Source organism: Thermobia domestica, chromosome 6 (assembly GCF_964235325.1).
Source record: "Thermobia domestica chromosome 6, izTheDome1.hap1.1, whole genome shotgun sequence".
NCBI classification, from domain to species: domain Eukaryota; kingdom Metazoa; phylum Arthropoda; class Insecta; order Zygentoma; family Lepismatidae; genus Thermobia; species Thermobia domestica.
This window is the reverse complement of record NC_137459.1, coordinates 21,311,325-21,383,413: the sequence shown is the minus strand read 5'-3', so window position 1 is coordinate 21,383,413 and position 72,089 is coordinate 21,311,325. Positions and strand designations below refer to the sequence as shown.

Sequence of the window (72,089 nt, the reverse complement as noted above, 5' to 3'; positions counted from 1 at the left end):
CATTAAATTCCGCTGGCAATGCTTATACTTTCTAGGAACGGGTTGACACCCGACATCACTTCAAATTCGTTTATAAATTTTATGTACGCATTGCGCAGCACGTTCACATCGTTCACACAGTATTTAATGAGCTGTTCTTTTAAAATGAAGCCCGTCTCTCCAAGTATTTCTTTTTCCTCATTATACCAACGCAAAAACTTCTCTTTCTGTTTCTTTTTTAAACCCCCCACATCGTAATACTCAATGCTGGGTAAAGCAACCCTATACTCCAGATTAGCCTTTGTTTTGAATAAATGAGGGAAATGACCCTTCGAGACGGGCAAATCGAACGCGTCGCTTAATTTGGACAAAGACATTGGTAAGAAATTTAGACTATCAAAAAATATTAAATATAATTATTCCATTGCTAAAATTTTGCACCTACGCATAATTATTCGCGGTGTCCACTCTTTATCAATCATCATCGCGCGTAAAACAAAATGGGCGTTATACCCCTTTGCGTTATGAGTTACAGCGACTATTTTGCTTATTCCAGAACGTCTTTGTGCTAAATAATCTAGAAACTCTACAATGCATTTGTCCCCGTAAAATACACGTTCTCTAATACCGCATACACTACACCATTCACTCGCACTATTTCTACAATAATAACATATCTCTTGGCTAACTAACAGGTTGGGCTCATGCTCAAAAATACCACCGGCTACTTCTTTATCCTGGCGGCACTCAATGTCATAAAACGCTAATAGCCATTTCTGTGGAGTACGCGTTCGGCACGGTTGAATGTAACATAAATGCCCTGACGGCGTGGAATTATTACACCCTGTGCAGAGTACTTCCCGACAGACATGTGGATTCCGCCCTTTTTCACCGCGTATGCTTTACGACATTGAGGACACATTTTCAGAATATCACATAATGAAGCCTTATGGTTTTTGTAGCACTGAGCCCCATAAAAACATCTATTGCATTCCTTGCAATATATTACACTTTCTGTAATGGTGCATGGTGGTCTATTCCGGCATTTATTACACAAAGCTTTACACTTCCCCGCATGCCTGTCTTTAGTTTGGAATTTTTTATGGCATTCTTCGCAATAGTAACCGCATGAAAATGCAGCTTTTAGAGTAGTGATGACGTTATCATGATTGTTAATATATAGTAAATCAATTCGTTTACCATCACCGTGACCCTCAAAAAATATTTTTGCGCCCGACAACCCGTCATATACCGTGATTTTATATGCCGATAAATACGCCGGAATTTTTTTTAATTCCGGTATTCCTCCGCCATTCTCTAAGCTAACACCAGCCTTTTCACTTAATTCAGATACCTTTTTAAACATATTTGTTAAGTATTGATTGCGATATCTATGTCCTTCTTTTCGATTATCTTTATGTTTAATAAGCAATATAGCTACAACCAGAGCTTGGGCTAGACAATAATAATCAGGGTTTTTAATAACCATAATACCTTTGTTACGTTTTATATATTCGTTTATATCAGAGAAATTCTGTTTCACACGTCCCCTACCAATAGGTAGTTCGACGCGGTGAAAATAAAGAATAAAACGATCTTGATATAGGAATGATGTATTTGATTGAATTACTTTTCCTAACGACCCCCACACATTTTCAGCAGTCATATTATTAGCAGTCCGAAAAGACAAATAAAATGGTTTATCGGGATGATTTTGATTTATGAAAGTCAACCCTACACGATGATGGGGAGCACACCTCTCATTACATACTGTACCAAATCACGAATACCATTTTCTACCCATTCAAGGGCTTTTCCTCCTTCTGGGGGAGGAGTTAATTCAATTGTCAGTAAATTTCCCTTATTCTTAAATTGTCTATAATATTGACGTGATTCAGTACTATACTAAATCTCTCAATTTTTTGTAAAATCGTTAATATTTGCTGTTTTTCTAACTACAGAATACCAAGTATTTTTTTAGAATATTGTAAAATAGTTAATGTTTGCGTTTTTTTACTATCATGGGGTCTCTTCCAACTATAGATAACCAAATAATGTTTTTGTAATACCCGCTGTTTTACAACGATCAACAATCATTCGCTGTAGATCCCAAAGTAATGTTTTTTGTAATATTGTATTAGCGTTAATGTTTGCTGTTTTATCTTAATTGGGGTCTTCCAACTATAGAACACCAATTAGTGTTTTTTTCATAACCTATTATTTTTAACGCCCACTATTTTACAACGATCAACAATCATTCACTGTAAATCACTAAAAATCCAAATAGTGTCTTCTGTAATAATGTTTACGCTATATTGAAAGCAATGCTTATAGAATTTCTACTGGATTAAAGCCCCTCTTCCTCTGTCCCTTATTCTTTTGTAAATGGAATTTCTAACTATATTAATAAAATGTCTTTTTCTTAATAACTTATAATAATAATAATAATAATTAATTATTGTAACTTTTTGCAAAACTCCTCTCGGAGAAACGCTATCTCTCATAACTGGGAGATGATTGCCGGGGGCCAGGTTGCAACTATGGCACTGAAACCTCCTGCCATGGCACGGCATTGAAGCTCTTCATCTCCCAATTGAGAGATAGAGTTTTTTATTCAACAATCTATGGCCTCTTATAACCCGGCCAAAGTTAAAAATTATTAGGACTCCGAACAGGATTTGAACCTACGTTATCGGCCAAATCTCCGTTCTTTAGATTGCCGCCTTTACCAATTGCGCCACAATTGAAAGGGAAAAAATTTCTGAATAAAAAGATATTTAAGTAGAGCTATTAGCAGAAATATTAATCATTCTTTTCTGCCTGCCACATACTGAGATGCCATCTATTAGCAAAACTATCAATCATTATTTTCTGTCTGTATTTTACTGCCATTTGGTGGGCTGATTTATAATTACCAACAGCGCTAATAGCATCGGAACTCTTGTGCAAGTGGCCAATATAAGACATCACCCCTGGATTTCAACGTTGCCAAATTTAACATTGCCACGACAGGGCTGGACCATTCTTTGCTCCAATTTCTCGAGAACGCTTGGGTACATGATTTTCAAAGTTGACATTCTACGACCATTGGTGGACCATTTTTTGCCAAAATTTCAAACAATCGACAATTGTTCGCGCACGAATACAGCTAGGGGTATACGGTTTTCAAAACCCGAAAATACTTAAAACCTAATAACTCGAAAACGGTGCCACATATTGAGGTGCCGTTTTCACATTTAGTAATTGGTCATCAACCACCACATGACCCAAAGGCCAGAGGTCAAAATACTTAAAACCTAATAACTTGAAAACTGAGCCACATATTGAGATGGAGTTTCCACATGTAGTCATTGGTCATCAAATATTACATGTTCCAAAAGTACCGATCATCGAGATCAAAGGTCAAAATACTTAAACCCTTTCACTCGTAAATGAAGCAACATATTGAGATAGAGTTTCCACATTTAGTCATTGGTCATAAACTACTGACTAAATGTGGAAACAGCACCTCAATTTGTGGCTCCGTTTTCGAGTTATTAGGTTTTAAGTATTTGAACTTTACCCTCTATGGTCAAATACTTAAATCCCAACCACCGTAAATGAAGCAACATATTGAGGTGTAGTTTCAACATTTCGTCAGTACACGATGAATGATGACTAAATGTGGAAACAGCACCTCAATACGTGGCTCCGTTTTCGAGTGATTAGATTTTAAGTATTTGACCTTTGGCCTCGTTGATCAAATACTTAAACCCAATCACACGTAAATGAAGCAATGTATTGAGGTGGAGTTTCCACATTTAGTCAGTAGTTTTACACCAATGACTAAATGTGGAAACAGCACCTCAATACGTGGCTCCGTTTTCGAGTTATTAGGTTTTAAGTATTTGACCTTTACCCTCTATGGTCAAATACTTAAATCCCAACCACCCGTAAATGAAGCAACATATTGAGGTGTAGTTTCCACATTTTGTCAGTAGTTGATGAACGATGACTAAATGTGGAAACAGCACCTCAATATGTGGCCCCGTTTTCGAGTTATTAGTTTTAAATATTTTAACCTCTGACCTCGATGGTCAGTAATTGATGACCAATTACTAAATGTGGAAACGGCACCTCAATATGTGGCTCCGTTTTCGAGTTATTGGGTTTTAAGCATTTTAACCTTTGACCTCGATGGTCAGTAGTTGATGGTCAATTACTAAATGTGGAAACACCACCTCAATATGTGGCTCCGTTTTCGAGTTATTAGGTTTCAAGTATCTTGAACTTTGACCTTTGGGAGATGTGGTAGGTGATGACCAAAACGTCTCCTCAATATGTGGCTCCGTTTTCGAGCTATTAGGTTTCAAGTATTTTGACCTTTGACCTTTGGGACATGTGGTAGTTGATGACCAAAACGTCTCCTCAATATGTGGCTCCGTTTTCGAGTTATTAGGTTTTAAGAATTTTGACCTTTGACCTCGATGGTCGGTATTTTTGGAACATGTAGTTGTTGGTGAGTGGCGGCTTCGTTGACGAGTGATTGGGTTTCAGTGTCATATATAAGACCCAGGTATAAGATCTAGGACGGGCCTAGATGTAGATTTTCTTTGCGCAGTAGGTAATAAAAGGGAACGAGTACGTGAGTCCAGTGGGCGTGGCCAGGGGGGACCTTTGCAACAATCTGAAATGTAAGAGCATTTAACACATATTGAGGTTAAAAATAACCCACGAATTCTGTTTGTGTAGGCAATAATGTCACCGACTCCTCTGCACCTGTTTGCCCTCTGGCTGCACCAAGGTGATCCTGAATGACCCCGCCTCCTTTTAAATGAAGAATCTTGATGGATTACAGAGAGGGGAAGGGGTCGAGAAGACAAAACTGCAAATGGAGCAGCAGGGACATGATTCTAATGCTGTCAAACATTGTCTTCCTTGTTCTTAGTAGCGTTCTGAGCAGAAAGAAATTGGACTTTTTTCCCTATGAGACCCCGCGGTTTAAAAGTACAATGTTATTTTTAGCGGGTAGGATGGAGATTGAAACTTTACAAGAAGAGAAAGGTTTGGTTTTGCATAGTTGGTTGTGCGCAGTTATTGGAAATCCGTGTTTCTGGTGTGTCATATAGGCGGTTTTCGTTTTCAAAATTTCAAAGTGTTCGGGAGCGTCGGACAGTGATAAATGTGTGTGGTTTTCCATCTCTGGTCTCTTTCAGAATTTAGTGGGTGTTTCCTCTTAGTTTATAATTTATTTAATATCTCATGTGTAGGTGAGTGAATTAGAAAGAATTGATTTTTAAAAATTAATCATGCATAAGCATAAGCAAAAGAAACTCGATGTTTTTCTGAAACAGCAAGTGTCCTCAAAATTGGAAAACACCAAACGGATATTCTGTGTGTTGAAAATCTGACCGAAGGAAAAGAGTTACCGGAGGGCAATATCGTTAGCGTACCTTCTCCCCAAATGTTCCCTTGTCCAACTTTATTAGGTGAGGAGACGTCCTGTGACCCAAAAGACATTGGCAATTATGTAGACATAAATTTGCAATCAAGTTTGTCGGACACTGGTCGATATGAAATATTGATGTCGCCGTGGCACCCGACCGAAACATATGATTTTAAACAAGATGCTGTGCCAGGAAAATGCCCCGTTTTGTATAAGTAGTTTGTTGAATTTCCGTGGCTAGCATATTCTAGAAAATTGCTAGGGAGATTGTCCAAGGAGTGTGTTCTTTTTCGATCTCCGGTAAAAAGAGGATTGCAAGGGTCTTTTATACTAACACAGTTTAGAAAATGCAATGTTTCTTTTTTGCATCTGCTCGGCAACACGAACAATCTGAATGGCATCGGAAGTCCACAGAACGTGCTCAGTTATTTTCGAAATGAAATGAAATGAAATCTTTGAGTTTTACGTCCCACGGTTATGCCGGTTAGGCTAAAGGAGACGGTGATGATGAGTAATGAATGAAATGGTGGAATGAAGAAAGTGGGAGGAAACGGGAGAACCCCGGGAAAACCCACGCACACGGTGTTTGTCCACCACAAAGTTCACTTGGCGGGGGCTGGGATCGAACCTGGGACCCCAAGCACCAGAGGTGAACGCTCTACCACTGAGCCACCGCGGCCCTCTCAGTTATTTTCGAATGTTATGTCTACGAAAAGTTTTCCCGTTGGTTTGAAAATTGATGAAGCGGCTGCAAGTTGAGGAAAACCGAAAAAAAAAATGTCATCAATCATTGAGACAATTGTCTTTTGTGCGACACATGATTTGTCTTTACGAGGAAAGAATGCTAAATCTAGCAAATTTCTACGATCTTCTCCAATTTAAAGTAGAATCAGGAGATATAACATTAAAGCAACACTTTGAAACTGCTGCTCAAAATGAATTGATATCAGTTGCAGGCAACACTTTATAAAGCCTAAAATATTTCTTCCCACTATTATAGTGTGCTTGCAGATGAGACAGCTGATATTGGGGGTGTAGAACAATTGTCTCTAGGTATTCCGGTTTTTGACACTGTTGAAAATCAGATGCGAGAAGATTTCGTAGGTTTCATTCCATTAGGAGAGTTAAACGCCGCATATAAAGCTAGAATAATTCTAAAAGCATTGGAAGAACGTGGATTATCTCAGTGTGAACTTGTAGAGCAGGGTTTCGATGATTGTTCCACTATGGCTGGATGTAGTAACGGTGTACAAAGCATTATCAGACGACAATTCCCAAAAGAGTTTTTTCACCATTGTGCATCACACAAGCTTAATCTTATCGTTAGTAAGCTATGTTCCGTTTCTTACATACGAAACAATGGACACTGTCAAATAAATCACAATTTTCTTTCTCGAGAGCCCATTAAGAAGAAAAATATTCCAAATATCCCACTTCTTTCTGAAACCCTCTTTCATCTTTTTCCAAATACAGCAGCATGAGAAAATTTTCTGAACACTTCATAGAAATAGTGTGTGCGATAGAAGAACTGTCAATAAATTCTACAGTTTCTGAAACTAGAAACAATGCTTATCGTATTTTTTGTGAAGGAACAACAGGAGCCTTTAATGTGTCTTTGCCAGTTATCAGTCAATATTCCTCGTACCTTGAACAAGTAGCGCAAATTTTGCAAGGAGTTCAGTTGAACTTAATGGCGGCAAAATTACACATTTCGGAGTTGATTTCTATGTTCAAAGAACAGAAAGATACAGCTGAAGTTACATTTCATTCGATCTTCGAAAAGTGTATTCGTGTTGCTGATGAACTGAATATTCAGCTGTCAGTTCCCAGACTTGCATCTCGACAAGTTCATCGTGCTAATCCTCCATACAGAAATGCGGAAGAATAATATCAACGAACCATATTTATACCGTACAAAGATGCTTTGTTACAGTCACTAAATATTAGATTTTCGGAAGAACATAGTCCAGACTTTTCACTCTTCACACTGCATCCCCGTGAAACAAAAAACACCTCTAAACTACAATTCATAAATATTATGGATGAAATAAATGAAATTTATGAATTTGACAATTTACTTCCTCAAGCTGAATGCTGGTACGATTTATGGAAACACAGAAATCTAGATGCAGACAGTTTAGAGAAACTCGCTCTTTTTAATTTCATGGATCACGTCACATTTTATCCGGCAATAAAGCAAGGAATACAAGTAACGGTTACCCTCCCCGTTACAATATGTAGTGTTGAGAAAAGTTTTAGCACCCTAAGACGTTTCAAAACGTGGTTAAGGTCAACTATCTCTGAAGAAAGATTCACAGTATTGTGTATGATGAGTCTCCATCGGGAACTTATAAATGAAAATAAAACACAATTCATAAAAGACGTGTTGGATGCTTTTGGGAAAGAATCAAGGCCTATGCAATTCTTGTTGAAGAAGTAGACCTATATGACACGTAATAATGCTTATCTATTTAGAGAAATTTTTATGTGCACTTTCCTTTATATTGTGTGTTCTCTTTTTTTATAAATATAATTTGATTGTTCTGCGTTTTGTAAAGTGGTTACAGAAGAAAGAAAGATTTTGTGTGAACTTTATGAAACAAGACAAGGAATTATTTCTACCTGGTGGCTTAGTTATTTACAAACACGAAGCTGACGACGATTTTATCTTATAAAATCTGCTCTTTTCCTGTTTGGTAAGAAAAACCGTAATATTTTCGTAAATACATTTTTTTCATGTGGTTTTTTAAATTTCTATTTATGTCAAATTATTAGGTTCTGATTTTCATGCACAAAAAATATTTTCTTGTATTTATCGAGATCCCGAGGGTAGTGTCGTTGTTGCATGACCTCGCAAAGGGCTGATAAATAAACATCAAGAAACACAGTATTGTCATGAAGTTTTCTCTTTTTGGGTTTGTTTGTTCTGAGTTTAGTGTCCCTTACAGCCCCGAGGGTGAGATGTGGACCTAAAGCTTCATATGGAATGCAAACTTCATGAGCTCAACTTTTACCGGGAATCTAACTTGAATCTCCCACACCAAAGGCACGTACGGTAAGAACTTTGTCACGAACATGCATTCTCTCTCTTTCTCTCTCTCTTTCCTTGATTCTTTCAACGTTTGATATGTTGAAAACAGGAATTATTATGAAGTATTAAGGAGGGAACATACGATTCTCTTTCGGAAAGTTCTTTTAAAGTCAACATAGTATATGTACTTGCATGACTTCCTAATTATAATATTGTTTATTTTGTTTAATATATATATATATATATATATATATATATATATATATATATATATATATATATATATATATATATGTGTGTGTGTGTGTGTGTGTGTGTGTGTGTATTATTAGCGTTTGTTCTTACCCCTCTGCGAAAGTTTCTGGTGACGCCCATGCAAAGGGCTTCTTGATACGTCATATCGAGTGTGTGACTAGGGCAAGAAATGTACGTACAGCATTTTGCCATAATATCTGTGGCTTTTCTGTTGCATGTATTGGGGTATTATGTTAAAAAATTTGCACCTGTACATTACTGGTAACCTGAATTCAGTGGTTTTATCTTCATCGTTGTCTCACATGCTAATGTTTCCTACACTATCGACTGACACCTATCACAGGTCATTAATTTTTGCGAATAGATAGACGTACTTTCTGTCACACATTTGTTACCTTTCGTGCCACAGCTTCCCAGGGGCTACGACGTCGTTTCTGTGGTTTGGAAGGCATACAGGATTTTATGCAGTGTTGCAGCCTCAAGACAGTTCATCTTCTAGCTCACGGAGACAGTTTGAAATATCAATTCCACACAAACACCATTGGAATAGCTGCGCTATAGGAAGACTTACTGTTCACATTTCCGCAGTATTATTCTTTTTTCTACGGCAACTATAACATGAACCCTTTTTGGGTGAATCCTGTATCAAACCCGTTAGTCACTGAATGCCGTGCATGTTGTAGTTTAGTCCCTACTGTACATTTGTTCCTTCTGCAGTTTTGTTGCTTTGTTGTACATTTGTTTGTTTATCTGTACAGACCCCATAATTTCTCAACTTTAGAGCCTCATATCTCCTTTATTTGGCAACACTGATAACACACATTTTGCTTATTTTCTGTCACATTTAATGTCAATTGTTTTAATGCCATAAAATATGTTCTGTTTAAAAAAACAATAAGTCTGTATTGAGATGGCAACATAGCTTGTATGACACTACTGCCGTGTTCTTGGCTACATATCCCCACCCATAGGTGTCAGGGTATCTGCATACAATTTTCATGTTTTGCTTTTTTCCTGCGCTTTTGGGGTATAACTCGGCACAGCATCACCCGATCACTGTTGGAATATGTATTATAAGTACATAGCGGATAAAGAAGGCGTTTCCGCACCAGGTGACTATCACCACGATCATTAACTATTCACAATTAGGCAGGGTACCAATTTTCATAAACATCGAGCTGTCATGATTTGCATACGTTCCTTGTTAGTACCAATCAGAATGCATTTGTAAAGAGTTTATAGCTTAAAAGTTGTTGCTTCTGTTTTAGATAACTCACATGGTCACAGTACCCGTTTAACTTGTATCGCTCTAAATCATGTTTACCGACTTTTCTCTGATTTTTGAGTTTTGGCACTTGGGCCCTTTCTAATATTATTTAGTTGTCCTCTTGTCTCATCTCGTTGACATCACGAAGCAATTAATACCAGTTTGATGTGAATAAATTCAATTCAATTTCCTTTTTGTATCTGCCCCCACCCCTTCTAATGGTGACTCCACTGAATTGGATTGATGTTGCGCATGATCCTTCTTCATATCCTTCATTGTGGCCGTCCCTTCTATTCTCCTTGGTCCAGGATACTTCAAACCACATGCACTTACCTTCATTGTTGTCCAACGATGACGTGGCAACGTTGTATTTTTCTTTAACATTGGGCGCTATACCAGAGTAGAGCCCAAACGGTTGGAACAATTCCGAAAATTACAACATTTTAGATCGAAAACACGTACTTTCCAACAACATTGCTCTCTTATTATTTTTTTTCATATCTTCAATATTTACCGAGATGGCCTACGGGACGCCCTGTATATACTAGATTATTTTGCTATCTTCGAGAAACCAGATAAAAAATATTTTAGTTTACAGCGCTGCGAAGCGGATTGACATCTTGTGAGTAAAATTGGAATAGCGTTAATTAGAGCGGCAAGTTGAAATAGCATCTGAGGATACACAACATACGGTACTTGAACGTATGTTTCGATGAAAGGTAATTTGAGACTATAAAATTATTTTTATTCAAAATTGGTATTATAATATTCTAAATTATGTAAATTAAGACATTAGATATGATTTCAATTGATTAATTAGATGCAAAACTAAAGTCGTAATCAGGATGTGCATATCGTAATGCACAACAGTTGAATTATTGGTGAAAATATGAAAGATCAACAGCATTAACTAATGCATTATCAAGATTGTAATGTTTTTTCTTAGAATTGTAAATAAAATGCAGGGATGTAAGTTTAAAAATTTATTGAAAATTTAAAAAAAATTGTATATATGACAAAAAATTAAAAAGTGTAAATATATAATAAGAAAAATAAAAAAAATAAAAAAATAAAAAAAAATATTTGTGTTTTCTTTTTTAAAAAATTATTTACATGTTTATAAACGATATCATCATTCTTTTTCAAATTTTTCTTATTAAATATTTTTAAACACTTGTCAAATGAATGAATGCGAATAATATGATGCAAAACGAATAAAACAAAATATCCGCACAACACAGATTCATCATGTTGATATTGATGATTATTCTTAAAGTAGATTTTAGTATTTTTTGATAAAAAAGTCTTTATTTTCTTGGGAATATCCATAGCAAGACTGTCAAAGTAATAGCAATGTTTTTTTTTCATTGATGTGCATTGCAACCCAATGGGAACCAGTAGAATCAGATGTACCAAGATTAATCACAAGTTCAGCAGGAGGTTCTACCGTTACAGGAAGTCTGTCAATAGGGTAAATTCCAGTAACACTTGCACCAGTTACTTTATCACTTAGTAACACTTTTAACAATTCGTCACTATACATGATGAAGATTATTATTATTATTTTCTTTTTAATCGTAGTAGGTATATAATTATCACTGTTATTCACATGTAACACATAGTCATACACTTTTACATATTCACTATACAGTAATGCTTCCTGAACACTGCACCTATATTGTCCGAAACGATGCTTATTATGTGCACACCGATGAACGTGGAAACTTATGCAGTATACTTTGGATAGTTTATTTCTTCTAAATTTGTAACTTCTCTCTGAAGAATTTCTTGAAGAAAACACTTTCTAGTTATTCCATATGTGTATATGGTTGTAGTATTTGAAGTATTTCCTTAAGATGTGAATATTCTACATCGCCTTCGTGTCAGGTAATGCCATACACATTCTCACCTAGGTATTTGTTTGTAGTTATGATTGGCTCAGCTAACTTATTTAAAGGAAATGGTGGTTTAAAAATCCAATTTTGTAAAAAGGGAACGTCAGGATTTACAATGGCTAGCTCTTCTATAATAAACTCATCATTTTTGTTATCGTGATACGCCGAGAAGTGTACAACAACCCTCATTGTACGCAAATGAATAAATTAGAAGGTGTTATCAGTATAAATATTTCTATCTTTGTCTATTTGTGCTAAGGAATCGAATTGTGCATACACAATGCATGTAACAGGTTCAGTTAAATTTTCTGAAAATGATACTTTTAAATTTACAGGGGAATCGCGTACTACATCCCACGTGTTATCATCTAAAGTTCCTGTTGGAGATAGAATAAAAGCAATTAGAGAATATCCGTTTGGATACTCATCAAAAGTAACAGTATGTGAATAATTTTGGTAATATATATACCAGTACCTGAAATCAAAGTATAATAACTTACAAGGTATAAATCGTTATTAAAATCAGGAGTGAGGAAATGATTTTGATCCAACTTGTAGTTGCAGTTTGTTAACGTTAAAGTTTTGAAATTCAAAGGGATTAAGATGTGATTTTCCATTGAAGGCTGTGTTGGAGATGAAACCAATAACCAGGTCTTTAGGAACATTACCCAAGAAGAGATTATCAATGTTGTAAGACTTTACTTGTGCATATATAGTATAAGATCTTGTCTCCACTCTCGTTAGAGGTAACTTGGCCGTTTCCAAACCCATTCGTGTATTTAATTGCATAGCTGAATCTGCAGCTACACCAATACGTCGTACATAAAGAATAACTTCCTCAAGTGCAACTTTATAAATTGCATTTTTAGGAGACATTAAGCAAAAATTATCTTTACTACGGTGTAATTTTACAAGTAAACTTACTTTGTTAGGGAGCATACGATATAAACTTACAATATCAGTATGAAGACGCCCATACATTTCAAAAGATTTACTATTTTTTACCTTATTAGCACGTTTTTGAAAACCAGCATTTGTATTATCTAATTTATTAAAATGGTTTGCAGTATCTTTATGCCACATGGCACATGCTAAATGTGTTTTAGAAGCATCATAAGAATAATTTAATAACGTTTCAATGTATGCACAATAAGGATAAGATCCTGATGAAGAACTAATTAATTTATCATTTAATGAAATATCAATTTGACTAAATAAAGAATGTAAGAAATTATTTACTGGTGCAACAGTATCATCTTGAGTTAAAGTTGTACCATCAGCTTTTATAATTTTACAGCGTACATAAAGATATAGATATGCAGGATGAATAAATTCTCAAGTTTCTCCCGGAATAACAAATTCAATAGGTCCTTCTCAGGTTAATGTAGAAATAGGACGATATTCAGCATTTGTAGTTGTTTCAATAGCTGTTTGTGTCATTGGTATAGAAAAGAAATCAAATTCATTGGTACAATATTCAAAACTATTTGAATTTAGGAGCGCCATTATGAAAAGATGTCGTGTATATGTTTACGTTTTGTTGGTCGTCCAAACTACAATTGCAGGAGCTTTTCTTTTGCGTGAACGTCTCTTGGCGTTACCAGTTAGCAACTGCCCAAATTTATTAATTGTTTTTTCTTTAAACTATCACCAGCTTCTTTTACACGCACACGAACAGATTCTTTAAATGGTCGATTTTCTAATACATGACCCGCAACTTGCATACAGGTTTGTAATGCTTGACGTCCTACAGTTCTTGCACCTTGTTTAAGAAATGGTAAAAGCAATAACAAAAATTTAAAAAAAATCAAGTTACCTGTGTTTATTATTTATTATTTTTAATTAATTAATAAAATGTGTTGGACTATTTGTATGATATACATCAGCACTAGCATTTGAAACTAATGTAATATAAAAACTATCATCAATACTTTCAGAAATCATTTTCGTGGTTAGTCTTTTGTCAGTCATGTGATTGTAATACTTAAATTTGATTGGTTGTTTACCCTTCCGATGAAGGAGCTTTGAAAATAAGTGATTGGGCCCGTCACTTATTCTCTTCGCGAGGTATGTGTTAGACAATATTTAATATTGTGTATAGTATATTTTATTTGTGAATTTGAAATCTATTCTGGGTTTTTCCGTGAGTATATAAAAAACATGTAGATAGAAAATTGTCGAATATTCTAATTGAACCATCAGTTCAAATATTGGTATTGAATTTCTGTGATATAAATAATTATATTTCAAATATGGTTTACGCTGAAAATGACTTGTGGTAAGGCAGGAGCCATCTTGGAATTTCACTTCATACAACATGTGCCTGATGAATTTTTCAGTAATTATAAATTTCATATTGTTTTTCAATGAATCAAATTTATTTAAATCTATTAGTGGTTGAAAATATTTTTCAAGACCGAACAAAACTTTTTTTGAACTTCACAAATTCGTTGTTCTGTTCAACATTACATATACCATTTTGTTTTATAAAAAATAAAATTTGTTAATGTTATCTGAATTCTTTTTTTGTGTGTGTTGACCAAGTAGAGCTAAGTCCCTGCAACCTTTGAAAACGTATTATTATTTGTTGAACTTTAACATACCATTCTTTTTCAGTAGCCTACATTTCTACGTGCGTTAAGCGGCGTTGTAAACTACAAACCTGGCCCGGGAAACTCTTCTCCGAGGGGCTACTTGTTTGAGTAGAGGGAAGGGAACGTAAAACTTTCTTTCCTGATTTTCAAAGATTTAGTTTTTCTGGGAAGGGACGGTAATGGCAACATTACCCACCTTGGCTGTTACAAGTGATAAAGTAACTGGTGCAAGTGTTACTGGAATTTACCCTATTGACAGACTTCCTGTAACGGTAAAACCTCCTGCTGCACATGTGATTAATCTTGGTACATCTGATTCTACTGGTTCGCATTGGGTTGCAGTGCACATCAATGAAAAAACATGGCTATTACTTTGACAGTCTTGCTATGGATATTCCCAAGGAAATAAAAAAAACTTTTTATCAAAAAATACTAAAATTTACTTTACGAATAATCATCAATATCAACATGATGAATCTGTGTTGTGCGGATATTTTGTTTTATTCGTTTTGCATCATATTATTCGCATTCATTCATTTGACAAGTGTTTAAAAATATTTAATAAGAAAAATTTGAAAAAGAATGATGATATCGTTTATAAACATGTAAACATTTTTTTTAGAAAAAAGAAAACACAAATATTTTTTATTTTTTTATTATTCTTATTAAATATTTACATTTCTTTATTTTTTGTCATATATACAATTTTTTTAAAAATTTTCAATAAATTTTAAACTTACATCCCTGCATTTTATTTACAATTCCTAAGAAAAAACATTACACTCTTGATAATGCATTAATTAATGCTGTTGATCTTTCATATTTCCACCAATAATTCAACTGTTGTGCATTACGATATGCACATCCTGGTTTCTTTACACCATTTGTGTGAAAATTACAATATTCATTAAATGTGTTTCCACATAATTCATTTAATGAAGGACAATGTTTTGTTTCTAAATCAATAACATTATCTAATGCAAATATTCTTTTAATCCAAAGAGATTTCTCTAAACCTTTACAATAAAAGGTTGAATTCTTTAAACATAATTGATGTACAAGGTTTCGTATGTATGATACAGTATGTCCAGTTTTGCTATATCATTTCAAACCGTGTAAATTTAATGTTAACCAATCAATTTGTTTTTGACAACCTAGTGATAATAAGTTATAATCTTTTGGTGATTTTACCAAGCAATGAAAATTTACTGTATCATCGCATGCAGTTAAACCAAACTCACGAATAATAAATTCGTTATCAGACATTTTAAAACCTTGAATATCGATAATATACTGATTTACACATGGAGAAATTTCATTTCTGTGATGAATGAAGAATGGAATAATTTGTCCAACAAATTCTGTATTATTTAAGAGATCACAAATTTTACACATAACACATATAAATGAGATTTCACTATGTTCTTGTTCAAAAACTTCAAAAAGTTCACTAAGAGTTTTATCAAGAAATAAGTACTTAGTTGCAAATGTTCCAGTATTATGAAGATGTGTACAATCATGAAGAAGATTCACTTTGCATTCCATGCATTCAACTGGATTACTGTTACGTAACTATACTTTTATAGTTTTTAATACACAATTCACATTAATGTTTTCATCACTACATAACACATGAAACACTATACACTTTTTTCAATCTGGTATGTCCAATTTCCGTCTGTCTTTTCTTTTAAAAATGCCCAATAGTTCCGGAAGGTAGTCTGTACTTAATAATGTGGATTTACTAAGTGTTTGCCTCCAAGTAAAACACATCTTCTTCAACACTAGGAATTCCTATAATACTCCAAGCTCGGGTTTCCAATGACTTTGGGTGTATATTCCTATAATTATGCGCAAAATCATGAAGGGATCTTGCTTTACATCTGTCGGATATTAATGTATCGTTGAAATCCCATTTTTCAATAGCTTCCTTTATACATTCACGGTCCACCTTTTGACTATTACAACAAAAATCTAAACCCCAAAATCGTGATGTTCTTGATAATACAACTGGAGATGATGGCAGGCTTAATGATAGTACTGGTGATTCTATCAAATCAAAATCATATTCTTCATCTGACGATGATTCGTATATTTCTATTTCATCATCAGATGATGATGCTTTAATATTGCTATCGCAGTGATCCTTCTTCTCATACGACTGCATAATGTTTCTATATAAATATTTTCTGCTATAGCTCGTTATTAAAGTATTTTCATACCCACAAGGTAATCACGTGTTCAACATTCGCGGCGCCTTACTTCTTTCCTATTGTCATTTAACGCGTCCTCAAGTTTCTTTGTATTCTTCACCGACAATGTCTTATGTTTAATTACAGCGGCGCCATACTTCTTTCCTATTGTCAATTAGCATAAGAGAAAGTTTCAACATGTTTACCTACTGCGTCCTCAATTTTCTTTGTATTCTTCGCCGACAATGTCTTATGTTTAATCACAGCGGCGCCAAACTTATTTTTATTACTCTGTCGGCATTCTGATGTCTACCCGACATGCTAACGGTCTTCTCTTGTATTTATTTTTATTTCAATATGTACCTGCAACAACAACTTTCACTTCTACCCAATCGGTTTCCAAAAACTTCAGTTCGTCTCTTGAGTTTGCCAGGAAAGGACGTCCAACAACCATACTCTGTATATTCAACAGTATAACCTATCATGCAAAAGTATACGTACTCTGTACACAACGTCTTTCACATTGTTACCTAGGAGCTTCTCGACTTCTCACACAATGTTCGAGTAAATTACAAGACAATAAAAGTTACAAATGAAGGAAAATGGTCCTGCATGAATAAAGTTTATTCCTTAACTTCTTTAATATGATCACAACATTTTAACAAGTTTGCACAGCAAACGATTCAATAAATAAGCAGAGTGTGCTTTAGCATACTAACCAAATAAATTAATTAATATGATCACACAATATTCAATATTCACACAATATTTAACTACGCAACAGTTAAATTATTTTAGTAGGCTCACACGTAGTGTTCGAATAATTAATTAAAATAGTCCGGGTTTGAGTCTTACCACTTCAAACAACAGCATAGCTGTTTTACAGAGTATGGTTTAGCATATGAACCAAATAAATTAATTAATATGCTCACAGAATGTTCGCGTAAAATACGATCCAATTAAATTATTTTAGTAGGGTCACACGTAGTGTTTAAATAATTGATTTTTAATATAATCACAGCATTTTAACAACGAGTTTGCGCCGCAAACGATCCAATAAATAAACAGCATATGCATTGCCTATGTTGCAATTTAAAATTAATTGGTTTACAATCTTTAATTGTAAATCAAGTAAATTATAAAAATAAAAATATATATTTCATTCAAACTTTTTCTAAAAACTAGGCCATTCCTCCTAACAATCTACCCTTTCTAGGAACTAATCTAACCACCTAGCGGTCAAATAATAACTCTTGCTTGACCTACTAACCTGTCGGGGCGGCGGCGTGACCCACAAACAAAATAATAATAACGTAATAATGTCATTCCCTTCTACATCCGTTTTATGACCTCAAAATAAATTTTGGATGTCCTACTAAATCTGTTGTGACGACGTGGGACCACTTTCCTAAACATGACTACTATAATAATAATAATAATAATAATAATAATAATAATAATAATAATAATAATAATAATATGTTAAATTAACGTTTATAGTATTATCATTGTATTATATTTCTATGTAAGGTACTTGAAGAGAATACTCGAAACTACACACCGGAATTGGCACGACTCGACTCAAAACTCGACCCGAATTCGAGTAGAGTTGGAGGAAATTTTCGGGTCGAGCTCAAAGATGTCTGTTTCTAGACGAATCGAGTTTCAAAGAAAACTCGCTCGAACTCGCTGTTCCTCATCCATACGAGTAACGCAGCAAATGGACCCTAGACAACCCCTTGACTTACGTGCAGGTTGTGGGTTTGTTTGACTCTGCGGGAGAACTCTGCAACGCAAATTATCAAGTGTCCCGTACGTACATCTAAGTATCCCCCAAAATAACTATGCATATGGCCCTATGACCAATTAACAAAATCACTATACATATTTCGTGATCCAAATTGATGAACAAAAACTATTGTATGGGATAAACAGGCACATTCCGTTTGCGTTAACACAATGCAAAATTTGCGATTTAGGTAGCAAATATGGACATATAGCTCATCCAGAGTTAAGTATGTACTGTGGTTGCTTATGGGCTTTTACTTCTGCGTACTTACCCCCTTAAACTGAACCGATTTCAATATTGTAGTTTATCTTAAAGAATGTTAAATATTTAACGACGATACAAAAATAATTTTCGTAACTGATCTTATCCTTATAAAGTATTTAATTTTCTTTTAATGGCTAGTTTTTGTTTTTTAAACTCGAATGGGGAAGACTCGATAAGCATAACGGCTACTAGAACGTTGCCGGTGCATTTTCACATGAGTAAAACTGTCTGCTCAAACATACCGTTGTCAACTGACGAGAAATTTCACCGTAGTGTCAACCTACATTCGTGCGCCCATTAATATTGTCACTTCCGCTGATTTCAAGTAGGAAAAAAGGTAGCTAAAAAGGAATAAAAGTACGGCCAGAAAGAATTGAATGAAATCTTTCTGATTTTAAGAAGTAGAATATTACTTCCACCCCCTTTTCTTTATTTTTTTTCTATTTCCACCAAACAAAAATATTTTAATGAAAAAAGGAAAGAGAGCGGAAAAGTTGTTGCAACTGAACGCGAGATTCGAACAACTTGCGTCCTGTCGGAGAATCGAACCCAGGACCCTTCGATTATAAGGCGGTAACCATTCATTCACGGGGGCACTCTGAATAAAAAGGCAGTAATAATTTCAGGGGGATGGTCTGCGGAATGTTTTTTCAAGTACTTCAGTTTTATTAGGTCTATTATTATTATTATTATTATTATTATTATTATTATTATTATTATTATTATTATTATTATTTAACCAAGCTACAGTCATAATCCATATTTTTCCAAAACTATTAACTTATTTGTATTAAATATAAACGCTAAGTGTAAAACTTCTTAGGCCAAACACTGATTCGTCAAGTGTTTCTCGGAACATGTGAGTTCGATTATTACTTATATATAGGCCTATGTATTCCTCGTCGGGAAGGAAATTTCAGCGAGAATTGCTGCAGGACGCGGTAATAGTACACAACGGGTCCTCATCATCTTCTGTGCGCGTGGATACTTCCTACTGTTGCACTACGCATAAAAATGATTTTATTACATTTACAACTGGTAATAGAACACGCAAGAAGCCCAGATCATGTTGTATTCACACTCCAACATGAAGTATGAATGCACCGTGATCTGCGTTTCTTATGTGTTCCATTACCACTTTTACATCAAATAAAATCATTTTTATACGTAGTGCAACACTAAGAAGCATCCACGTGCACGTGACATGCGATAGGTGTTTCAAATGCCCCACATATACTAATACACTATGTACAAGGGCACATTATTATTCTTCGTATACCATATTTTAAAAATCCTAGAAAAACATCTTTAAGTACAAGGGCCATTTCAAGAATGCAATAAAAATAAGGGAGGGAGTACAAGCGGAAACGCGCACAGAATAAGTACAAGGGGCATATTATTGTTAATTAAGAAATATAAATCACTGTAAAAGTTAATGCCTACAATGACCTAGTGAGCAACATACAAGTGCTTACCGCCCACGTGATGAAATATTAATAAAATATTAAAATGTCCATCCACAGAAAAAGAATGACTCATTAACTAGAATAAAACATACTATTAGCAACATTTCAAAGCACCAATATAAAAACAGATAAAAATTGTACATCTTACTTACATGTGTTCCTCCAGCCATATTCTTCGATGCTTCCTCCCAGCGTGCTTACACCTACATTCAGAAAACAAAGCACAAGCTACGTCAATGTGCGCAGAACCATAAAAAAAATGGCAACTCCCCGTAGGCAGAATCTCTAGCTACAACTGCAGGACGTTATACGGCCCACAAGAAAATTCCCGAAAATGCAAATTACCAGTAAGTGAAAATAAACAACAAAAAACAAACTTCGCGTTGCGTTCAGCTCACAAAAACCTCTACGGAACCTTGACGCAAAGCTCTACGGAATAATCCCTCAAACCTGTTATCTGCACAAAAACCGGTAAGCAATCACGCTACACCTGCTACTACTGCATACAACTCTCAAACAGTTGAAGAGAGTTCGCCGTAGATCATAATAAACAAGGAGTACGATCACAAAAGTGAAATACGTATCTTGTTTTTTATATTCGTACCACCAGGAAAGTGAAGCACACTCGCTTCATTACCCCATTTTCAAGTTCCTAGATGTTCAATGAATAAAAAATGTTGTGAATAAAAAAAGAAAAATTAAATTATTACAAATAAGTTAACTTAGGACATTTTTAAAAAGGGCATTTTAATAATTTCTTGATTTTCTAGGTGTTTCCCCAACACAGAGGACAGCTCTAAAAAGACAGTACTGTACTGCGAAAATCAATACGTCTGGTCAACCTAGTGTATGGTTGTGTATATATGCGTGTGTGTTGCGTTCTTATCAACTCTTTTGAAACTGGTATGGAATGAAGCCCAGGATGTGTTGATAATGTTAGGTTTTTGACCTGGCAACGTTCGTTCGATAGAGACCATTCGGGTATGTGATCTCGATCTGTGGTAGGCAATTTAAAAATTCCATGTCAACATGCCAGTGTATTTCTGGTTTCAGTTTTATTGTTTTCAAAGAGATAAGTACCTAACGTTAAGGATAATGTACGGGACACACTTCTTTGAAGTTAAAGAAGTTGTTTCAAGGTATTACCAATATCCTCTGAACAAATTCAAGCTTGTGTACAAATGGAAAGACATTGACCCTCAAGCCACAATTGAGAGTCTTGGTGATATGAGTGGATCTATATATATTTTCCCGAATTGTAAGTAATAAATTCTATAGGAATGAAGTAAAGTGTTGATCTAAAAAAATCGATTTTGTTTTGATAAAGTAAAATATTTGCTCAGTTTGTGGGACAGGTACCGGTAAGAGTGCACTTTGAGCAGAACAAGTGATTTTGGGTATCTTTTAGTTTCTCCCCCGATCTTGTGAATATAAGATCTCTGGTGTTACTTACTTCACAAAACATAGCTGAACGAGCGAAGAGTTTGACTCGTTTAGGCATGGTTCGTATGAATGTTCTGCTGAAGGTGTACTTTTGCCCTCTGTTCTTAACCTAAACACTTTAATTTCATTATATTATGCTTCATTTTATTCCCGAGTAAGTGTACAAAATGGCAATTGAAGTGTCGCAAAGTTGTGTCACATGCAGGGCATGTGATTTCATGCCAAATATAGTTTTTCTGCAGTATTCTTGTTTATCTATAGCCTCCCGACGCTGTCACACCCCACCGCTTTTGCTCGGGCTCCCCTATTGCACTCCTGCCCTGGGTCTGTTAGCATTCGTGTTTTTTAGTTGTCACTTAGCACAAGTTGGTTGGTGTTTTACTGTTAGTTCTTACTGTATGGTCAGCATTCCTAAAGTCAATCTGCATCCAGTAATGCAACACCTGCTTTGAGAAGCATTTTTTTAAGGGGGTAAGTGTGTGTTTCGTGTTAAGAGAAAATAATGTTTCGTGAATGTAAGTATGCTTCCCTAAGATAGGATAGTGCAATGAGCGAAATGTATAAGCCAAAATTGGCGATGCTTTCGACACGCAATTTGTAATTTTTGATCCGATAATTCTGGTCATTAGCTGGTGGGGCTTGACGCAGTAATGCGTTGCATAAACTGAAATGGCACTTAGAGTAATTATCGGCCGGGAGCCATTGCGTTTACAATCTAGGACTAAATGTTTATAAAATTCGCAGGAGAAGTGTGTATTTACATTTAAGATGAGATATGATCAAAATATATCAGGATCTTACTTCTGACATGCGTCAGCAAGTGTAAATATGAATTGCAAAATGTATGCTTCTTACTACGTAATACTACAGAAGGAAGGCAGGATGAACTCGAGTGGTACACGAGGACAGGTGTTGAGTCATGATGTGTAAGGATAGAAGTGTCCCACTTGTTGTTTTTATTTGTGCTATGTTCATTTACGTGCATATTCACCGTAGCTAACGTGCTGGCTCCCAATGGACGAACCCCTGTGTAGACTCACCAGTCTCGCCCTGCCCTTGCTACGGTCAGATACAATTCTTGCTTTAAAGAGCCACGTAGCATATGTTGGTTTGTATTTTTCTTTAACTCGTTTTTTACACGTCCGCACGGTTAAGCTCTCTTACAGTGAATTCGCATCCAGGAATGAAGCTCTTCCCATAAGATACAATGTGTAAAGTACTAAGAGTACGTATTTTGAAGAAAGGGATGTTTCTTCTTTTGTTTTTTACTTTAACATCCCACGATTATGCACCAAGGTTATAGGAGAATGTGACGAGATGGATGATGGGGAACGGAAGAACCCCGAGAAAACCCACACATACTGTGTTTGTCCTCCACAATGTACACTTAGTGCGGACTATGATCACCACGCAGATAAGCACTCTGCTACTGAGCAACGGCACGTCTGAAGAAAAGTTAATGTATTGTTAGTACTTGTAAATGTGGTTGTAGATTAATTTTTGATTATTATTATTTTTAACTTTAAGCTTAGTGTCCCTTTCAAGAGCGCAGCTATTTGAGACGTGAACCTACAGCTTAACGTGAAATCCAAACCACATGATTTCCTATCAGAAATTGAACCCGGGTCTATGAGTGCAAATTATAAACTTGCACCGTCATTTTCTTGAAACTTCAGATAAAATATAGGAATAAAATATAATTGTTTAATTTTTAATAACAAAATTTCGCAGCAACCAAGGATTCTTTCTTTAAAAGAAAGTAAATGATTTATATATAATTATTTGTAACAGCCCTATCGCATGTTCCACTGCGATAAAGTTTAGTTTCGTTGAAGCGATATACTTACGTTACGAAGCAGCTGAGCAAGCGTCAGTGAGTGAAGGGGTTAGAAGCCCCGCCGAGCTCGTTTATTCTACCTTTAACCATATGATAATACCACCTGACATTACGTCACGATCGAGTGGATCAACTTCAGTGTGATTCCTAAACTGCTCCGGGAACCGGGTCAGATGAATCGGTTGCAGTCACTGTCCGAGTCAAAGTAAAAACTCGCCGAAATTTTTAGTAGTCTTGTGTTTCTTAGCTTGTAACGACAAAGAGACTATCAGAAAATTCCCGATTATTGGATGGGTTGAAGTAGTGTACAGCCAGATTATTGGATAGTCTATTGTATAGCCTTTTTTAAATTTTTTTTTTTTCAGATTGGTGTTTATTTTTGATTTGTAGATTCAGTTTAGATTGAGGCAAATAGTAGATGCTCCGCAACACGAGAACGAAGCTTTACTGAAAGAACTTGAAGAATTTGCATTCCGGGGAATTCCTGATATCCGTGACCAGAGAGTTTTAGAACCTGGTCAATAATTCCATCTTCTTTGCTTCTTATCAAAACACAAAGTAACTTCTTTGTAATAGTAAAAAGTTTAGGTAGGTGTAAGATCTTTCGGAGCAAATTTTTGGACTGGATTATACTCAGGTTCAAATATAATATATAAAAATATATTATTAGTACATTTTATATGTCAAACAATTACAGTAATTTTGGTTAACTTCAAGTGCATGTGTCTCATAGTAAATCTACGAACAATCTAGTTGACGATTCAGTCTACGAAAGGCTATAGCAAACCAGATGGCTTTTACTTCGGTGATGCATGAACAGCACCTCCACTTTTATAGGTTATCTTTTCACTCTTTAACCGATATTCGCTAACTCTTAATTCAAGTTTCTTCGCTGTTGCTTCACGAACATCGAAAATTCTGCATCTTTCTCAATTGCAATACTGAAAAAGTTTGAGCCCACTGGGAATTGAATCCTAGGAACCACGTCTGTTAACCACACGGCTCCGCAAGAGCATATTTCTAAACTAGGTTTCAAATATCCGGACATCGTATTTACGTTTATATAATGCTGATTTTTTTCTTCCAAAATTTTAGATCTGTAGGGAGCGCAGTATGCACGGAGTATTTCTGACAACTCTATCAAATTTTGTTTGCTTTCACCTGAAGTCATTGGCAACAGCACTTGAATTTCACGATAAAAGTGTATGAATATAGAAGTAGTAGATAAAATGTGTGAAATAATTGCACTTCACGAGACCAGTTTGTGTAACGTGATCAAATTCAGTGTAATTACTTTCACGTCTTCTGCGAAAATGATCGAAGAAAATAGTTAAACCGATTTTCTGCCGTTAAGTTACTATGCTCATCTTATATGGGACTTATATATATCGGGTGTTCTGAAAATGGCTCCCATGAACCACAGAGCACTATTCTACAAGTCAAAACCAAATGTGTATATATAGCTATAATTGTATGCCTTTCGGGTCTTCGTCTCGAGACGCAAATTGCACTATGTGGCACCGTCGCAGATACAGAACCATTGAGTGGATCTACCAATCCATCAAATAGTTAAATCGATTATTTCCAGATGAAAGTTAAAGGCGATAGACGTTGACACTAGCACGATATATTAGCGTAACAATCGATGTAACTGTTTGATGGATACATAGAGTAATACTAATAATTCCAAGTTAATCTGTGACGTTGCCACATAGTGAAATTTTGCTTCCCAGGTGCTCCGGAGGATATACAATCACACAGCATTTTCACGTTATTTTAACCTGAAGAATAGCGCCCTGTTGTAATAATTGAACTAGACGAAAACACTCATAATATTCTCCAATATAAGAGCTGAAGCTTTTCGTGATGCAAATAACTCGAGATATCAACCAGGTTTGTGTACATCCTTCTCATCTCCAGAGTCAATATGAAAAGAACAGAAAGAGAAGCTGCATATATATATACGATCGGGGTAGACATAACTGGTGGATTTTCCAGTCAATTGTGGGCCCGGAGACTGGCTCTGATTTTTATTTATCGGTGGGTGCTGTTGGTTTTTAATTAGAGAAATCCATGGACTAAATGGATAGCCGATGTCCCTGTTGAAATTGCTGTCTTCTTGTAATGTAGTTGTGGCTTTCTTTACTTTCTGTCCCAATACCCTCAGCATCTGGATACCAGAGTGGTTTCAGTAAGAAATATGGCTTGCTATTCTTGTATGCTGTGCTAAGCCAGTCCTGTTTTATTGCTTGGAAACGATGTATGTAGTTAGGAAGTTCTCTATAGTGAACTTTAATTGTGCATCTGCTTTCCTGATGCTAACCGAGATGAGAACAGTGTCTGTTCTCGAAACATTGGACGATGTATACATCACCTGGTTGATATTCTGACAACAGCTATTTGAATTCCCCAGTGTAATCAACAGTAAATAATCCCGTTTCATAAAGATTAATATACCTAATTTGTGTTATATATAAATATATTGCAACAAAATTTAATCAGTGAATTTACGTTTAAACTTTGTCATTGTGAAAAGATACAATGAACTTAAAAGAAAACAAGTAGAACACAAGCTTTAACTAGTATTTAATTAGATATGTAGACTTTAAAATCCGTGCTAAGTGCCAAAATGAAAATGTTGTGTAAAAAGTCCAGATTTTACTTCACAACTGGTGGGAGATATACCCACGCGCATTCTTCTGGCGATTATTTAAACTACTTTCACAGTGAATACTAGAGAGCCCGTTGTTCAGTGAGCAAAGTTAGGCACATAGGCCACATCTTGACGTTAAACCGAACTTTTTCCTTTCAGACACTTAAAACGGATTTTATTTTCAGTCTACATACATGCATCTCATAATCTATGGGTTTTTTTCTTTTAATAATCAATCTAAAACGAACGGCAGAAGGAATTAGTCCATTTTTAGCTAGAGGATCGGAAGGTGATGACTGCATTAGGTCATCGAACTTTCAGTAATTGACTTATAAGTAACATTAGAAAATTCGCAAAGTTTCATTATATATATGTTTTCTGCGGGTTTATGAAGATAATTGCTCTGATAGTTTTCTTACCCTTGTTCGTTGAAGGGTGGAGATCATGTTAGCACAAAACAGAAAAAGGACAAAATGGTAGCACAAAAGAGACAACAAAAACAGTTGATCGAGCAATTAAAAACACAATCGGAAGATCTACAGAAATATCCATATGAAACAGAAGAAGCCGGGCCGAAACAACTACATACTTCGATTCATTTTAGCCATTAGTATCGTATGGATAATCCTGGAATAGAACAAAATATTTAGAATGGAAATGAAGATACTAAGAATAATTATCATTCGAACACCTACCAAACTTCTCTTTCCATAACTAAATGTATTACTGTTGCAATGTTTGTATATGTATATATTGCCGAAACATCTTCTATCCTTATGAATAAACGAAATTTTTCAATAAATTCTCACTTTCATCAGTAATATGATTGGTAGTGTTTCTAAATTTTCGTTCAAATTTCGCTCAATAATAAACTATATGATAAACTTTTCACCTTTTTATAACAAATGCCAAATTTACAGTACTGTCTATTTGTTGTTAATAATCTGTATCCAAACAAATCTGACAGAAAAAAAAATGCACCAATAGACTGCAGAATACTTTGTATATTGCATAAGTATACTGTTTGTGTTCAAAAATGTCTCAATTATCTATTTTCGTTCGTGAATAAACCTCACACTGTGAGGAAACTAGCGCCTGAGATTCAAACCCGAGTATATACTCTGGATTTGCTTATTGACATACTAATCACTAGAAGTTAACTATCTTTATTTGGAAGTGGAGTACAAAATACACGCTTTTATTTGAAGTTTCAGCCCAAACAAGTTGTGTCCATTTTACATACGAAATAAATCTATCCGCTACATCACTAAATTATTGTGTATAGCACGTATCTATTAGTACGATTGTTTCCCTCCTTAAAGTAGTCGCATTCCGTAAGTCATCCACAGTCATATGCCTATCGCTCTTTCTGAATAATCGCCGAGGTTCGCGATTCACGGGGGTCTCCCGGGGCTAGTTCATTTCTCCACACTCACTGTCCCAGCTGTGAAACCAGCTACGTAGGGGAACACAGTCACACGACTTGGAGCTGCTGCCTCACACACTGCTCGGAAACACTAACGGCACACACATCTGCCTTCCATAGTAGCAACCACATGGTGCACGTTTGACCGTGATTGTCATTTTTTTTATACACAAATACATGTCACTTGGCGCCATCTGTGACTAGTAAAACGAAATATGGCCAGCATGTAGTTCACGGCCATCTGTGTCAGGTGTCATTTCTATTCCTTGGGAGATAAATGTTCTTATACGGGATACAGTCTCAATCAATCTGGAACGACCTGAATTTAATATCAAGCTTTCGTTTATTTCCTGTATATTCCATAGGTACTGTTATTATCGAGGGGTGTAGTTAAGGAAGGTATGCCAGGTTTTATTTTGATGAGATCAATATTGCAAATCTAAATTTGTTGAAAAAAGAAAATAGCATCGTGATTGGTTCTTTGTTCTGCAATTTATCGTTGTAGTTTCAAATATAAGGTCTGAGTTCAGCAAAGCAGGCAGCTCCACTTTTTGACAACTGTTCTCAGAGATTAATGCGCTGCAGAAAAATTCGCTTTATCGCTTGGTGGAAAATGAAGGGAAATGTAGAGTTAATTTTATAAATAAATTTAATTTTAATAGAATTGCCTATTTCACCATGTTGTTAAATGACAATTTGGTTATGTTTAATAATAATTGCATGTACCTTGTAGCTACAAATTTCGTGTAAATTATGTTGGAAACATAATCTGAGCACTTGAAAATACTCAAGAATATATCAAAATGCTTAAATTTATTTATTTATGTATATTTCTGGACGTTACCGAATGTCTTATGTCCGTCACTTATGAGGGATGACGTACCTCGACGAACACACTACCTAAGGAAGGGGAAGCGGTCTTGAACTTGTATATTAGGTGCCGTCCCCTCCATTTGCCTGGTGTTAATGAAGAAAACCCAGGCAAAACCTCATTCAGGATGGCTGGGCTGAAAAAACGGTTTCACCCTTTTTGACTGCGTGTTGCCATAGAAAATCGAACCCAGAACTGCTCGCACCAAAGACAAAAGTCAAAACGCTTAAAGAAACCGACGAGATGTGCTGAGAAACGTTGGTGAACCAATACCAGGTGATGGCAATTATAAGTAAAAGACAACCATTTCGATAAAAGGGAAAATTGTAAATGAGTAAAACTATTTCCTCTGAGATTAAACAACTACCTCAGACCAACCTTAGCTGCACTCACTGCCTGTCTCCAAGTGTCAGTCGCACACGCTTGTGTGAAACTGATCTATCTTGTATTCCTCCTCAACTGATCTGCTCCCAAAATGAAAGTTCTAAAGGATTTTGTTGCTTCGGTTGGTTCGGTTGCCTTCACGTGGTTATCATCTCATTGCGGTTCAATGTTGACTTCAGCAGTCCTCCAAAACGGGTCTTTGACTCCGTTGACCTCAACAGTTGTAGTTCTTACTGTCAGCTTGGGGTCTGTAAATAGCTTCTCGTAAACCAATCACACATAGCTGACAAAGGCGGCCCGATAATACTGCAAATTCATCCTTGGGTTGAGGGCCTCTTTCAGGATGATGGACTGACTGTGGTGGTCATTCACCTGTAACGCTTACTTGTTATGGTATTAACGTTAAAGACAAATGCTGAATCATTCTTCACAAGGTACTCAGTGACCAGTCCTCTGCTCTGGGTTGAATCTATCTCTCGCTGACTGAAATCAAAAGGTGATCGTGAGGCAGTTGAAAAAGGTGCAAGGTACACTCATGACCAAAATGAGTGTCGCATATCTATAACTGTCTTCGTGTAAGAATATAATTTGATAATGGTTTTGCAGGGTACTTTTAATACTGATACTAGGTGTATAATCCGGAAATATATATTCGTGGTAAATTTCATAGGAAAAGAATCATAAATATGAAAATTAGAATGAGTAAAACAAAATGTTGCTAAATGGACAAGAAAGTTTTATTTTCGTTTTATTATTCTTATTTACTTTTCTTTTGACATGAAATTTGCCACATACATGTCTTTGTTGATTACATACATACTAATATTATAAAAAATACCGGGCGAATTCTTTATCAAATTATATTCGTAGAACAACATATTTATAGACATGCGACAATAATTTTGGACATGAGTGTACATGAAAAGTGAGGGTGAAGGATATCGTGATTTCTTCTATCGATTTATTACTTAAATATACAATTTCCATATTTTGTTTAATAGCACAGACTAAGCATTGCTCTGTTGAAGAAGAAACATCATATTTGGTGACCTTCGTTCTCGTTGAGGAGAATAACCAATAATGTCAACCAATTGGTAGGTTCTGGTACGAATTTGAAATATGAGGCTTACTGGAACACAAACGGGGCTGTGACTGTATAACAACATTATGTATCAGTCCAGCATACAATATTATGACATTCCCAGCAGTAGTGTTAGGGCGTTGGTAAAGATGTCTATATACATAATATGTAAGTCGTGGTAATACGATAGGTTACTGTGATATACAGTATGTCGGAAAAATAGCAGGTCTTTTTAAATTAAACAAAACGACTTAAGTATTTTACAAACTGTAGTTATTTTTATTCAAAGTACATCCCTTGCGCATCAATACATCGCTGGGTACGTTCCACCAAAGCAGGCATAGAGTTGTTAATGTTCTTTTTCGGAATCACCTCAATGACCCTCGTCACGGCAGACTGGACGTGTGTAACATTGCCGGAAAATGTTCCTTTCATGGCCAATTTTAATTTTGGGAATAGGAAATATTTACTCGGCGATAAATCAGGCGAATACAGAGGATGTGCAAGCACACAGATCTGTTTTTTAGCCAAAAAGTCACGAACTGCGACAGTTTTGTGACATGGTGCATTGTCGTGCAATAAACACCACCTGCCTGGTGCTCGATACTCGCGCCTTACGCGAACGATTTGCTTCCACAAACGCTACATAACACCCAGATAATATTCACCAATAACAGTTTGAGCCTGTGGAACGAATTCCCGAACTATAATATCTTTGGAATCGTAAACTCTCATCCCGGTTTTTGATTTTCGGTCTGCCTGGCTTTGGGCCGTCTTCCAAGGACTCACGACCGTCCCGGAATCGCGTATACCACTCGAACTCATGTGTACGAGATAAGCACTCATCACTATACACTTGTTTCATCAGTTCCGATGTTTGTGTAAATGTTTTACCTAGCTTAAAAAAAATGACTCTTTGCTCTATCGTGTTTTTGTGACTAGGTGACACAAGTTACACTCACTTTTCTTACTATAATTTGACACTCCGTTAATCGGTTCTCATGACATTTAGTTGAGCAGATATCCGGTTTTCCGATTATATGTTTCTTCAATAGATGGAGCTAGTAGTTATTTGTAAAGAAAAAAAAGTTACTTTTTCGACAATACTGTGTATTTATTTCACATAGTTCTAGATCTAAATGTGAAGTCATTTACTCTAGAAAGAGGAGGGAAATACAACAAAGAATTTTGGAAGTTACCATCACGTCATTCACCTGGTGATGGGGAAAATTTCGTCCACGATGACCAGACGCTACTTTTGAACTTGGGACTCCTTGATTGTTGAACGAGAAGGTTAACCGTTAATCTAAAACATAGTGTAAGTTGTAATCTCTATGATACACCTGTACAAATTCAACTAATGCAAACTAATTGTTTATTTTCAGATAAGGCATCCCGAGCGAGAAATTTTTTTAGAAGAAAACAGAATAATTTTCATCCGAACAGTCAGAATATAGTGGATCCCCCACAGACCAGTTTTCCGCCTCAACGTAAGTTTATTATTTATTTTTAATAGTAGAATCTTTATTCTTTAATGAACATTTTTTAAATTTTTGATACAATAAATGTATAAAGTTGAATATTTGTTCCACATATGAAGTCACACCATGAACTTTTCGAAATAAATGTAAGAACATAGATAAGTACCTTCCCCAAGTTGTGCCGTAGGCTATTTACAGTTCGTTTATGCGCATCGTCAGGAGAATTCAAATATTTTCCTTAAATCTTATCTTTCCATGCAGAGAATTGACTTCAACATGATTTAAACAGCTTTGCAGACTTCAGCATTGTTTATCATATTTTCGAAACGGTTTAAAATATTGGTGTGCTGCAAACAAAACAAAACAAAAAAAAAAAAAAAAGTTGGTCAATTGTAAACCACACAAGTATTTAGGTACTGTACTTATCTAAGTTTTTTGGAATAAAGCCTTTCAAAAGAAAAATCAAATTTTCAAGCCCTGGTAACTTCGTTTCTATTCATCTTAAACAAGTCATATCATGACCTCGGTATTCAACGCTAAGATACTTTCGATGTGCTCTATCCTGTGTATCTCAGTCTTGCTGTGTGTCTGATAGAGGCTCCCAAACTGGACGTTTGTGATACTATATCGTCCTTAGTTTGCAACACTGAATAATAAATGTGGTATTTTAATTTTTCTTTTAACATGTAGATTCGAAATATGTAATAATCTGACATAGTGCCATTTGAAAAACCGTAACATTATATTGGGTTGGTGGGGGGCCGCGGTGGCTCAGTGGTAGAACGTGCACCTCTGGTGCGTGGAGTCCTTGGTTCGATTCCAGCTCGCACCAAGTGAGCTTTGTGGTGGACAAACTTAGCATGCGTGGGTTTTGTCGGGGTTCCCCCGTTTCCTCCCACTTTCCTTATTCCACTATTTCCTTCATTTCTCATCATCACCGTCTCTTTTAGCCTAGTCGGCATAACCGTGGAACGTGAAATTAGATTTAATTTCATTTTTTCATGTTGGGTTGGTAACACTGTTCATTGGGTGTTTGTTTAATACGTTCTAAGATGTCCCCTTTCTTATAGTTGCTTCGTGCAAAGTTTCGCTTTTCTCCCTCTTTAGGATTTTCCGTTATCATAGTTGGACATTATACACAACTGAACATTTTAACTTTTGAACATGATTACTACCTACGTCGGACTGTATTTTATCATAATACTTTAATTATAATGTGTCTCCAAAGGGAAGGGAGGGTGCATGCCAAAAGTCGAGTGTATTATCTGCTGTGTTATCAATAAAACTTCTATTTTACCCGAGCAACACGTTTACTTCATCACCCAACAACTACATTTATGTGGAGGATGAGGAATATTACATATTATAAATTTAAAATTGTGTTGGAGGTAGTTCATTGTAAAAACTACCCCTGCCTAATTGGTCTAAATCGAGTAGTCAGACGAAGAGTGTTTTTGAAGGGAAGCAGCAATTCTTCTAGTAGCCAAGTTGGCGGAAATTATAATGATTGGTACGGCAACTTTGACGTTAGTTCCAGCCGTAGTCAGAGTGACTTTAACAGCTGGGATAATGCATGATGGAAGGCAACAGGAAACCACCACTCTGTTTTTCCCTACTTTGCTGACAGCAGAAAGAGAACATATGTACAATGGTCTTTCGCAGGTCAGAATATAGTTCCGTAGGTAAATCTCGCCCCCCCCCCCTCCCTCATTTGGATCTCCGGGATAAACATGTCGGACACAAAGAGTAACAGTGTGGGGGAAAATCACTTTTGGAAGGAAGACGAGCAAGACCAAAAGGTTTAGGATAGGGACATGGAACGTACGTACCATGTTACAAGGAGGGAAGTTAGAAAATCTTAAAGAAGAAATGAAACAAAATAATCTAGATTTGGTAAGAGCTTGTAAAGTTTGATGAGATGGTAATGGGGTTTTAAACAGCGAGGGATATAGAATGTTTTACTCACAAGGGACCCATTCCGATTTGGCGAATTCAATTGCTGAAAATGATTGCTAGCATTGGATTCAGTACCAAAAGCAGAGAAAAAGAGGGTGTTTAGTGGCAGACCTATACAGGCTAGAAGAGGGCAAAGTGCGAAGATAGAACGTAGAAAATGTCTTGAAATGTCATTTTACTTTTAAAACGAGTAGAGGGATTGATGTCAATAAGAGCTATGCTCATTTCTGTGCAAAATTATGATTTTCTTCCATTGCCTTTACCCAGTTCAAGAATTTCAAACAGTACCCTATTACTGGAACCATGACAAGCATCCAAGGATACCAGGTGCACTTCCAAACAACAGTATCGTAGACCACAACGTTAGTTGTGAATATAAATAAACTGTAGTGTCTCGCTTATTTTGGAAAGGAGAAAATTGAAAGCAAACGTTGAATAAAACATATGCTTCTATTTTGTATCGGTATAATCTAAAGTTGCTGTAATATAATTTTGTTCTAATGTTTAAAAACTAAATACTTCAATTTTAATTATTATCAAACAAAGTACCTTTCAAAGAGCTCGTATTAAGCACACAAAAATTTACGGTTTCGATATTTCAAAAATAAAATACGGAGTCCGTAAATAATAAATATACAATTTTATGATGTTCTTTGGTGTCTTTGTTATTGCCCCTCAGTCTTCATTTCTGCCCCCCCCCCCCCCTAATAAAGCAGGCTGGCTATGGACTTGCTAAAATCTCTATGAATATGTCGTTAAACAAATTCCACGCATTCTTAAGAGCACCAACGAGTTTTTGTAAGTTAACGTCTGTAATTTTATAGAGCTAAAAACGTCAGGATAATATTCTTAAATATATAATTCTTCTTACTGTATAAAGATAATAAAAAAATAGCCGTGATGTTATTTTTCAAAATAATCTGAAACACTAATATATATATATATATATATATATATATATATATATATATATATATATATATATATATATATATATATATATATATATATATATACTTCGTTGCTCATGAATTTACAAAATACAACATTATGAATAGGATGACAGTTTCACAGGTAGTTTAACAGACTTTTGATGCGATAGTCATACTTGTCTAGAAGATAAATTTCGTTAACAGTAAATAATATTGAGGCTAAGCGGTTAGCGTACGCACCTTTGACCTGGGAAAACCCGGGTTCGATTCCTTGCGGGATCTCATGTTAAGCTCTGAGTCCATGTGTTATTTAACCTCGCTGCTGAAAGGGACGCTAAACTCAAAATCAAATCAAATTAATCAACAGGAAATCATAATAGTTCCTTTATTCCCGTAACACCTGGGACAAAAAAGTATGCATCAAAGGCGAATACTCTGAGTTACCATGGTTAATAGCCTTGTAAATGCGGGTTTCTTTACAGTACTGTCAAGTAGCTCTCTGATCTGATGACGTGCTTGTCGCTCTGATCGAACTCTGCGTGACGTATCAGTTCCTAATTCGCTGTCTTGAACTTCATATTCACCCAATTGATGTACAATGGAGTTCCAAGCGTAGAGCAATTTGATTTGAATTTAGTTTAATCCCCGTTCAGCAGCCAGGCTATATGAGACGTGGACCTGCTGATTAACGTGGAATCCAAACCACATGAGCTACCGCCGGGAATCGAAGTCGGGTCTCCCCCGCCAAAGGCGCGTACGCTAACCGCTTAACCACGAAGGAGCTCTGTAGAGCAATTTGTCTCTGGTGCATACCACCTCCGTATTGTTTAACAATATATTCTGTCTGAAAGTTATCCAATAGTACCAAAACTGGGAGAACATGCAAACGAATGAACATTAAGTTGAAAAATAAATAAATAAACTCATATGATACGGGAATTTTCCTGAAATGATTGTGTGTACTTATGAGTTGTCTTACGTTTCCTATTGGCTGTTTCAGAGCAGAGAGTAAATATTTGGAGAGATAAGAGTAAATTATTATTGGTATAAATAAATAAATAAATAAATAAAAAATTTTATGAATTTGGATCATATTCTTAATACAGCTATTTGAATTCTTATTGTAAGAGGTATTGAAAAACGTCATATATCAAGTATTATTATCTATGAAATATTTACTGTGTATGGGAATATGTACTATTTCTTCAGAAACAGCAGTTTCCGTCTTCGATACAATCCGTTAGTTCATTTTTTCTTTCTTTTCTTTTTTTTTTTTTTTTAATGAATGTAAATACTTTCCTCCAAATTTTCTATCAAATCGATTTCTTTTGTTTTAATCTTTCAGATTTTCAGTTCATTGTAAGTAAAAATAAATAAATAAATAGCAATATATATGAGAACTATATATAAGGGTATTTCAATGGCGATTTAAGTTTCTAAGATCGAATATTTGCATATTGCTGAAAAGAATTCAACATCTTTCATGTTAACAGATTCAGTTTCTTTTTACAGTAGTAGCACTACCTATATCAAGCATCGTTGAGTATTCAGCACAGTATCATGTATCGTTATACGAGGGGCGTCTAATAAGCTTACCTGGTCATCACTGTTCTATGGAGGTCTATATACCGTCGCCACTTTATGGGGAAGCGAAATATTCCCAGAGAAAAAATAGTATTTGTCATGGCCTGCAAACCACTGGGAAACAGCCTGTTGGACTTCGTTGTCCGACAGGTTCGTCTCCTGTCACCAGTTGAGCTAGAAATTTGTCCTGGTCCTCCTGAAAGAAGTCCAAGTCTTGGGACAGCTGCATCCGAGCGATGCTTCAACTTCTGGAAATCCATTGTTCGCGGCGTAACACAAACACTTTGCTCACGGCAGGGTTGGCTGGTTTAAACCAGCTTTTTTTTCCCCTTCAAAAAAAAAAAAAAAAAAAAAAAAAAAAAAAAAAAAAAAAAAAAAAAACTGGTTATCACGTTTCACTCCCGTATATTATAGTATTATATTCTGACCTAAATTCCCCATTCATTACTCAAAGATATTAAACTACAAAAGCAGCTTTTTTTTTATTTATTATAAGTTTATGAATGTTTCTTTTGTGATATTTTGTAGTTTGTTATTATTGTTATGCAATTGCAACCGAAAAAAATTCTAAATATTGTTTTCTTTTTAATAATGTTTACTATTGGTAAAATAAATCGAAATGCGGTACTTTTTTGGAGGGGTTCATACAAACCTCAGAAGAGGCATTTATTGAAATCAGAAGTATCTTTGGTGTCTATTTATGTATAAATTGGTCAGAGCCAAAGTGGACTCAAATAATTCGTATCTTTATTTACTTTTCTTACTGATATGCAAATTAAGTCGTCATATTTCTTTAACTTGGACTAATAAAAGTCGTAGTGAACTGACTTGGACTAAATTAGTTCTTCTGTACTCTGTAGTATTTTGAAATTGTTCACATGTAATTCTGTACAATGATTTCACTTCTGCAACTGTTTATCTTTTTGTCCTTCTGAAATGACTCTTGATAATTATATTAACAAGTATGTTCAAATGGAGGACAATTTCTCTCGGACGTAAGCCGAAGAGCCGTTTGGATTCCGCTTTAAGCTTATGTGATCCCTTCCAGCATAACCTGGTTGTTGCATAATAACACCAAGGCGAAGCAAACTTATTTCTATCCATATGTAATATAAATACATCGAGCAAATTATTTAAACAAAAAACAAAAAAAAAACAAAAACAAAAAAAAACGGGTTTAAACAAAAAAAACTGTTTTTTTTTTTTTTCAATAAAAACCATGATTTTGCGTACACTGGCCTTGGCTTGGGTGTCAGGTGTTATTATGCTCCCCCTCCCTTCCTGTCTAGGTAGATAACTTATTGGTCGCTCCTCGTATACTCTAGATGTCATTTCTTCATATGCAGTATTTCTTAACCCAGATTCCCAACAGAAACAGCAATCATATTGAGAAACCAATTTAACCTCAGAGTGGCTAGGGTCAGACTTGAACCGCAGACAGAAGTACACAAGGTTTTTATTTACGAGTTTAGATGTTTATAAATAGAATCAACTATGCAATTTATGAGTTGATCCAAGTAGACTACGGCATAGGCAATATACAATTATTATGGTATTGTCATCCGTTCACCATATTTGGATATATATTTACGCACGGAAAAGAAAGTATTTGACAGTTGACAAATTATCTTTTGCCAATAACTCGGAAACAAATTAATTAATTTGGATCTTTTTGTTGTTATCCTTTGAATAGTTATAATTTGATAACTTGCCAAAGTCGTTACTATAATAGGTTAATTTATTGTTGAGTTACTAGGAAAAGAAATTTTGTCAACTGAAGAATACTTTCTTTCGTGACGGTACAGTGGCGGCTAATGTTTGTGTTGCAGCGTTGTGCAACGACCAAAGTATTTCAAGGAAAAAATATTACCAGTAATAGTAAAGAACAGGGAAAATTACTTTCTAATACTCCCGTATACTTTAAATAACATATTTTTAATTTCTATAACTGTAAAATCCATTGATCCGTTTTAAAAAGCGGAAAAAAATCCGTCAGAAAGTCTATAATTTATATTGCGTTGCAGCAAACATACAACGACCAGATTTCTACAGCGCGGTAATTGGAGCGAATGTTAAGCTTCCCCTATCCCAGAAGTTAAAGGCTCTGGTCGTTGCAGTGCTTCTGCAACAACGCGGCATGGTTTTCTGTGAACGAGGTTTTTCGCGCTAAATAAGATTTCTGAATTTTATTTCACTGCCAATTACAAATGGAATTTATTTTTGTGCATTCATATTTTTAAATTACGGGACTATACTGAAGCAAACCGATATAATGAAAAAAAAAAAAAAAATCGCAGAAATACAAACTAAGAAAATACGTAATGGTATAGAAAACAAATGAAAGTAAACACGCATATACAAGTTAATTCTTAGCTCATATAGATAATGAAAGCTTCTTGTACAGCAATTTGTGAATCAAATATTAATAAGTCAATATACAGAACCTCCTTCCCCTCTGTGCATAGTAGCCTATTGTAGTGTATACATACTATCCACTCTTGAATGTATTTTATACTCTTGATAACTTTCCATATAAAACTGTATAATAGAAAACGTCACATTGAATTTGGGACCAGTTAGCCACGAGAGAAGGGTCCACCGGGTTCGGACTTCCCAAAAATTTCCAAACTCGACAGACATTAGTAGATTTTCTTAACGAACTACACTTGTTTAACAGAGAAATGATTCATGTACGCTAAATATTTTATTTTATGCCTCATCGTGTACTCTCTCTTTTCTTATAAAAATAATCGTTCTATCATTTTTATCCTAAGAATATAGGTGACGGTAATTAAGAATTACTTATTGTCTTTGCGGGTGAAGAATAAGACAGGTTCGATATTACATAGACGTTTCGAACCCTTCAAATACTTTGGACTCCTCCCAGCAAACATTTCTGGGTGTAGAACGGCAATAGACTTTCGGCTTGTGTTACATGCTGATCCTACATCTGGCTGGTTTCAAAGTTTGCTTTCCAGAACGTATCACATTAATAAGTATTGTTTCGCCTGTGTGGGAGTATATTTTGTTCATCGTACATTTGGATAATTTGAAATGTAGTTTTTCTTTTACGCATGTGTGTGGGTTGGTGAATATGTGACATTCGTGATTCTTGTACGTCTTTTATATCTGCTGTTTTTCCGGTTTAAATTCACAGGACATCTTATGGCAGCAGTGTTATTTGCCTAGATATACTTCTACAATTTGTTTTAAATTTTCCTAGATAAACTGAATAAAGCGTGTTCAATTTACATTTTTTTATAGCATAGTCTCTGCCACGAACTGTCTTCTATGTACGCTGCAGGGGAATTTGGATCACTGTCAGGGACTGGGCCTACTAGAATGAATTGTTCGCAATAATCTTTAAAAAGAAAAAAAAAATAGTGAATCTACAAAGCTTCTGAAATTAATATTAACTGTTCCTATGACGTAAGCAAACGGAGACAGACTTTTTCCACATCTAAAAGAATTGACACTTTCAAGGAATTAAACGTTCCAAGAAGGTTATCACCATTGGTTATGCTTTCAATAAAAAAAGACCTCATAATGAGAATACCAGAGTTCAACCAGCATGTATTAGACAAATTTACTTCAATCAAAGAGAGGAAAATGGACTTACTAATTAAATAAGGTGACTAATCGGATAAAATGTTCTGAATTATTTTTTAAAATCAGAATTTTATTTAATTTCACATGTCACATGGCATTTGCATCTAAAGTTTTGCTGGTTAGTCAATTAGTCCAACTGTATATTTTCTGTCTCCGATCGTTCGTAGTGCAACACTGAAACCACAATCCACCGGCCACCACTGTATGTGTATTAGGTGTGTGAGCTTTCACGTCGAGAATGGCTTGAAACAAGGAGATGCGTTGTCGCCGTTATTATTCAGTTTTATTCTGGAATATGCTCAGTGCTGCTATTCAGCCGGTTCGCTAGAACCGGTTGTTAAAATATTTCGAGTTCGCAGAACCGTTTGTTATACCCAGACAAAACACACACAAGCATGACCTAACCAAGAATGTAAGAAAAAAGCCAAACAAATTTGAGAAAAACATCTCTGTACTTTTCCACCTGACTTGTATTGTGTGAAAACAAGCAGCTTTTAATTGTTTCAATTCAATGGACAGACAGAAATTTGAATGGGCAGATAGGAATTTGAATATGAATTCTGGGATTTTGTCCGGGATACTGGAATCTGTGAGTGTAATAAATGTAATACGATCTAAGGGGTTGTCGACATATTACGTAACGCGGAAAAGGGGAGAGAGGGTTTGGTCTTGCGTTACAAAGTATGACACTAGGGAGGAGGGGGCTAACGTCTTCGTTACGTAACGTTTCTTTCTGTAATATTTATTTCTATTTTTATGCAATCTTTTAAACAAATAATTTTATTCAGTTCTTTTCATTTTTATAAATAAATATTTATATTGTTTTGGAAAATTGATAACATACAGCCGTATAAATTGAACCATGCAGAAAGGATTTTAAGACGCTACTAGATACCAGCATAACTGGTGACGAACCCTGCGTGTATTACAATACACTAAAGCTCTGTTTTGTGGCTATTGCCGCAATGCATTTACGGTACACGCTCTTCTGGAGTTAGTTGTTAGCGATCGTAACTACCGCTTGAAAATGCTCTCGCGTTTTCACTCGTATCGCTATTTCTGAGACTAGATTTAAAACTTTTGGTTAGAATCATTTCCCACTCTATTCTTCCAAGAGGTTTCGCATGTGAAACAGAAGAAACTCTTTTTCGTGAAATCCGCGACACAAGCAAAATAAGATATTAAAAACCGAATTCGTCGGATATTCATCTCATACTGAATTTATCTTTAGATTTGAATTTATCAAGAGAAATCAAGTTTATTCGCATTCAGGCACTGATTTAGGACAAGAATTTGAGAAGAGGTAAACTGAAGTCCAAAGATGGTGATCGAAATCTTGTTCACAAACGAGATGTCCCTGCTCCTTCACGTCTGTAGCCACGTCGAATCTGTGATCTACAAGGAAGAAAACTTCTTTGTATTGTCGACATTCGGAAACTTCAAATATAGGAAGCATCCTGGATTCCAAAAAGGAAAGAGGTCAATGTCAGTTCTCTAGATCCTGTTTCACCTGCATCTTCCTGCAGCACTTCCTCTTTGCCAATCATCGGTGACCTAAGAGCTTGGGTACGATCTCCTTGGGAAAACAACAGTATGGAATTTCGAAGAATTAAGACTGGTTAATTAAACAACCTTATGGAGTTAAAATAATATCATGGTAATGTCATTTTCTAATACTTTGATCTGTTGGCGAAATAACACTACAAGTATATTCAAAATATGAGCATTTTATAATGGAAAGTTCTGCCATTAAAATTATTTTTTATTGTGATAATCCCCAAAATAAGCAAAATTGGTAAAAAATAAATAAATAAATAAATAAATAAAATTCAAAAAGCGTTACGTAACAAAGGAGGGAGGGGTTCAGCCTTGCATTACAAAGTATGACAAGTGAGAGAGAGGAGGTAAAATTGATCAAAAACAGCGTTACGTAATATGTGAACAGCCCCTGATGCCTATTACGTGTGCTACCTATCTGCAACAAGTTTTTGAATGACTACAATATCTTTATTAGATCCCGAGATATGTACCTTTGAAGCAATGTTTACAAAATTAAAGTGGCTTTCTATCGATATCTCGATCGATTGCTTGTCATGACCAATACTATCATTCCTCAAAATATGGCACTTTCCTGTTGGGACACACGATCTCTCTCTCTCTCTCTCTCTCTCTTTCTCTCTCTCTCTCTCTCTCTCTCTCTCTCTATATATATATATATATATATATATATATATATATAGAGAGAGAGAGAGGTTGTTGAAAGATTAGAATAGCACCACTGAATATGCTATAAGGAGAATCAAAAATACCAACCAGGGCCTAGAAATGAAAGACACCAGGTTATGACTTATGCTGATTACGTCAACTGATAGGTGATGGTATCAGCACAATAAGACTGAACGCAGATACCTTATTAAACGCCTTCAGGGATATATGTTTAAAAATAAATGCAGGAAAACTAAATACATGAAAATTGACTGTGGATCATTATTGTGCAAATTATGGGTATGTTAAAACATCAAACAATACTTTCGACAAAGTGGATATGTTAACAGGTCACATCCATATTCATGAAAAAATTAAATGTCGACTGAAAACAGGGAACTCGTGTTATTACTCAGCTCCAAATCTTTTCTTTTCGCGGGGGGCGGTGGCTCAGTGGTAGAGCGTTCACATCCGGTGGTTGGTGTCCCTAGTTCGATCCCAGTTCGCGCCGTGTGGACTGGTAGACAGACACCGTGCTCGTGGGTTCTCTGGGGTTCTCCCGTTTCCTCCCGCTTTCTTCATTCCACCATTTCATTCATTTATGATCATCATCGTCTCCTTTAGCCTAACCGGCATAATCGTAGGACGTAAAACGTAGAGATTTAATTTCATTTCTTTTGTCTTCACGAATTCTATCGAAGAATTAATTTTGCCTGTTGTGCTGTATGGTTGCGAAACATGATCGCTTACTCTGAGAGAAGAACGCAGACTGAAAGTATTTGAGAACAAGATCCTGAGACAAATATTCGGATCCAAGAGGAAGGGGAATGGCGGAAACTTCATAACGTAAAACTGCATAATTTATACCACCAAACATTGTAAGGGTCATCAAGTATAGGAGGCTCAGGTGAGCGGGTCATTTAGCCAGAATGGATTAAAGTAGGAACGCTTTCAAAATTTTATCCGGAAGACCTAAGCGCAGATGGGAGCACAGTATTAAGATGGATGTTGCAAAAATAGGAATACAAAATAGAAACTGGATCTACATGGCTGAAGTCAGTGGAGAGCTTTTGTAAATGTGGCATTGACGGTCCGAGTTCCATAAACGATAGAGTGATAGAGTAATGTGTAAGATACACGAAAAAGGTCGTATTTTAACCGTACAAGGAAAAAATGGTGAAGTAAGACGTACCTGAAAAATCAGAAATAATCTCCGTTAGTAGCAATAACCTGTCTTCAGCGTTTGGGTAGACTGTAGATTCCACATTGGTAGAACTCAGAGGAACTACGTTGTCCTCAGACAAAGAAGCTGTCCAGTATTTGATTCACCTCATCTAGGTTGCAACAGTTGTCCCCGCACATGCTAGTCTAACGAAATAAATAAATGATCATCCGAAATTTGGTAGCTAATATATCGAAGAGTTAACTTTTAATGAATTATTCAGTATAGAGTTTACCACATTCAGGTAGATTGTCCGCCCTTCACCGAGTTCTTATTATTATTATTTTTTTTTTTTTCTAAATATCACATAAGCATGCATCAATGGATTCTCACAATAAAAATCTTAAAACTGAATTGTAGAGAATCCATGAACATTTAGTCAGTTTCAAATCTTCGATAGAAATTATCTGGAGGTAACTTTATATCTATTTACTGAAAGCATGAAATTGAAAGTGAAATGAAATCTTTTAAGTATTACGTCTCATGTTTATGCCGGCTAGGCTAAAGGAGACTGTGATGATTAGGAATGAAGAAAGTGGGAGGAAGCGGAAGAATCCCGAGAAAACCCACGCACACGGTGTTTATCCACCACAAAGTTCACTTGGCGGGAGCAGGGTTTGAACCAAGAACGCAATGCGCTAGAGATCAGCACTCTACCACTGAGCCACCGCGGCCTAAACTTGAATTTAAAGTTGTCTTGTTACGTAGGTGTAAAACGAGTTGTGAGTAACTAGTTAGTGTCGGAACGAAATCAAAGCTATTCTCCTAGAATTTAACTGCTTTAAGTCAACTGTATGATAGTCTTATACTTGAATTGTTGGAGTCATTGAATTATGATCAATTACTAATTGTATTTGTGTTCTATTCCAGCAATGCCTGCACCAGCGGCCGTTCCGATGCACCCTGTAGCGGTTGGACCTCAGCCTAATATGGTCGCCCACGTACCCCACTTGGGTCCTCCAGCACCAAGTCCAATCAGACCGAGGCCAATGCTTATGACACCGCCAGGACCTCCACCAATGATGGCAGGCAAGTTTCTTGTTAGCTTTGATTATTTATCTGTAAATAAACTACCCTTTTTTAAAAGGTAGGAAGAAAATTCGAATAACCTCCCCGAGAGAATCATATATAAGCCTCAAGTTTAAAATTTTGTCTCGATACCTTGAATGGTATGGTCCCTTAGGCGAGTGTGCATCAGGACGGACAGACGGACAGATGTCGAAAAATCGTTTTTCGGTATGTATGGGTCATGAAATGTGTGAATCTGTTAAAATTTCGAATTGTTTTTTTTTTCTTTCTTTTTTTTCCTTTCTTTCTTCGTTCTCTCCTTTCGTCGCTCGAAAGTAAAGAGGGCGAAAGACTTTAGTAAAAGCTTCCTGTCGCCCCCTTGACAATTTCGTTTATTACCTCTCACTAAAGAAGAACATTTGGTAAATTATAAAAGCAAAAGTTATAAAGAGTGATCGATAAGTGTGTAAAGTGGATGTTAACATATATCTGTTGAACGCTTCACTAACAAGGGAAGTTCGGGAGAAAGCACTCGTCTGCTGAGAAACTAAGCATGCCATTTGAAAGACCAATTCATGCTGATTACAACAAACTAATAAAATTCCGATACGGTTGAGAACTTTTCGAGAGATTCAACTTTAAATGCACGATTGCGCCTCCTAGGGACCTACAATTATTATACAGTTTTGATGGGTTGAATTTGCTACTCCATCAGTGGGGTCCATTCATAAATTGTCCATTGCGAGTTGGATGACGAGTGACAAAGACGTAATGGTTGAGAATATACCAAAGAACTGCACACGATTTGTACAACCATTTGATGTGTTTGGATTTCGACCAATCAAATATTATGGCAGGAGATTTGTACTTACTATGAAACTTTTTCATCCGGAAGTTATGATGTACCGACGAAACAATAAAATAAAGTCCATACCCATGCTAATGAATCAGTTCCAATCATTGCAATACATTGAATTGTTTCAGTTTTCGTAACAAATTATATACATTTTGAATCACCTGTTGAATTTGCTTTACGCTTTGGTTAATCGAACTGTTCCCTTGATAGATGCAACGCAATTGAAACATATAAAATGTTCATGGTACAAGAAAGTCTTTTGCCTGCATCATTAGAACAGAAGAACAACAGTGATCAATTCTCATCTCTAACCTATCATTATTGTGAACTGTATAATGATTAATTTTAACTGACAGACCGGTTATTTACTGCAAAACAGTTTTTCTGTTATCTCCGATAGATTTCAATTCGTATGTCTATATTCGTTTCTAATGATGATGTACTTAACGCGTTTAAATGCGCCTAATTTTTTTTCATACAAACTTCCAAGTGGAATCTCTCGAACAGTTCTCAGCCGTACAGACATTTTATTAACTTCTTGTAATCAGCATGAATTGATCCTTCAAATGGCATGCTTAGCTTCTCTGCAGACGACTGCTTTCTCCCGAGCTTCCTTTGTGAGTGGTATGTCTAGACAAAGTCCTACTAAAACATACCTCTACATTTTGTAGTTATTTCGAACTCCGTGTAGAACCCTTTGCAGTTACTTGAGACTGATGAAACTTTCCCTGTACCTATACTTTAAATAATCTTGTAATCGAAAACTTAAATTTAATAAGAACTATCATCAGTTACCCGCTTCGCTGCGTTATATTAAGAAAAAATAGTAATATGTTCCATTAGTCAATAACTTTTTACTAGAAATGCAAGGGCTCGGAAAAAAACCGGCTTTTTTGGAAAAAAAAACTCGTTTTTTTCTGCTTCGCTTTTTTGCTTGGGAAATTTTGGGCTTTTTTGAAAATTCTGCTTTAAATTGATAAACCAGATTTTGTTTCGCTTCTCTACAACACAAAAAGTCATTTAATTAGTGGTTGATGCCGATAATAATATAAAACCTCGAAAATAAACCATGAATTTCGAAAAGATATTTCAAACAGTTTTACTTCTCAACATATTTACATTATGAATTCCAAAGGATTAACCAATGTATATAATAAGATTTTTTTTAACCTTCTACATACAAAAGTAAGCAGGGTTGGCAAGAACTATGGTTGTTTTAGAAAATGCCAAAAACCCGTTTTTGGGGGAGTTTAAACTAGGCTTTTTTGGTTTAAACCAGGTTTTTTGGGTTTAGATATTTTGCTTTATGTATTTATATTACATATTAACAGAAATAAGTTTGTTTCGCCTTGGTGTTATTATGCAACAACGGGGTTATGCTGGAAGAGGTCACATAAGCTTAAAGAAGTCCGACCAGTAAATTTCTTAAATTGAGAAACTCCCGCCTTAGTCATCGTGAAAGTCCCGTCATTACTCTAAATGTAAAACAATAACAGAAAAATCCTGTTATTACTTTGCATGTAAAATTTAAAGGTCAACGTATCATAATCAGTACGCTAAAACTGAGGTATTAAATTACAAATTTAGTACGTACATATCGTTGAAAGTACAATCCAAGCTAATGTTGGAAGCAACGTAGGCAATCGATAAATTTTGTCAATTTATATCAGTATATTTAAGCAACCTTGGCTTCTTTATAAAACAACAGGCATTCAGGCAGGCAGAAATATGAAATTTAGTTTCGTTTCGTATGTTCAGGCTTAACATCCTTACGTAATACCGAGGTTATCAAGGAGAAGACTTTCGCTTAAAGTTACATCCGAACCGCTACTTTGTTTACGCATGAAAGAAGGGTTGTGGTTCGACCGAGAATTGAACATGGGACACCTTGATTAAAAGGTGAAAAGGAAATAAAACTAATTCAGATGGTTTGATGTATGGAAACGTCACCATGAATTTCACACGATTCGCATTTTTCGTTCTTTTTGTTTTTTCGGTTTAAACCAGTTGTTGATTTAAAAAAAGAAAAAAAAACAGCTGGTGTAAACCAGCCAACCCTAAAAGTAAATACTTCTTTAAAAAGATACTCAAATAAGTAGCAACATTCTATGTAGTATTATTACTTCAAAATATTCCATACCTTCTTTTTGGAATAAAATAAAATTAAAATAAAACATAAGAAAAATACTTAGATTTATATGATACACTTAAAGGCTGCACATCTAGAGCTTTTGGTTTTGTATATTCTTGAAATTCTACAGTTTTATATAAGCACCATCACGGTTTCTTCAGTCCTCAAGTTTTCTGTATTTTTAACAAGAGGGATTCAACATATGAAAAAGGTAAGGACCTGGTAACCCACAATTTTACTATTTTAAGAAATTAGAAATTCTCTGCTGCACAATCCATTTTGAAAGTCGGAAAGCTGATTTTTCACATAAGACTATGCATGAGGGATTAAACGAAGCGGTATGCATTGCTGTCTATCTGGTGCTGCATAACTCAGCAATTGAAAATTTGTTAGTTACCATGTTCTTGGCTCACACCCTTCATATCATTAAGGAACTCTCCCCACCCCACCAACATACACACAAAAAAAAAAAAAGGACTACGGAATATATTTGTTAAGATAAATATGTACAACTGCACAACAAACATGACTGAGTGGAGCTTTTGCGCTTCTATCGGGAAGTCCGGGATTCAACTCAGCATTCGACCATTCTGACGAAACTTTTCTTCATTTCATCTATGAAGTAGAAATAGTGCGTGTACTGTGAGTTGGCCGACTTCCTTTCTTATTGTTTTTAAATCGTTATTATTACTAATTACCAGCAGTGACGGTTTTGCGAAGGTTAGGGGGGCGGTCTTTCGGACTGAAGCCTGTTCCCCAAAATTACGGAATGTCTAAAACAAACGAAATACCTATTAGTTATGCCTTTACTCATAAACTTTAAGCTGCCGTCAAATAAAAATTACGAATGTTTAGAAAAACTAAACATTAATAAGAAAAAAACCCTCCCAAAATACTTTTCTAAATCCGCCACTGATTCTCAGTATAAAATGATCTTCAAGGTTGTACCCGGAAGATTATCGCTAAATATATAAACGAAACGAAATACAGTATTAGTTATGCCTGTACTCATAAACTTCAATCTCCTCCCAAATAAAATTAGGACATTTTAGAAAATGAAACAGAGAAACCCGTCCCAAAGTACGTTTCTAAATCCGCTACTGATTATTTGTATAAATTAGTATTCAAGGTTGTATCCGGAAAATTATTGCCAAATCGTTGCACAGCTACAGTATAACAGAAATGTGGAAGTACTGTTAGACGGATATATTGAAAAACGTACGCTTTAACGGATATATAGAAAAACTTTTGCGCTAGAAGCTAGAGTACTAAGCTCTTAGAAATGAAACACAGACGACAAACTGAAATGATCCGGAGAAGAAAAAAATGTCGATAACTCAAAAGTTAAAATAAAGTTAAATAGCCTCTAAAATTGCCCTCAAATACTACATTCTTCATGTTAGCTTTAATTCGTAAAACATGTGCTCCATCCATCTTGATGGTGAATTTTAGAGCGAAATATGGCATTTAGGTCATGGAATTCTTATCTAACTATAGAATATACTATAAGAAAGCTATTTAGATAGAAAAATCATGAAATTGAAAAAAGCCAAAATTTCCAAAATTCTCGTTTTATTTCCAAAAAAGCCGGCTTTTTATGTGAAAAAAAACATCGATTCAAAAAAGCCGGCTTTTTTGCATCTCTACTTTTTACTATTACTAAGCGCTCTTTGATATCGGTCATTTTCGATGATTTTTATATATCTAACTCCCTTCCCCATGTTGCGGGCATGGCATAGGAAATGTCAAACTGTCATTGTTCATCCCAATGACCCCGAAAAATATGAATTCCATCATTCATATATATACCTCCTCCCCCTCCCCCGAGTTGCGGGGCTGAATTTGGATTAGACGGCATCACAAATGTCACTGTTCATCTCAGCTACCACGAAAACTGTGGATTCGACACTAATATCGGTCATTTCCGATCATTTTTAATGTCTTTCCACTCTCTCACCTTTAAGTTACAACGTCAAAGTGATATGACAAAAGCAATGTCAGGTTTAAACTTCGTCTAGGTTGTAAATTTGATAGAGATCGTTCGGGTGGTTTAAGAGTGATAAAGTCACAGTCACTTTCATTTTTATTTTTTACATAAATCATCATCTACGTTGCACCGTCAAAGTTAAATGACAAAAAATATCCCAGGCCTGAACCTCATCTATGTTGGACCGTGCTCGTGGGTTTTCTCGGGGTTCTCCCGTTTCCTCCCACTTTCTTCATTCCACCATTTCACTCATCTCTCATAATCACCGTCTCCTTTAGCCTAGCCGGCATAACCGTGGGACGTAAAACTCAAAGATTTCATTTCATTTTTCATCTATGTTGGAGCCCCCAGCTAGCCAAAGGCTAGTCTATATTTCATAAAATTGAAAGTGACTGTGTTTATGATTCTTAATCTCTTGAACCGCCCAACCGATCTCGATCAAATTCTTGACGTAGAAGCGGCTCTGGCGTAGGAGTGTTTTTAGCGATTCACTTTGACGGTAGAATTTAGGGGTGGAGGGGGAATTATAAAAAAAAAAAAAATAAACAAAACTTAATAGGCCTAACTCTTGAACCACCGATCGATCTGAATCAAATTTTCAACATAGATGAGATTCGAGCCTAGGAAGATTTTATCATTTCATTTCGACGGTTGATCTTAGGGTTGGGGAGGAGGGGGGAATACATTCAAATAAACAAAACTTAACTCTTGAACCAATCGACCGATATCGATCAAACTTTCAACAGATAAGGTTCGAGCCTGGGATGTTTTCGTCATTTCACTGTTTATGGTGTAACATAGGGGAGGGGGATTGGGGATATATATATATATATATATATGTAAAAAGAAAAAATTGACTGTTTTTGTTACTTCATCATGCTTAAACTACTCTAGCGATCTTAACCAAATTTTCAACTTAGATGAGGTTCGGACCTGGGGTGGTTTTTATCATATCACTTTTACGTTAAAACTTTGAAGAGGGGAAGGAGAGGGGAGATATCTATAAAAATAAATAAAACTTAATAACTCTTGTTCCATCCGACCGATCTCAATCAAATTTTCAACATAGATGAGGTTCGGGCCTGGAAAATTTATATATATATATATATATATATATCGGCCATTCCATCGTAACGGGTGTTACATTTGGACGAATAGAAATTGTTATAAAAATGTCCTTACTGGGTCAAGATATATCAAACTGCCTCGAAACATCACCGTTTTTCTGTGTATTTTAGTAAACACTTAATTTGTTACATATACATGATAGCACAACTCAGTGAGAGTGAAAAATGTGGCGTAACGGGCGTTACAGCAATTGGACATGCACTTTCAGATGCATGTAAATTTAAGCCAAACTCTGCGAACGTCCAACTCAAAATTTGCTTCCAATTATGTTTGCACTTTTCTGAAAGTATGATATTGTGAATATTACAATCAGAAATTCCATAAGTGTAATGGTTTTTATTTAAAAAAATGTTCAACACCGTAACGGGTGTTACACAAATTGTAACGGGTGTTACACAGTGCGAATGAACTTAAACCAACTTCACTTTTAATGAACATATTATGTAAAGAACAAAATATTACAATGTTAATAGATAAAAAATTACACATGTAGTACAGTGTAGGAAATAAAAACACAAAATAATAAACATATAAATCAGAAGAATGTAGGAAGTTTCAGTATTTATATGTAGGTCTGTTGATACACTGATCACTAACAAAAGTCTATTCTTCTTATACTTCAGTGACATTAACTCTGGAACTAAACTTCTACACAACTTTACGTTATTCTTTAATTTTCATAATCGGACTTGGCATTTTACCAATCACGTCATGAAAATGAATTATATTGTGCCTTGCTGGGAATATTAGCGCCTGGGGCGAGAATATACGACGGCGCCCCCGTACATATTAGTGAGGTCGACAGACCAGCCGCGAAGCGACACTATGGTTGAGGCAAACCGTAAGAAACTTTTCCAAAATAAACTCTGCTTTTCCTTGATTTCGAAGATTTTTTTTATTACTTTTTTCCTTCCGTTTTATATATGTGCACATGCATTTTCCTAACATGAGTAACATTATAGGACCAATTTCTAAAACAGGAAGAGGATTTAAGTTCATACTAATTTGTACTGATATGTGAAGTATTTCTTTCTCTCTTTTTTTCTTTCCTTTTCTTTTCCTACCGAATTTTTCGCCCCTTACTTCGGCGCCTGGGGCTTCGCCCCGCTAACCACCCCCTTATGGGACGACACTAGTATACTTTCTAAACTTCGGCGTAGTTCGAATTCCTTTTCGCCATAAGATTTGAAGAACATAACTCTAATATCACTATTTTTGTCCGAAAGTCCTTGACGGATTCCAACTTGACGATAGTCTTTGTTACTTATTTCATCTTTCATTGCCAGCAAGACAACATTCCAACACAAACATATTTCCGGAAAGGGCTAATTACAACTTCATTCGGAGTCTGCGTACACATCATTGTAGCGTAGGTTTTTTTTTCTGGTTTTTCGATGAAAATCTGTCGCGCTGCAGCCTCTAACGATTTGCTAAACGAAGACTTCGAAAGCATCGTATTGGGCTTCTGATAAAGAAGTAGACTTTTAGTATGTTATGAGTACTTAATTGAAATATGGCGCTTTTATGATATTTAATCACTACCCTGAGTGTGCGATTAACGAGGGCATGGGAGGAAGTCCCCTATCCCACGATATCTTCTAGATGTTATTTTCTTTGGAGTGCACTTCATCACTTCCGGTTCAATGTCCCTTAATTCGCACACTGTTCACCCTTACCATAATTCATGTCTTCAGAAGAGGACCCTCTATAACTTTACTAACTTCAAATTTCCTCTTTAGAGTCTTAGAGCTAGCCTAAGTGTACAAAATATCACTGTCAAACCAAGCTAACAATTCACGTGTAACACCCGTTACGCAGTTTTTGCCTATTAAATTATAAATATAATGACATTCATTTTCTTGTTGTATTGCCCATGTGCTCATTTTTACTTTTGCAAAAGATAGACTACTTCTGACTTTTAGTACAAGTTGTATAGAAAAAAAATATATCTTTTTTTGTAACGGGCGTTACATAATTACATTGGTACCAAAAGTAGTCAAATAGTAGACTACTTAATATACTAACAGCTTTAAAACTTCTGAGCTTCAGTTCCTAAGGTGTACGTGCTTGTCTACACCGCAGTGCAGCTGAATCAAATTCTTATCATGTGTTGTTTAGGGGTGTTCAATATTGTTGGTAAATTCTCTCTTCGACTGGGTTCGTACAGCATGGAACGTCAATCGCTCAAAAAGACAAAAACTAAAACTTTTTAACAACAAATCGACCAGCATAGTAAATGTTGAACCTTTCTGGTCATTTTTATATAAATAACGAGCAAAATATATTTAAAACAATTTTCTGTCCTTAGGCTCATATTTACGTGGAATGGCCGATATATATATATATATATGTGTGTGTGTGTGTGTGTGTGTGCTTTGACTTTGACAGTGGAACCTAGAGGAGGGGAGGAAGATTTTTATATATAGAAATAAAAAAAAAAAAAATAGCTCTTGAATTACCCAACCGATCTCGATCAAATTTTCAACATAGATTACGTTCGACCTGGGATAATTTTTGTCGTTTAACGGTGCAACGTAGGAGAGGGGGAGGGGAAAATATATGTAAAAAATAAAAATGAAAGTGACTATTTTTGTGTCTTCATTACTCTTGAACCACCCAACAGATCTCAAATTGTTAACATAGATGAGGTTCGGGCCTGAGGTGTTGTCATTTCACTTTGACGGTGGAACTTAGGGGAGGGGGTAGAAGGGAGAGAGATATATATAAAAATAAATAAAACTTACTAACTCTTGAACCACCGGATCAACCTCGTTTCAAATTTACAACCTGGACGAAATTTGAACCTGAGATGTTTTTTGTCATATCACTTTGAGTTTGTAACTTAAAGGTGCGGGAAGGGAGAGACATTAATAGAGATGCAAAAAAGCCGGCTTTTTTGAGTCGATGGTTTTTTGCACATAAAAAGCCGGCTTTTGGGGAAAAAACGAGAATTTTGGAAATTTTGGCTTTTTTCATTTTCATGATTTTTCTATTTAAATAGCTTTCTTATAGTCTACTCTAAAATTAAATAAGATTTCATGACCTAAATGCTATATTTCGCTCTGGAATTCACCATCATGATGGATGGAACACAGGTTTTATGAACTAAACATAAAGTACGTAGTGTTTGAGTGCAACTGTAGAAGATATTTAACTTTATTTTAACTTCTGAGTTATCGACATTTTTTTCTTTTCTACATCATTTCTTTTGAGTCATCCGTGTTTCATTTGCTAGAGATTAGTAGGCCTACTCTAGCTTCTAGCACATAAGTTAAACTTTTGTTTTTCAATATATCCGTCAGAGCGCACGTTTGTCAGTATATCTGTCAAAGCGTACTTCGACATTCTTGTTATACTGTAGCTGTGCAATGATTTAGCAATAATCTTCCGGATACAAACTTGAATATCATTTTATACAAATAATCAGTGGCGGATTTAGAAAAGTATTTTGGGAAGGGTTTTTCTTATTAATGTTTAGTTTTTCTAAAAGTACCCAATTTTTATTTGAGAAGAGCTTGAAGTTTATGAGTAAAGGCATAACAAATATTTCGTTCGTTTTGGAAATTCTGTAATTTCGGGGTACAAGCTTCACCCGTAAAACATCCCCACCCTAACCTCCTTCGCATTCGTCACTGCTGATAATTAGTAATAACAACGATTTAAAAACGATAAGAAAGAAAGTCGGCCAGAACTCACAGTACACGCATTATCTCTACATTTACAGATACAATTAGAAGAACTTTTATCAAAATGGTCGAATGTGGGGTTGAATCCCAGACTTCCCGATAAAAGCGCAAAAGCTAACCACTCACTCATGGTTGTTGTGCAGTTGTGCTTAACTTCAATATATTTTCTCTCTCTATGGCCTATGGAATTCGAAGATTCAATGCCGCGTTCACAAAAGCTCTCCACTTACTTTTCAATCCTTAGCAACTGGATCCAGTTTTTACTTTGTATTCCTATTTCTGCGAGATCTAATTTAATATTTTCCTCTCATCTGAACCTAAGTCTTCCTAATGGACGTTTTCCGATTGGATTTCCAGTTAAAACTCTGACAGCGTTCCTACCTTCTTCCATTCTGGCTGCATGACCTGCCCCACTGAGCCTCCTAGACTTGGTGACCGTAACGATGTTTGGTAAACCGTATAAATTATGCAATTCTTCGTTATGAAATCCCCTCATTCCCGTTCCTCTTGGGTCCGAATATTCGTCTCAGGATTTTATTTTCAAATGCTTTCAGTCTGCGTTCTTCCCTCAAGCGACCATGTTTCACAACAATAAAACACAACAGGCATGATTATCGTTTTATATATTTTAAGCTTTAAATTTCTCGACAGAATTCGCGACGACAAAATACTTTAAACTGAATAATAACACGAATTTCCTGATTTCAGTCGACATTTAATTTCTTTGTGGATATGATTTTGGTCTGGTGATATTGATCCCAAATATTTGAAAGTATCCACACGCCGTAACCTGGTGAATACAATTCAGCTCTAGGGCCTGGTTGCTATCTTTAGTTTTCCTTATAGCGTACTCCGGAACAAAGATGAACAATAATGACGATAACGCATCTCCTTGTTTCAGGCCATTCTCGACGTGGAAGCTCATGGACAAGAATTTTTCTGCTCGGACTTTGCTCTGGAATTCATTTAAACACATTTTAATTAGTCTAACTAGCTTTTTCGGTATTCCGAATTCTGTAAGAATGTTGTACAATATTTCCCTCCTATCCGAGTCGTAAACCTTTTTAAAACCAATAAAAAGCTGATGTACTGGGTAATATATTCCCATTTCTTTTCGAATATTTATCGAATAGTAAATATCTGATCGATAGTTGATCGATTTCCCTAAATCCACACTGATAATCTCCAATAATTTCTCTGCGTATGGAATCAATCATGTTAATAGAATGTTAAGAGAAAAATGCCTCGATAATTATTACATTCAGTTTTGTCTCCTTTTTTGTGAATTGGAACAGTGATTAATTCTTTCCACTCTTTTTAAATGTATTCCATAGTTTTTTTTCTAGTTTCGTAATATGTTGAATTCCTGTCGTTAAAAATTCAGAAACCTTCAGGACTGGGTAAACCGTGATGGTGCTTATAAGTCTAGGAAACCGCACGATCAGATGAACAGTATATTATGCATATGATCCATTAACAGAAAATTTGGTATTTTCCCGATTCTGAACAATCTTAAGGAACAGTCAGTGCATTATAAAATTCGTAATTTTGCCGATTTTGCAGATTCCAAGCACCTGATAGATGGTAACATTATTACGTATGTGATCAATGAATGAAAAATTTGTTCGAAGTATTCATACAATGTATATGAAAGTTAAAACTTAAAAATTTCAAGAATATATAGAACCACCCGAAACCAAGTTCTTGATGTGCAGCCTTTAAGATTATCATATAAATGTATTTCTCTCTTGTTTTTATTTTTTGTTTCAAAAAGAGGATGTGTGATATTTTGAAGTAAAAATATTACATACAATTTTGCTAGTTATTTGTGTATTTTTTTTAAAAAAGTACTTATTTTTGTGTATAAGAAGTTAAAAAATTATTTTATATAAATTGGTTAATCCTTTGGAATTCATAATGTAAATATGTTAAGGATTTTTTTAAAAATCTTTTCAAATTCATGGTTTATTTTAGAGGTTCTATATCATTATCTACATCAACCACTACTCAAATGAGTCTTTGTGCTGTAGAGAAGCGAAACAAAGTGTGCTTTATCAATTTAATGCAAAATTTTGAAAAAAGCCCAAAATTTCCCAAGCAAAAAAGCGAAGCAGAAAAAACCGAGTTTTTTTTTTTCAAAAAAGCCGGTTTTTTTCCTAGCTCTTGCATCTCTAGACATTAAAAATGATCGAAAATGACCGATATTGGTGTCGAATCCCTAGTTTTCGGGATCGCTGAGATTAACAGTGACACTTCCGATGCCGTTTAAGTCCAAATTCAGCCCCGCAACTTGGGGGAGGAGGGATATAATATAAATGATCGAAGTGACCAATATTAGTGTCTAATTCATAGTTTTCCGGGTCGCTGAGATGGACAATGACACTTTCGATGTTGTGCCCTGCAACATGGGAAAAGGAGGGAAATATATAGCAGTCATTGAAAATGACCGATATCAAAGAGCTCTTTAGTAATAGTAAAAAGTGACTGACTAAGAGAACATATTACTGTTTTTTCTTAATTTAACCCAACGGAGCGGGTAATTGATGCTAGTTTATTATAAAAATAAGTTTCTATAAACTGTTTTCAAAGTTTCTTTGTAGTACAAAGTAAAAGTGTTTCCAAGTTCAGTGTATCCTTAGCACACAGTAGTAGCTTCGGGAATTTAAGGTTAATTAGGTTTGTACGGGAACCCCTTTGCTCATTGCAAGCCGCTGAGGTGTGTTTGTTAAAGAAGTCTTCTCTGCCCACAGCGACCTCGGGAGACGGTTTATAAGTAACTTCCTTTGCTCACTGCAGCCTCGGGAGGTAGATGCTAATTAGGATATCTCTTTTACCTAGGCGGCCTCTAGATAAAATGTATGGTTAGGATTCTCTCTTGTCAACAGTGACCTCAGGAGGTGTTGTTAGGTTAATGATCAGTTATGAACTGATACCTCGGTCCTCTTTTTATGGGTGTCCTTTGAGAGGTTCGTCCATCTTCGGTTTCCTCCGAACCGACTTCGTGTCTTCTGTATCCTCTTACTATCGTCTACTTGTAACTGGGTTGGTAAACAAGAACACGTATTTACATTTGTGACATGTTTGTAGAAGTAACATACACTAGAAAGTATGGATCCTTACAATATATCTGATAATAATATTGTTGATATATATGTACGAGTTTTTGGAAAAATCATCGCTTACATATGTTAAATTTTGTGAATGCCAATGTGTTAATATTGCATCTGTGAGGCTTGTTAAAATCTGAATGATGTGTATATGTCGAAATTTTATATATCAGCAGGCTGTTCTTTTGAGCCTTCACTATACCACGGTCAAACTATATGCCTATCACAACCAGTGAAATCTTCTCGTTGGAACTTTGTCAATGAAATGTTATGTAACTTAACGCATTGGCTGCCGGACATGAATCACCAAAGGTTATGTACCAGATCAAGGCCTTTTTCAGGTATCCACGCTTTATGGAATATGTGTATTAATTTGATACACATGACAGCCTATATGTTAAAAAGTATCGATCTGGGTTTCCAGGCATCAACAACAAATAAAATGAAATTAAAGAAGAGTATTCAAATGAAACTGAAATCCAGAGATTTGAATTAATGTCTCAAACTGTCCTCATCAGAGTGACATAGAAGACTTAAAAAAATGTCCTGTAAAGTACAAGATTGCTCAGGGTTTATCATCATATATTTTTTCACCAACCAGAGCAAGGGAAACAAATACTAGAATCATTTTACACTACGGCACAACCGTGGGACGTAAAACTTAAAGATTTCATTTTTCATTTTACACTAGTAATAGAATCACAGATATTCCTGAGAAGGCAAAAGCACAATACAATGTGTTTTCTGTTGAAGCACCTTCGGTCTTAAAATTAAACTTCCAAATATTTGTAGAAAATGTGTCTCCATCGCAGAAATGTACTAAAACTCGAAAGCCTGACGGGCGCACTAAACTGGGCTTGGGGTCAATAGTTGAGCGTGAGCCTAATTGAGAGAAACGAGCTCGTGCGAGCCCCAGGAATCTTAGCGAATACAAGACCGAGTGAGTCCGAACCCCAATGAGGGAGTATAATTGAGGGAAGTAAGCGTAGGCTCGGGCTCTCTTTCCTCATGAAAGATGATCTAGAAAGCGGGTCATGTAACAAATTTGAAGTTGTATAGAAGAGTGCTTTCGATGTTATTATTTGTATTTTTCTCTACTCATTTGAGCAGGCGATATAGAAATATACGGGTCATCCAAGTATATTACTTTTTTTTTTCCCTAGGGTTTGCAGGAAGTTTCTTACTGTACCCTTTATCGTTTAGTGAGTAACTAGCGTATTGTCTAAGGAAAAAAGCTCACTACATTTAGTGGCCAGGGAAGCTCGATCTATTTGTATATGGTACTTTATTTCTCGATAACTATTGGTCAAATCGGAATGAAGTTTGATCGGCAAGTATACCATTACCTAAGGGATAAAAATCACTGAATTTGGTGGCCAAGCTCGGCGAGGTACAGGTTCGACCCGACAGAGGCTGTGTTTTACAGCTTTGCATGGCGGGAGCATCTGAGCTCGGTTCACCTCGGCTTATTGCTTCTTTTTATTCTCTTCCTATTATTGCTTTTTAGTTCCTGTTGAGTTCGTATATGATTTTCTTCTTTCATTGAAACGTAATGAAAAAGTCTGTCTTACACCTTTAGCACCCAACTCGAAGGCAGATTCTCTGATACTGCGCACGGGAAATTGTGAGAGTTGTGATAGAAAAATGACGGACAACGAAAGCTGATGAAATAACGTGCAAAGTCGCGTCGAAAACACAGCATGTTTCACATTAATAACGACAACCAACTCGTGCAGGATGTTCAAGTCTAGTCCGAACCCTTCAATTGCAAGAAGTAGAGATGGTTGGTGCCAGTATAATTCACTTCTGGGGAACTACGACTGTAGTGAGCTTTCAAATTGGGAAGTTCAAAATCCGCTCACCAAGAAATCTTAATTACCACCAAAGGGAGTTCTGCTGGTATCAACCATCTCTTGTGTATATTCTCAGTTGAATGGTTCAAACTTATCTGTAGACACCCTGCATCAATTGCTGGTGGTTATTGATGTGTGGCATGCAGTGTGTTTTCCAGGCGACTTTTCAGCATTATTTTACCTTTATATATATATATATATATATATATATATATATATATATATATATATATATATATATATCACAAAGCTCACGGTTTGCCGTATGTGGTGTCAGGAAATCATTCCTTTTAGTGAAAGGTACAAGATACTTCATTAATGGAAGTATATATGACTTCCTCTGTGAAAAATGAATACGTCACAGCACACCTATGTGTGTTTCGTAATTTACGCGATATTGTTGACAATCCATATTGGTGCCCTAAATTTTCAATGCGTGTGACTTCAAGTTATTCAGATTTCTTTGGGTGTTTTATTCCGTTTCGTGCCACCCCCGCAAGTCTTTATAGGTAGTTTTATAACATACTATATATGTATATATACAGGGTGTGTTAAAAGTTCCCAAGCAAAATGTCATTTACCTGGACCCACAACATAAGTGAATGAAGTTATTATTTGAAATGACGGCTGGTCATCAACGTGTTAGCGTAAAAGACAGTAACTGCATTAACTTACGTTGTGGATCCAGGTAAATGGCAACGTTGCATTTTCATTTAACATTGGGTGCATAAATAGTTTCCGCCCAAAATGGCTCATCTGATTTTAAAAAAAAAAAAATCCTTCACTTTAGATTGAAAACATATTTGTAGACGGTTCCCCCTCTTACTTTTTGGTGTAACTCTGATAATAAAAAAGTTGCCCTATGTCAAGGGAGTTTTGAGACACCCTGTATATATTGGTGTGTGTACATATACAATAATTCATAAATCCCTTTGTTGCTATACACTGTGTGTTTGTATTTTGCCTTGGGAACTGAGTTCTGTACTCTATTTACTCTTGTTTAATATTTAGGCTGGTTTAAACATGTTATAAACTATTCATATCTATTCCTCTTATTCCTCGTGGTATTTTATACGTTGTAAGAACTCAGAATTGTAGAATTCAGAACTACTGATACATTTATAGACATAGGGGCCGCGGTGTCTCAGCGGTAGAACGTTCACCTCTGGTGCATGGGGTTCCGGGTTGAAACCCTGCTCCCGCCAAGTGAACTTTGTGGTGGACAAGCACCGTGTGCGTGGGTTTTCTCGGGGTTCTTCCGTTTCCTCCCATTTTCTTCGTTCCACCATTTCATTCATTTCTCATCATCACCGTCTCCTTTAGTGTAACCGGCATAATCGTAGGACGTAAAACTCAAAACTCTCATTTCGTTTTTTACATTTATAGGCATTTCATTAATATATTGTGTGTGTTTAGTGAAAAGTCCTGTTTTTATCGTCGATGCCAGGATTCAGTGTCAGGTTGTGAACAGATATTGAACGTTTTTCCGTTTGTTCTACTAACGTTACTTTGATCAAAAAGTTCCCGGAATTCACTCATGAAATTAGAAATAAAAGCTTATTCCTGAAAATTGATGTTGTCCGCTTCGAAGTAATCCCCGTCGACTGCAGCGCACTTACGCCAGCGCTTGATCCAGTTCTCAAAACATTTGTGGTACTCGATTTTCGGTATGTCCATCAGAGCCGTCTTTGATTTTCATATTATGTCTTCTCGGCTGCTTAAACGCGTTCCCCGTAATAATTTCTTGAGTCAATCAAACAGGAAAAGGTCGTACAGAGCTAAATCTGATGAATTCGGTGGCTGCGGAATGGTATCCGTTACGTTTTAGGTGAGAAATCGCGGATTATGATGTTATGATGCAGTATCCACTAGTTGTTTGACCAGAGATCTTTTCTTTTTAGGGGAATTGCTTCACGCAAATGCTTCATAACTCCCAAATAGTACTCCTTGTTGACTGTCAGAATTTCTGCCAGAAATTCATGATGTACAACACCGTTGTAATCCATGGAAACCGTGAAAATCACCTTCTTTTTCGACTGAAAACTATGTGTTGTTTTCGGTCTTGGCTCATTGGGTGCTCGCCACTCCCTCACTTGATGTCTGGATTGCATGTCATACTCATGACGCTACGTATCGTCTCCAGTAATGATACGTTTGGTGAATGTTGCGTCGGATTCAGCCTTGCAAATCATGTCTTTGGCCATATCGACGCAGTCCCTATTTTGCATGAAATTCAGGTTTTTTGGCAATAACTTTCTGCAACACAGCGAAAACCCAAATCATTCACTATAATGCCTTGAACGGATCTATAAACAATATTCAAGTCATCTTCCGGTTCTCTGATTGTTAATTTATGGTTGTCGGCTAACATTTGTTTCACTTTATCGATGTTCTCGTCGGTTTTCGATGTCGACGGCCTGCCACTGCGATAATCATCTTCAACTGACTCATGACAAAGTGTAAAGCGTTCGTGCTACTAGTAAACTTTTTTTTTTTTTTTTTTAAGCATTATTGCCGAAACACCTTATCGAATCCGTTTTAACGCAAAATTTAATACACACTCATTGTTGCAAAATCAACGCCATTGCTAAAATCGAAACATCCACCCAAACAGATATACTCAACACTGCGTCACTTTCAGAAATGGCAAACTAGGATGTTCAGGTTGGGAGGGAATATCGCTGACAAGTGTGGCAACCCACAAAGAAAAAGAAAAAAAAATCAAATCAAGTGACTGAGAGCGCCACACGGTGGAGATTCCGGGAACTTTTTGATCAAGGTAGTTTGTCATGCGAAATGATTGTAAATGTGTGTTGGGAAATTCTTCCCATTTATTAGAACAGAATGGAGAGGAAAAGTTGGTGTAATAACCTAAGTTGTTTATTATAAGATGATGATTGTAATTTTCCTTCTTTTTTCAGGTCTCCGTCCACCTCTGGGACCAATGGGTCCAATGCGAGGCCCACCTATCATGGGAGCCCCTCCCCAAGGACTAAATAAATGATGTTAGTTGTGTAGTGATGATGTGTGAGAGTTTTTCTCATTTTTATTGATGTCTGATTCCACTCGGGAATCCAAGAGGTTGTGTCCGAACATATCCGACGGAATGTCGAATGTAAAATTAGCAATCGAGGCAGTTAGGTGACGTTTCTGTCGGTATTAGCAACACATGCTTCAGTTTTTATTATTTCTTAATTTAGGTGTACTTTTAATTACTATATAGATATTTTCTTGTCACTTGTGTTTCTAGAAATTATTTATTCAAATTCTGTTGTATTGTTTAGATTGAAAACGATGCTATTGTCATGATTGTCATTAAACTAAAGGTATGTGCTTTAAGCATTTCATGAAAACTTTGCATTGATATGTATTTGAATATTGTCATGTTGATTTACTTTCTGTACCTTAATAAGGCTGTTATGATTTGTCAAAAGTATCGGATGCATTACATAAACAGTTTTTATTTTTCCTACTGCCTTGTGAAGAATTATAATATATATATATATATATGTTTGTCAACATGTGTTGCTGTAAAAAAAATCTAAGAGTAAGGATATTGCAGGAATGCAAGAAGGTTCTCGCTGCGAGAGAAGGGTGTTCCATGACCCGATTTGTGATACATATACTTATTGGAATTGTGGGAAAACTTCAGCCACGCTCCCAAGTTACATGAATCTTCGTTTACACATATATATAGGTGAAAGTTACGATATGTATTTGAGTTGTTGTGTTAATAGGATTTGCCTTAAGGAAGTCGACCATATTAAAATATGAAGACAGGCAAGACGTACAGATAAACAAATAGTTGAGATACAATATGGAGTAATTGAATAAAATGTTTATTTTGAAGACATTACTCGTGTGATTGCTGCAGGGTACTTTTAGGCCTAATACATTAAGAGACGACCGTGCCTCACATCAGTTGTTCATATTGTTTTATAAAGCAGTGTTGCCTGTGCTCAAGTGAAAAATATATTTAACTTGTATAGTTCCTGAAAACTTCAGCTACACTACAAATATGTGTATTCCTTATGTTTGTTTCGGCTTCCAGAGAAGAACTGTTCTAATGTTTGTGTAAAACTTTTATTTGTTCCCTGTCTTTTCCTTTTGTAAAGAATAAATTTTCTTTCGTTTTTAAAGAAAAAAGGTACCATAATCTGAATTTCATTGTATTTCTGCCAGTAAGCACACATTCCATTTGTTCGAGTTTAAAAGTTTAGCATATATGTTGTCCTATAGATTCTCAAACAAAAGTAAATCCAAAAGTGAAAATACTCTGCTACAATTATCAATATATATATATATATATATATATATATATATATATGAGTTGCATTTAGAGATTTTCCTGAAAACGCTGAAAATAGCAGGGCCAGTCATAAGTTCGTTGGTTTTTGAACCCATCTTAATGTGTCATATTATTGTGTGTTACGTCGAAGCACCGAGCATAGCCATAGTATGGTATGAATTGCATGTCAGTTATAACGTAGATCAGTTAAATTGAGCGGTCAAACATACGAGCTCGATCAAGTGGCTATTTGTATACTGTTAAATTATTATTGGTAGAAATGGGTGTAACATGGACGTTGCAGAGGAAATGTGCGGTGTGGAAAGGAAGAGCACTGAATATTTTGACAGCCAAAACAATTCACGTCAGGAGACGCGAGTGTTGAAGGCAAACCTTGGGTTCGGAGACTAGTTTCCTTAATCAGGGACCTCCTGGATCAGACTGTAATAACCGATTCAGGCACAAGTACATGTCAACTGGCATTACAGATACGATCATTCTAAAGAAACGTGTTTTATCATTTTCGTTGACTGGGTTTGTCTTAGATGGTCTCAACTTGTGCCCCACGAGTTGATACCAGAATTCGGCAAAAGATTAATCACAATGTACAGAATCCTAGTGACAACAAGTTGGTGTTGAATCATCGCAGCTGATGAAGAATAGACATTATTGGGATATTCTGCTGGTGATACGGATTCAGCATCCGAGGAACATATTCTATCTTTGATCTTATTAATCTATTCCAACCAGTAATTTTAGTTGTGCTACTTGTTACTGAAGTTTGAGTATTCAATTCGCATAGATTGGAAGTCTATCATAGTTTTACACTGTGAAACGAAACCCACTTGTTTCTCTACAAAAACAGGAAGTAGGAGGAATGTATCACAACCAGAGGCGGATCCAGGGGAGGATCGGGGCGATTGCCCCCTCCCAGAAAGACACTTTCTTATTTTATATATATATAAATAAAACCCATCCCAGAGTTTGGAGCTCTTAAAAGTAGTTCTAAGTACCAGTATTACAACCCAGCGCCACCCCCAAGAAGTCTGTCCTGCCCCTGATCACAACTCCCGGTTTCAGTATTGATCACCATAGAGGAAGCATGATATAGTACGACACAAATGACGTTATGTCTGAACACCAATTTCTACATGGCGCTAGGGTCAGTTAGGCACTCTGAATACTCCCCACTTTCTCTCTGACAAGCCGGTGTTGCCATGTTCTCACCCTACCCTCCCTCTCCAACCTTCGCTCTTCCTTTTACCCAAACGCCAAAAATTAGAAGGGCGAAAGATTCTGTTCACTCAGGATCATTTGATATTCTGTTTGTAGTGGATACAAAAATTTAGTTTGTTTTGTAAAACTGTTTGCAAATTACATGTGTCTGTTAGTATTTAGGATCTGTATGAGTTTTTTGCACGTTAAGTATATATATACCGGCCCGTTTAGGTATATATTCTGCTATTCTTTTATTATAATAATGAATTTAAATTCTCGTGCACTTTGATTCCTTAACACAATAATCACCAGGGTGAAAAAAAATCATGATTTTTTTTAAAAAAAATCATTTTTGTTGATTTTTTGATTTAAATCGATTTTTTTGATTTAAATCAAATCTTTCTCCTCGTATAATACAAGTCGCGAACTAAAGAATAAACATTAAAAATTAGTATTAAATGTTAATTATGCCATTTAAGTGAAAGTATTGGGATTTAATTTTGAATTCTTCCCCAATTGTTAACCTATTTTAATCCTAAAGAATGTTTCTTAAGCATTATGGAGAAAGTACAGCAAGGTTTATCAACATTACTTTTTTTTTTAAACAAAAGTTACTGATATTTGGCAGGGGCATATTTAAAAAAAAAATCAGAACTAGCTAGCGGCATGAAATACATATAAAGTACATAAATTTCAACTAAAATTAACCAACTAACTCTATAGCCTATATAGAACACGGAGGTTCAATGCCACGCTCACAAAAGCTCTCCATTGACTTCTATCCTTAGCCAACTGGATCCAGTTTCTACTTTGTATTCCTATTTCTACGAGATGCATCTTAATATTGTTCTCCCATTTGCGCCTAGGTCTTCCAAATTGTCGTTTTCCGATTGGTCTTTCAGTTAAGACTTTGAAAGCGTTCCTAATTTCTTCAGACGTGGCTACATGACCTGCCAACCTGAGTCTCCTAGACTTGATGACCCTAACAATGTTTGGTAAACCGTATACATTATGTAGTTCCTCGTTATGAAATTTCCGCCATTCCCCATTCTCGTTCCTCTTGGATCCGAATATTCGTCTTAGGATCTTGTTCTCAAATACTTTCAGTCTATGCTCTTCCCTCACAGTAAGCGACCATGTTTCGCAACCATACAGAACAACAGGCATGATTATCGATTTATATATTTTAACCCATTTAAACCCAAATTATTTTTTTTTTTTTGTCGAATTTGATGTTGGTTCCTGCCAGATTGGTAGAAATAAAGGTAAATAACATATTTAAATACATTATGGTTCACGAAAATGTCATGGACCCCTAATTTGGTAATGTTCCATTTTTGGAACAACGGGCCTGAAAGGGTACAGGTTTCTGAAAGAAAATATTTCAATTTAGCCAGGCTTAAGTACTATTTCTTAAAATTTTAGGATACAGATTTTACAATAATTTGCAATATTCATTAGATACAAAGTATACAAATATAGAAACAGATTTTTTTCATTATACTTATTTTCCAATACATCACATTCTTACTACTGATGGAAGTAAAGAAGCACTTCCATGTTGTGTTGCTTTCACTGTCCACATCTTAATTGTCTTTCTTATTTTACAATGAAATGTCCTTCTTTGTCACACCCCACTTCATTTATTGCTTGTTTGTTGACTGGTCGCAATAGGTCTCCCAACAATTGCACGTTGTTGGAATTACATTTCTTATGCGATTTTGCAGAAGGCTGACTTTCATTACATGTACTAGGTTTCGGAGCTTCATCATCCAACAACTTCTTACCTATAAATTCATTTCTCATCTGGCCGCTTTGCATTACTGTAAAAGAAGCTTCTCCCTTAGAGAGGAACTGATTTCTAGATAGCCTCTCTATATCTGTTTTTCTCCTTCCGAGAACTTCATTTTCTGGTGGTGTAATGACAATATCTGCAGCAAGAATATCTTCTCCGTTAGCAAGTATATTGTTCATTTCGTCAACAGTCAATCTGAAATAGGGAGGGAGGATTTAGATTTCTGAGCATCTGTGACCATGTTAGCCCGTCACATTTGACATTCGGCGAGACACACTCCAGGGAAAGAGAAGGAAGCAAGTGTTGGGGAAGGAAGGAAGCGGCCTGGGACATATATGTTAGGTACCACCCCGGCATTTGCTTGGTGTGAACGAGGAAAACCCAGAAAAACGTCATTAAGGATGGCTGGTTTGAAAAGCTTCTTACATTTCTTCGACCGAGAGCCCGCACCGTGAATCGAACCCGGGACCACTCGCACTCTATCTGAAATAAAACAGTATTTCTAGAAATAAATAAAATCTATATGAAGTTGTGAAATACACATTTAAAACATAAAACAACAAAATATTTATTTATTTACAAGATACCAGATACAGCTCAAAGGTCATTTTACACTGGAGCGATCAACATAATGATAACATTGGGGAAGGAAGTGAAAGGAAGGCGGCCAGGGCCTGTAAAATTGTGTAGGCTGCTAATGATTCCCCAACAGTACATATAACTATTTAATATGCCTTTATCTATGTCCAAAATTTACTGTTTTTATTTCACTGCAGTAAAGTGAAATCAATAATCTAATATATAAAAGAGAACGCACAAATCCTTTGTTCCCTCATCACGCTAATACGGCTGAACCAATTTCTTTCATTTTTGGGGGGTTATTAGGATTTGGACCCTAGATGGTTTTTATCATATCACTTTAATTTTCAATTACCAGTGTCTTGAGATAATTGACCATTCAAGTGTCCATAACGTACAAATCCTTTGTTAGTTCATCATAGGTAAAAATAAACGTATTTATATGCAACCCGCATGACCGTGTCACTCGGCGGGTTAACATAAATGACAGGCGATATAATGTTAACATTTACTGCAATCTACTATGGTTTTTATCATATCACTTGAAAGCGAAAAAGTAAAAATTATCTAATTAACAAGGTTTATTGCGTTCCGGGGTGACCCCAGCGAAGCGGGGTGAACGCTGCTAGTAAATGTTATAAAATGTAATCAGGCATTCCTAACAACTCCTACATATAGGTAAATAAATGTACGATCCAGTGAATGAGCGATCAAGACACCTGCAACTCTATTTGGCTGTCATCTTTCAACTGCAAAAGCTCCTTCGTGGCTAAGCGGTTAGCGTACACGCCTTTGGCATGGGAGACCGGGTTCGATCCCGGCGGGAGTTCATGTGGTTCGGATTCCACTTTAATGAGTAGGCCAATTCTCATATAGCTTCGCTGCTGAAAGGAACGTTAAATTCACAATCAACTCAACTCAACTGAAAAGCGTACTGCGTGGGTGTAACAATTAAATTAATTTTTTGTGTATAAATTTCCCCTCCTCCATGAGACCAATAAATTCCAAACGCAAGTGCAAAATGCCCTCAAAAGCGGCACAAATAGCATCAAATAAAAATACGCTCATAAAATGTACAAAACAATGACTAATTCATGCAATAAAATTACCGTATTCTATAGCTTTATGGGTACATTTACGCCCGTTGTTCCAATAATGGAACAAACAAAATGAAAACTTCATGTACCCGTTCGAGCCCGTTGTTCCAATATTGGAACATTCAAAATTATAACCCGTTTTTATTAATAACAATCATAACCAATTGTTGCATTTCACATGCACTGAAAACTTAACACTTCTCCTACCCAAATAGTATTATATAGGTAGAAAATTCATAAACGAACGTAAAATTCACTTACCTCCTTTGATACGCCATAATTTGTTCTTATTCAACGCAACTAATAGCGACAGTACGCATCGTTCGCGCCAATTCAAGACAAAGATACGTCATTTGCTAAACCATTGGTGCCAAATGAAGAGGTCCATACAAAAATTGTTATCTTTATTCACGTAATATGAAAAATAAAAGTAAATTAAAAAAATGTTCCAATTTTGGAACAACGGGTTCAAATGGGTTAAACCAAATTCTTCGACATAATTCGCGACGAGAAGATATTTTGAACTGAATAATAAGACGGATTCCCCGCTTTTAGTGGACATTTAATTTCTTCGTAAATATCGTTTTCGTGTGTTAATATTGATCCTAGATATTTGAAAGTATCCACTTTATCAAAAGTATTATTCGACATTTTAACGCATCCAAAATTTCCTGTATTACAATCCCGAGGAACTTCTATGTAGGGGAGAGTCCCCCATATCGCACCTGGTTGTGAATCGCACCACCCCTAGTATAAAAAGAACCGTAGTACTAACAAGGCATCTAATAGTTAAATTAAGTACTTTAAACATATTTCCATAATTACAGAGTAAAATGACGACGTTCAGTAAGTTATGCGTGTGTGCAGTTGCAGTACAATATAATTGGAGTATTCCTTACTAATTTTCGGGGTATTTCACAGTAGAATAGGAATTAAGGTAAGAGAATTAGCTTATGTTTCAATAAGTAATAATAAAAAATACCATTAATATTATAGTGACAAACGCAAGTTATCATTTTTTTTTAAATTTGTGAGGTATGTAAAGAATATATATATAAATGATGTAGTTTGCCAAATCGCACTATTACCGTGTGTCCGAAATCGCACCAGTGCGATTTTGGCTCCCATGATGAATTGTTTTTCGGTTACAATTCAGACAAGGTGGGCACATGACAATATGGAAAATGGTCTCCGAGTCCATGAATGGTGCTTTGAAAAAATATATAGAAAATAAAGTGACGCTGCCCAGCCCAATAATAGGAAGAAATAGAACTACCAACATGCAACCACAAAGAACAGAAGTACTCTCATCAAGTCCTTACAAAAATCATTTTGAAGAATAACGGCAAAGGCAATCAAGAATATCCAAACGTGTGGAGAGATCTAATCTTTCTGAACCGTCAGCTAGGTCTGTATGTGCTTCAGGAAACCTTAACACCAAAAAGTATTCGAAAAGTAGATACATCCAAATCACAATGCTCCGAGCTACATATTCGTAGTGTTTCAAATATGGCTTTTGAAATCAATGCGCAAGATTAGTTTTGCGTCCTTTATCAACAAAATTTAGTCGAAGATATGATCGGAGTATTTTGTGTAAAGTCTGGATACATGAGCCTTGTGCGGGTGTTTCAGGAGATGAATGTGCATTCCAATGTGATTTTTGTGCACATAAGGTGTAGCTGTCTGTTTTCCATAAATATACATACTTTACGTTCTAGGATTATGAACAATATTGCTCATTGGATCAACAATATGGATATTTTTTTCTTTAATGATATGTTCTTCCTCGTATTAATAACACAGATAAAAGAATGTGATATATCATAGATATATTCATTTGTTTTACTTCTAGGTTGCATTTCTACTTAGATTATTTCTAAAGTATTATTTCTGTGCTCGGTTATTTACATTGCAGTATTTTTTTTTCTCTAAGGGGTATTATACCTCATCTTAATTTAACATAAACAAAATAATGCAATATTCCATGGAAATGATCATTTGTTTTGCCTATTAAAATTGCTTGTATTCTTATGGCGGTGCGATTTTGGTTCACATGGTGCAATTTGGGAAACCTGTTGCGTAAATCGCATCAATCGCAGGCTTCTAAAATATCATCACTTTTATCATGATAATGATAAGATATCATTATGAAATCACTGTAAAAGTATTGGAAAACTATAAAGTTCAATGCGATCAAAAAATCATTTTAAATTTCTTCAAAAGTTTCGAATTAAAACAATTTATGTAAAAAGTGGTGCAACTTTGGCTACTCTCCCCTATTTAGTACATTAATTTTGCCTAAAAGTTTTAAATTTTTTTCGGAGAGGGAATCGGACCCCTCTAAATACGCCCCTATTATCTGGAAACACAAATAGACGTGGACACAAAACAATTTTCGTCTTAAGTGTCCATGGTAATTTCCCCGTTGGAATAGTTAACGGTTTAAAAACCCTATAAAGCAGGATTCACTCGTTACCCGTTCAAAACGGGATTTTCCCATAATCATCATCTGTATGACACTCGTTTTCATACTGTGCTTACATATGTTTGAGTCTCATTGTAGTATGATTATTATCTTCCATAATCGAAATAACAGAACAGAAATGAGATTTTACTTCTTTTCTCTTTAAATTAATTTATTTCAGAATTTGATTTAAATCAACGATTTTTATTTAAAAAAATCAACTGATTTAAATCTTGATTAAAATCGTGATTTAAATCAATCCACCCTGATAATCACTGAAGATAAAAAACTACGAAAGACTTACTAACGATACAATAAACTGGGCTTTCTCATCTCATTTTGTATCACGACCCCTTTTATCACATCTTCTTGCCTGTAATCCCCATAATTAATTTCCGGTTTCCAATAAGTTTTTCATTATTGCTGCCAATCGCTTACAGTTGTAAGTTGTATTTTTTGCTTCTGGTGTTTCAATTTGCAGTTCCTCACCAGTTTCTCCTTTTATTCCAATTTTTTTTAAACTAATCTTTATTTGTTTAATATTCTTTGCTGTATTTGGTAACAAAGTATAGAAATAAAAATATGTCTACCAAAATAAGAAGTTTAAAATATTAAAAAAAAAACTATTTTTCTGCTACTAGGTTCTAATTATAAGTATCGTTTTCATTTCCCTTCGCGATCCCAAGTTGAGAAACCTCCCAAGAGACAAAGTGGACAATTTATTGCGATTTTTTTTTGTTTAACGTCCCACAGCTATGCTCTTTAGGCTGAAAGAAATAGATGATTGATTAAAATAAATATTTGACAAATTATTATTTTATTTTATTTTTTTGCTATCCCACCGGAAATGGAAGCAGGGGCAACGTGCACCAAAGCCATACGCGCTACCAATGTTTTTGTTAAAAAAAAATGTTTTTACAAAAGTAGTAGTAGTAGTTACATACGGAAAACAAATGCTATAATATTACTCCCCCACGAAAACAACAAATATTACGAAAACACTTATATCTAACTTTCCTAACCTCAATTTACACACTGATCTGTCTAGATCAAAATTCAAGGGGGGAACTCCTGAGGAATTTTCTCTGTGGAAGGAAAGTTCTGGACTAAATTTTGAACACTGGAATTAATAATACGAAAGAAATAATACATACATACATGAAATACCTTATCTTGCTCTAGGGAAAATGTTTTAATGATTTTATCATTGGTTTTAGACATAATTCGGTCCTTATCATGTGGAACCACTGACGTACACATAATTTCATTAACGACATCCAAACTTAAATAGTTTCAACTTTCAAAATACGCGCGTTTTTTAATGCCTAAGTACATATCTTGATATGGTATATATTTTTTCATATGATCTTGTTGAGGTGGGGGGTTAAAATTGAAGGATCACCTTAAGCCACTGTATGCGACTGAGCAAGAACATTGAAAATCACTCGTATGATAGATCTGTGTTTCAAATCAGAGTTTTATTACGAGGATGGAATGTAAATAGTGTGATCCTTTGTCCTCTCCAACCATAAAAATTTACTTTATTGCTACAAAGATATGAAAATATGAACATGAAATCAAATCATGCATTACCTTGGTTGATATTATTCCTTCGGTAAAGGGCTGATACCTGACATGTCACATCCTGATTCATCTTCATCATCTTCTGTGGGACTCGCACTCACTTCGGAATCATGAGCCACGCCTCTGTTTTAAGCGAATGGAATATCCAGAAACAGCAGGGTTGTCGAAATGCCTCATGTGTTCTCTGGACCAAGAGATATGGTAAAGGTTACCAAAACGTCAAAAATTTGAAGGGGGAAAGAATCATAGGAGAGGACATAGGGTAGGCAAATAAGGAAAAATAGGGACATAAACTTTATAAAGCAGAAATGTCCTGATGATGTAGATAAGTACGCGGCATGCTTTGTTCACCTCATGTAATTAGGTGATTTAGGTTTCTTAGACAAATGATAAATAAAGATCGATCAGGATTTTGTATTTTCTTAATTTCATCGAGAAGTTATTAGTACCCTTCTGCGTTACAAGAT

General features: G+C 35.7%; 1 protein-coding gene across 1 annotated transcript; it reads left to right on the top strand.

Annotated features, from left to right (window-relative positions):
* The first annotated feature begins 21,107 nt into the window (after positions 1-21,107).
* Positions 21,108-62,753, top strand: LOC145687877 (uncharacterized). Its single transcript, XM_081761391.1, has 4 exons — positions 21,108-21,415; positions 31,238-31,342; positions 43,712-43,870; positions 61,519-62,753. Exons 1-4 carry the CDS (start codon positions 21,187-21,189, stop codon positions 61,599-61,601), a joined length of 576 nt encoding a protein of 191 aa, XP_081617517.1. The 5' UTR covers positions 21,108-21,186; the 3' UTR covers positions 61,602-62,753.
* The last annotated feature ends 9,336 nt before the right edge of the window (positions 62,754-72,089 follow it).

What these genes read in the sequence shown, in the direction of transcription:
- LOC145687877 (XM_081761391.1), top strand. Translation starts at nt 21,187, where the DNA reads ATGCCAGTGTATTTCTGGTTTCAGTTTTATTGTTTTCAAAGAGATAAG. An exon ending in TATATATATTTTCCCGAATT is followed by an intron (nt 21,416 to 31,237) that starts GTAAGTAATAAA and finishes GTTTATTTTCAG; the next exon opens with ATAAGGCATCCCGAGCGAGA. An exon ending in GACCAGTTTTCCGCCTCAAC is followed by an intron (nt 31,343 to 43,711) that starts GTAAGTTTATTA and finishes GTTCTATTCCAG; the next exon opens with CAATGCCTGCACCAGCGGCC.